General features: G+C 43.7%; 1 protein-coding gene across 3 annotated transcripts; it reads right to left on the bottom strand.

Moving 5' to 3' along the window:
• Nucleotides 1-12,373: 12,373 nt before the first annotated feature.
• On the bottom strand, nt 12,374-67,126 carry fbln7 (fibulin 7). 3 transcript variants are annotated; one of them, XM_073055969.1, is made up of 8 exons: nt 66,759-67,126; nt 61,716-61,875; nt 51,054-51,227; nt 40,434-40,559; nt 33,773-33,898; nt 25,795-25,932; nt 19,591-19,729; nt 12,374-19,290 (listed from the first exon to the last, which is right to left on the bottom strand). In XM_073055969.1, the coding sequence occupies exons 2-8, from the start codon at nt 61,831-61,833 to the stop codon at nt 18,918-18,920; spliced, it is 1,194 nt and encodes a 397-aa protein (XP_072912070.1). In that variant the 5' UTR covers nt 61,834-61,875; nt 66,759-67,126; the 3' UTR covers nt 12,374-18,917. The 3 variants fall into 3 exon arrangements, with proteins under 3 accessions (XP_072912070.1, XP_072912069.1, XP_072912071.1); XM_073055968.1 differs by lacking the exon at nt 66,759-67,126 and adding an exon at nt 66,136-66,430; XM_073055970.1 differs by lacking the exons at nt 51,054-51,227; nt 66,759-67,126 and adding an exon at nt 66,136-66,430.
• Between the last annotated feature and the right edge of the window lie 4,963 nt (nt 67,127-72,089).

Genomic DNA, 72,089 nt, shown 5'->3' with positions numbered 1-72,089 from the left:
CATTTGCCACAGCGTCTTTCCCTTATCCCCACCGTCCCTGAGTGTGTGCCTCCAGGGTTTGACTTACCAGTCCATGTATGCACATCAATGAACACTGCACAAATAGCAGGCCAACCGATGGACTGAATGGTCTGTGACATTTACAGAGAAGAGGAGGGTAGGAAAAATGGAGTGAGCATCACCAATAGTCCGTCCTTGTCCAACGATGTTGATGCCATGTCAAGATGCAATGAGTTCAATGTGATTCCCCCTTGGTATATACTATAATAAAATGGAAGTCTGTTAGCTTAGAGTGGGGTTGCTTTTAGAAAGTTAATGGAGCACAAGTATACAGCCTTGAGAGCACATAATGATGAATATATGTTTGGTTAGGGAAGGCAAGATCGTTGGGCATGTGCAGGCACCAAATGGTGCCTTATCATGGGAGCGTACTGGGATAAGAGTGATGTCAGAGCTTTGAAGGGCATAAAACGGGATACTTTCTTCGTTCAAAGGGAAACTTCTCTTAGGCTAGATAACAACCAGCGCCAGGGCTGATTTGGAAAAGGTAGGGACGAGTATGTCGACAAGGTGAGTACGTTGTCAAGAGGGTGAGAGTATGTTGAGAGAGGCAGAGAAGGAAAGAAAGAGAGGAAGATGCTGGATGAAAGGGTTTGGTCTGTGGTACCCTCTGGTGTTCTGCAGATCAGCTCATTTAGTGCATGATAGTTTATTGTCTGTACTGCTACTTCAGTAACCATGTGTTCTTCTTTCTGTATTGCATGTTTTATACAACTCTAATAAAGTGATTTCTTGTGGTTTAACATATGCACAGCGACTTCTCTGTTTGTGAATACTTATGTAATTCATGCACAAACGTCCCTTCCTGAATCAGAAAAGAACACAGAACGAATTTTAAAATATTTTCATTACATGCCATAGCCTAGAAAGCATACTAATGCCTCTACTTCTACAGCAGGCTAAAGAAATTCAGCATGTTCCCTTTGACCCTCGAAAAATTCCATAGCTGCATCACAGAAGCCATCCTTTCTGGAGTCGTCACATCTTGCCTCTTGACTTTACAATCTACCTTGTCATTGCTTGGCACCCTATAGTCTGTTGCACTGCCCTTTCTCTGTAACAATTCATTCTGCATTCTGTTGTTGTTTTTATCCTTGTGCTACCACAATGAACTGTTGTCATGAAATGATCTGCAGGGAACTACAGGCTGACATCAGGTGGCGGGGAGGCAGCTGCTGGGAATTCTGAGTGACAAGACATACCGGCATTTGGACAGACAGAGTCTGCTTAGGAGGAATCAGTATGGCTTTGTGCATGGATCCATCATTGAACTGTTCCCACAACTAATGGGCTCACTTTCCAGGACTCTTCATCTTACGTTCTTGATATTTAATGATTATTTATTTATTATTCTTATTTCTTAGAATAGTTTTCTTTTATTTAGAACAATAATTAATCTTAACAGGCAATGAGAGGATGTGCTGAATTGGATTAGTGAATCAGGAGAAGGACCTGTCGGATCAGATACATTTAAGGGGATTTTTCAAAATAAAAAGAATAGACACACCAATAGGAAAGAAATGTTCCTGCGAGAGGTGGTTAACTAAAAAGTTTAAAGTAAAAGGATGGACATCTAATTGTGTATAGATGGATGAAAGATCAGAGAATTGGGAAGATTTGAAAAAACAATAGTAACAAATGACAAAAATAATTAATAAGCAAAGAAAAAGTTTAAAAATGAGTGAAATCCACTAGCCAAATGGAACAGGAGGCTCAGTTGCCAGGTAAAAGTCCTCCCTAGGTTATGCCAGGGTTCTGTTCTGAAAACCGTTCATGAACAGTTCACAAGTCAGAAATGAGGCTGCTTGGCAGTATTTTTAAATAAAAACATGGATCAAATCAAGGGCAAAGTATAGTTAAATCAGGGTGTTTAAATCAATTCCTCAGAGATTACTGTGAACTCAGTTTCCACAGAACGGAATATGCCTATGGGTTGTACATGCCTCAGGTGTTTGTACTCTGGGAGAGACCCGACCAATCAGAGACTGGTAGATGTTTGAATATTAAGGGATTTGAGGGATATGGGATTAGTGCGGCAAAGTGGTGCTGAGGTAAAGGATCTGCCATCTTATTAGATGACAGAGCAGGTACTTCAGTTCCTTTTAAGACTATAAAACCATAAGTTTTAGGAGCAGAAGTAGGTCATTTGGCCCATCAGGTCTGCTCCGCCATTCAGTCATGGTCTGATACACCTCATCCAGTCATCCCCACTCTCCTGCCTTCACCCCATACTCTTTGATGCCCTGGCTAATCAAGAACCTATCTATTTCTGCCTTAAATACATCCAATGACTTGGCCTCCACGGCCACTCGTGCCAAAAATTCCACAGATTTACCACCCTCTGATTAAAGTAATTTCTCTGCATCTCAGTTCTAAATGGACATCCTTCAATCCTGAAGTTGTGGCCTCTTGTCCTACAATCCCCTACTATGGGAAATAACTTTGCCATATCTAATCTGTTCAAGCCTTTTAACATTTGGAATTTTTCCATAAGATCCCCCGTCGTTCTCTTGAACTCCAGGGAATAAAGCCCAACAGCTGCTAGATGTTCCTCATACGGTAACCCTCTCATTCCTGGAATCATTCTCGTGAATCTTCTCTGAACCCTCTCCAATGTCATTATATCCTTTCTAAAATAAGGAGCCCAAAACTGCACACAAGGACTTTAGACTTCTGAACCTCCTGCCCGATCAGCAGCGAGAAGGGAGAATGACCCAGGTAGAGGGGATCCTTGATGAAAGATGCCACCTTCCTGAGGCAGTATCTCCTGAAGATGCTGTCAGTGGTGAGGAGGGACGTGGCTGTGAATGAAAGGGCTGTGCCTCTGCAGCCTCTTCCATTCCTGTGTGTTGGAATTGCTGTCTGCGGCTGTGATGCTACCGGTCAAGGTTAGAGTATTCGGGAATAGCAGCCAGTTTTAGGATAACAAGTTACCATAACTACAATGAAGTAAATGTCTAGACAATCTGTCAGGTGGATCTGGTGAGCCAGAAGATTTTAACTCTATGATTCTAATCTGTTCTGTGTGTTGATGTCTGTTGGCTGATCAATGCTGGCCAGGGCATCTTACCCAGTTCTACTGCTCTCCTTCAGTTGCAGAGCACGAACCCAGTACTTTTGGCCCATTAAGTCTGTCTTGTTTATGTCAATCCTACCCCAACCCTAATTTATTCTCCCACGTTCCACGGTAGTGTAGCGGTTAGCATGATGCTATTACAGCTCGGGGCGTTCCAGAGTTTGCAGTCCAATTCCAGTGTCTCCTGTAAGGAGTTTGTATGCTCTCCCCATAAACTGCGTGGGTTTCCTCCAGGTGCTCAGGTTTCCTACCACAATCCAAAGACATACTGGTTAGTGGGTTAATTGGTCAATGTAACATGTCCTGTGATTAGGCTGAGGTTGAATGGGTGGGTAGCTGGGCGGTGCATCTCATTGGGCCGCGCTGTACTCCAAATAAATACTACAGTATTGTGCCAAAGTCTTAGCTACATATACATATCTAGGGTGCACAGTACTGTAGTAATTTTATGTATGGCACTGTACTGCTGCTGCTGCTGCAAAGAAAACACATTTCATGACATGTGAGTGACGACAAACCTGATTCTAATATGGTCCGTATTGTGGATGAGCATGTAACCATGCGTTACAGCAGCAGCGTGCAGAAGAGCATTTTTGAAAGCACAACACATTGAACCTTGAAAGAAAATAGACAACCTCAGCAGAAGGCCACATGCATACCCTCAGTGGCCACTTAACTGGATACTAAATAAAGTGGCCACTGAGTGCCTGTCCTGATCTATGTGGCTTCCCAAACTGCATCACCTTACACCAGTTGTGACTAAATTCCATCTGTCAATGCACTGCATTTCAATCTGATCCACATCCTGTCGTCATCTTAGACAGACTTCCTCACTTTCCCCCCACACCACCGACTTTCATGTCATCTACAAACTCGAAATTCCTCTTTAAGTCAACTTGTTATCACAAGATATACGCTGTAATACGCAGCTGACTGTGGGGAACACTATCATCCATTGTTTACAGGTGTCACATCTTGAAACACAATGTAAGGAGTAGGGTCTCCACTTAGTACTTTGTGTTGTCTACCTTAATATATACAGTACGTAAACCAAAGAATAGATCTACATATTAAGGCAACCTTAATATGTGCTGGTTCATATTAAATATTTGAAAATTATTTCTAGATTTGGTAATAATTGCCCAGGAAGGAAAAACCTTTTTAGCGTTGAGTACTTTCCTTCTTAAAAGTTCCACACCTGATGCTGAGATACATCCTAGGATACGTTGGGACACATCATCAGTGATGTAACCTGGGGTTATCAGGTGCTTGGGTCTTTCAACATCAGACACTCTCACCCAGGTGACCCAGCTGGGGTTGATCAGGCCCTGGCTTGTGTCCCAGCAGCTTTGCTTCACGAATCACACCTCTTGATCCATAGCCAAGTTGAGGCTCGCTCTGCAGCCTCTGTGATGGTCCTGACGGCTCTTTTCTTTGCAGCCCCCGTAATGCCAAGGAGAGAGTAGGTTCTGTACATGTAATCCTCAAACTGCAGCCAGTCCCTCTAATGGCTTGCTGGAGGCCACTTAACCCGCCAGTGTTCTGCTACTCTGCCTGGAGCAGGGGTTTCTGGTACTGTACACAGAAGACATGTTGGTGATTGTTCAGAGATGACACAACCACCAACAAGGTTCTGTTGTCAGATGGCTCGCAACCTCTGTTTATCACTCCCGTCTTTGAAATGGAAAGATTTGTAAGTCCTTCGTATTTTTCCTTACATTGAACTGAATATGATCAAACACCAAAATGATGATGCAATTGTTGACTTGAAACTTTTTGCTGGCATTAATCTGAGGTAGTTATATGCTCAAAATATGTTTAATGGTAGGTGCCAGAAAACAGTTACTGCGGCTGTAACAGTACCTTTTTGTATTTTGCAATCCCTTAGGGATTGTAGTACTATGAAGGTAATTTTCACAATCAATGCACTATGTTTTTCCAGTATTCATCATCTCCCACCAAATTGGTCTTCATAAATCACATCTTTTTTTTTTGAACCTTCATTGCAAGAGGATGATCTCAGAGTAAAAATAATAAAAATCCCCAAAGAAGTATTTTCTTTTATTTGGCCAAAGTGGGCAGGAGCTTATTTCAATGAGTTGGCAATTGCAAGTACATTGTAACTTGTAGCAATTGTTTTCTCTCAGTAAACTCACTGTGAGATTTCTGCATCGGTTTAGCTAAGTAGCCTCCAAGAGGGCCACAATCTTGTCACTGTTTGCAGGATGCCCGTCTCGATGACCCGGAGAGCTACTCTATGTTGGCTGGAGTCAGGGCTTGATGCTTTGGCTCTTGGTAGGGTCACCCTTGCTGAACAGGTCAAAGGGTAGCGGACAGGCTAAGAGTGGTCCACTGGTCCTCCAGGTTCCGGGGTTCAGCTCAGGGCTGACAACCCTGACCGGTAAAACAGAATTGAAAACAGCAATGAAAAATCCTTTTACATCTGGAGTGTGATGGTATTCCTGAGTTTCCACCCAGTTCTTGCATGATTGACGGTTGTTAAAACCGAGAGGAAGATACTGACATGATGAAGGAAACCCTGAACACCACCAGAGACGGAGGACCTCCATTGCTGTCTGAAATGCCAGTCGTGTAACGGGCAGTAGGTAAGTAAATAAGCTGAGTGGGTAACAGACGCGTCTCAGAGGCAGGAGCTTTAGTGTTCAATTGCCACTGCTTACGATGATCACAAATCTAGGTTAACACCGTGGTGCAGTATTGAGCAAATGCTGCACTGATGGAAACGCCGTGATATTGGGCTCAGATGGGGCCTCACAGCTTCAGCATCCTGGGTTCAATCCTGACCTTTGGAGCTGTCTGTGTGGAGTCTGCCTGCTCTCCCTGTTACCCTGTAGTTTACTCCACGTCTCCAGTTTCTCCCCACCTTCCCAAATACGAGCAGGTTGGCTTGTTAATTGCCCACTGTAAACTGAATGGGGAGGGGGTAGCTGATGGGAATCTAAAGTACTGTGTAAAAGTCTTAGGCACCCTAGCGACAGTACATATATGTGCCTAAGACTTTTGTCAATGGGGATCAGAGAGCGAGTTTGTAAGACAAAGGATGGTCGGAATAGTGAGGGCAGAGTGTCGCAGAAGAGGTGTGGGACAGGTTGCAGGGAAAGACTGCCTGGGTAGAAGGTGGTGTGGGTGCAGACTCACCCAGCCTTGAGACATCAGGCAAGGTCTCTCTGGTGCTTCCCTCTCCCTTTTCCTTCAGCCAGCCATGATTCTTCTCTCCCTGCCTCCTGCCCACTCTCAGTCCACAACAGAGACCCATATCAGGATTAGATTTATCATCACTCAAATATGTGATGAATTTTTAAAAAATTTACAACAGCAGTACAAAGCGATACATAAAATGACTGCAGTACTGTGCAAAAGTCTTAGGCACCCTAGCCATATACATGTGCCTAAGACTTTTGCTGGGTACTGTTAATCGATGAGAACATTGACAGGGTAGATTGCCGGTGTTTGTTTCCGATGGTAGGGGGTGAGTAAAATTACAGGTCATAGGTTTATTGTGAGGGGAAAAGGTTTAAAGTGGATCTGTGAGGTAAAATGTTCACAAAGACAATAGTTGGTGTTTGGAATGAACTGCCAGAGGACCTAGTGAAGGCAGGAACAGATACAAGGCATTTGGACAGGTACTTGAATGAGCCGGGCATGGAGGAGGATGGAATTAATGCAGGTAAGTATGATTAGTATATACACTATGGGCACGATGGTTGGTATTGATGTGGTAGGCTGGAGGGCCTATCTCTATGCTGTATGGCTCTATTTCATACATCTTGCACCTTCTGCTTTTAGTTCTACTTTCCAGCAATTTTTAGCTTCTTTTGCAGTGATGCTCTTTTTCCAACTGTGAGATACAGACCTATGTATGGAGTGGCAGGCACTGAGTGTCTCTTGTGTCTCTGAGGTCATGTTGCAATAGTTACTGGCTCAGGTACAGCTTTAACTTTGATCAGTTAGTAGAGCTTTAACGACAGGGAAAATGACCACCTTTAATAATTGTAGCTAGTGACCAAATCTGTAGGCAGTTCCAAATGCTTTAGCACTGAATTGGGCAAAATTGGTTTCGCCTCTCAGATCATCAGAACTTAAGGAATAGGAGCAGGAGTAGGCCATCTGGTCCATCGAGCCTGCTCCGCCATTCAATAAGATCATGGCTGATCTGGCCGAGGACTCATCTCCACCTACCTGCCTTTTCCCCATAACCCTTAATTCCCCTACTGTGCAAAAGTCAAATTTGAATCAGTAGACAATAGACAATAGGTGCAGAAGTAGATCATTCAGCCCTTCGAGCCTGCACCGCCATTTTGAGATCATGGCTGATCAACTACTATCAATACCCGGTTCCTGCCTTGTCCCCATATCCCTTGATTCCCCTATCCATAAGATACCTATCTAGCTCCTTCTTGAAAGCATCCAGAGAATTGGCCTCCACTACCTTCCGAGGCAGTGCATTCCAGACCCCCACCACTCTCTGGGAGAAGAAGTTTTTCCTTAACTCTGTCCTAAATGACCTACCCCTTATTCTCAAATCATGCCCTCTGGTACTGGACTCTCCCAGCATCTTGAACATATTTCCTGCCTCAATCTTGTCCAATCCCTTAATAATCTTACATGTTTCAATCAGATCCCCTCTCAATCTCCTTAATTCCAGCATGTACAAGCCCAGTCTCTCTAACCTCTCTGTGTAAGACAAGTGGCTCAAACAGTTCAATTTAATATCAGAGAATGCATACAGTATACAACCTGAATTTCTTACTCCTCGCAGACATCCCTGAAACAAGAATTGCCATAAAATGAATGATAGAAACACCAGAACCCCAAAGCGCCCCCTCATTGCACAAGCAGCAGTAGAAACATTGACCCCCCACCACTCCCCCTCTTGCGGCAGCAGAATCACTGACACCCCCCCAATATGCAAACAACAGCAAAAGCCCCCCAAAGGAGACCTTGATCCATCCAAAACTACAGTTCATAACCCAGGCTCTCTCTCCCTCCATCGAGGGAGAGTGAGGTTGCTCCTGCTACAAGGAGTAAACCACAGCAAGATTGCAGTCCCTCCTCGCAAGCTGTTTAACAAAACATTGTGGATATTAGTTTGAATCATAAATTCTTTTCCATTATCCACAAGAAAGTCACTAAGTCAGTCACAATACTGGAACTGGAAGACCTCTGAGAACATCGCCACATAAAACATCTCAACTTGGTTGAATTTTGAAGAAACTAATGCACTATCACAGGTGCCCCTCAGAGCTGTGCACTAAGCCCCCTCCTTTACTCTCTGTATACCCATGTCTGTGTCACCACCCACAGCTCCAATCTGCTAATTAAATTTGCTGACAACACTACACTGATTGGCATAATCTCAAATAACAATGAGTCAGCTTATAGACAGGAAGTCATCACCCTGACACAGTGGTGTCAAGAAAACAACCTCTCCCTCAATATCGCAAAAATAAAGGAGCTGGTTGTGGTCCACAGGAGGAATGGAGACAGGCTAACCCCTATAGATATTAATGGATCTGGGGTTGAGAGGGTGAACAGCTTTAAGTTCCTCTGCATAAACATCACCGAGGATCTCACGTGGTCTGTACATACCAGCTGTGTGGTGAAAAGGGCACAACAGCGCCTCTTTCACCTCAGTCAGTTAAAGAAGTTTGGAATGGGTACCCAGATCCTAAGAACTTTCTACAGGGGCACAACTGAGAGCATCCTGACTGGCTGCATCACTGCCTGGTATGGGAACTGTACTTCCCTCAATCACAGGACTCTGCAGAGAGTGGTGCGGACAGCCCAGCGCATCTGTAGGTGTGAACTTCCCACTATTCAGCACATTTACAAACACAGGTGTATAAAAAAGAGCACGAAGGATCATTGGGGACCTGAGTCACCCCAACCACAAACTGTTCCAGCTGCTGCCATCCAGGAAATGATACTGCAGCATAAAAGCCAGGACCAACAGGCTCCGGGACAGCTTCTTCCACCAGGCCATCAGACTGATTAATTCATGCTGACACAACTGTATTTCTACGTTATATTGACTATCCTGCTGTAAATATTATTTATTATAAATTACCATAAATTGCACTTTGCACATTTAGGCGGAGATGTAACGTAAAAATTTTTACTCCTTGTGCATATGAAGGATGTAAGTTATAATGTCAATTCAATTCAATATCCCCAAAGGTGAAAAGTGACAAACACTAATTTCTTCTCTGTACATATCTTCAGCTTCTAACTTTGGACACAGCACAGGAGATTTCATCAAATAACCTCTGGCATTAACCATCTAGCCATTCTTGCCATTGGCTGGACAATAAATCCATCTTCATGGACTGCCTCTTCCCATGCTAATTAGAACCAGCTCATTCTTTTAAAAACAATTTTTTTTTTGTTTTCAAATGATTACAGAAAGAAAAAAAATTATCAACCCTTCCCCCCTCCCCTTAACCCCTCCCCCTAACATATCCCTATAGAAAGAAAGAAAAAGAAAGAGAAGAAGAAAGAAAGAAAGAAAGAAAGAAAGAAAGAAAGAAAGAAAGAAAGAAAGAAAGAAAGAAAGAAAGAAAGAAAGAAAGAAAGAAAGAAAGAAAGAAAGAAAGAAAGAAAGAATGCCTGGATATCGGAAGATCCCCACATGCTCCACGGAGTTCATAATAGCTTTAGTATATATATTTATTTCTTTCCCCAAATAACCAATAATTTTATCTTTGGAGCACCTATATATTTAATCCTGTCTTTTGTAAATAAGGGCGCCAAATTTTCAGAAATGTTTCATATTTATCTCTTAAATTATAAGTAATTTTTTCAAGTGGAATACAGCTGAAAATTTTGTTCTTCCAACGATCTATACTTAAGTATGAATCTGATTTCCAAGTAACTGCAATAGCCTTTTTGGCTACAGCCAATGCAATTTTTATGAATTCTTTCTGATATTTATTCAATTTAGGTTTCGGTTTTGTCCCTTCAATATCACCTAGTAAAAATAATATTGGGTTATGTGGAAGTTGTATTCCAATAATTTGTTCCAGTAAAATTCTTAAATTTTTCCAAAAAGGTTGAATTTTAGAACAAGACCAAGTAGAATGTAAAAAAGTACCAATTTCTTGATTACATCGGAAACATTGATCAGATAAATTTGGGTTTAATTTATTTATTTTTTCCAAACTTTAAGAATTATTATAAAGCAAATCAACTTAGATTTATTGCATCTTTTTTTAATAAAGATAAGCCAGCATGGATTAGAATAGAACTAGATAAAATAGGAGAAAATACACTAGAAGATTTGAAATACAAATGGGAATCTAAATGGATACGGGAAAAGAAAGAATCTCCTATATTAAAACATTTGACTGATCTATGGAATAAAATAAATGTTGATGATGAGATAAGGAAATCTTTATTAGCAAAGAGATCTTTAATTCAAAATAAACTTATTCCTTTTACAATGGATAATCAACTTTTATACAACTGGTTTCAAAAAGGGTTTAGATATATAGGAGATTGTTTTGAAGGAGGTATATTAATGTCATTTGATCAATTAAAGAATAAATACAAAATATCAAACAACACTCTTTTTTGTTATTTCCAATTAAGGGCTTATTTAAGAGATAAATTGGGTCAAACAATGTTATTTCCAAAACCTAATGAAATAGAAACTTTAATTCAAAAAGGAAAATTTAAAAATTTATTTCTTGTATGTATAGTTTGATTCAAAAACAGGCAATTAAACAAGGAATTCATAAGTCAAGACAAAAATGGGAAACTGATTTGAATATTAAAATTGCAGAAACAAGTTGGTCAAGACAATGTCTTGACAGTATGACAAATACAACAAATGTCCGGTTAAAATTAGTGCAATATAATTTTTTACATCAATTATATATTACACCACAAAAAATAAACCAGCTCATCCTTGATCAAAATCTGCACCACCTTAATTTCTACACCTGTATGGTAACTTTATGTCCAATGAGCATGGCAATCCACATGGATTTTTCTTTCTGGTCTAGTTATGTTCTTTCTTGTAAAATTGGTGCACAAGTTATGTTTTTCTTTATGAATGCTGCTTATCTGATGTTATATAACTGCAGAACAGGCCACTCAGCTCATGATCTTGTGCCAATTTTGATGCCAATACTGCCTGACTTACTGACTTCCACCAGCACTTTATAAATGTTGCCACTACATATGGAATGTTCACTTCTGGTGCATCAACCATATCTCTTCTTTCATGTCGTAATGTTGTGCCTATTTAAAGGCCTCCTAACTCCAGCAACCATCTAGTTCTACTTCTACACTGCTAACCAATTCCAGGCAGCCTCTACTTTCTTTGAAAAAAGAAAACTTGCCTGTCATGTTGCCCTTCTAACCTTAAAAGTACGCCCTCTGGTGTTTATACAGTATATCTACCCTCAGGAAAGGATTCAAATTGTCTTCCCTATCTATGCCTCTCATAATGTTAAAGACGTCTTTCAGATCTCCCCTTAGCCCTAGAAGCTTCAGGGAGAATCACCCAAGTTCATCCAACTCTCCTTATAGCGCAGACCCTCTAATACAGACAGCATCCTGGTAAACCTCTTCTGCACTCCCTGCACAGTTTCCACATCCTTCCTAAAACTGCATGCAATATTCTGAATGTGGTTTGCCTGAAGTTTTATTTAGCTACAGTATGACTTCCTTACACTGAACTTTCCCACCAATGTAGGCAAGAATGGGTGGTGTTCTCTTTACGACCTCATCCACTTTCAGTAAACTATGGACCTGGACCCCAAGGTCACTCCATACCTCAATGCTACAAAAGGGTCTATCGTTTACTGTATACTTTCTCCTTTCATTTGACTTCCTAAATGCAACACCTCACACTTGCCTGGATTAAACTCCATCTGCCACTTCCCTGCCCATCAATTTTTAACAACTGTTTTCTCCTGCATAGTCTTTCTTATTGACTCTAGAAATGAAATTTCAACATCATAACACCTGAATATGTAGTGTGTGTCACTGGCAACTTCCAGCTGGTGGCCATAGCAATGTCTGATTTTCCTACGGGAGTTGTGCTGATTGATTAGGATACAAGTGGAAATTCCCAAAGCTGGTCTGGTATACACATCTTGAGCTTAATGGCTTCCTTTCTCCTCTTTAAGTTTCTACAATGCCAAGATGTAAATTTGATTGTGACTGAAGTAGTTCACTGGACAGCCAAGAAGAATGATGCAGTACCAAGGGTTGTATAAAATGTTTTAATCAAGATAATTATGATAGTCAATATCCAAGGCAAAAAGTACAGACCTGCTTCATGAAACAGCTTTAGAGCTTGTAGCATGTATTCATTAATAACATTTAGCTTCCAGCTCTTCAAGGCATCAGATTGTATACACAGTTATGCACCTCTTAAAAAGTGAGGCCATTCATTAACAGTTAATGGCTCAATTCTGATTTTGCATTGAGATTATCTTGTTAAAAAGCAGGATTATACTTGTGATACCTCACTGTATTTACTAATTGCCTATAAGATTAAACAAGACATGGTAACATTCAGGAAATACTGGTTGATTAACAATTGCGGCAGATAGGCGGAGAAAGAGAAGTTAACTGTAAGAAGCAGGATAAAAATCAAAGCTAGGTTTAATTTCTTTTAAGTGGTTGTCATAAAATAATCCTCAAAGAATTCTGGGATATTTTCCAATGGATCATTAGGATGAATGATATCAAACCAGTAAACAGGAATAACTGTAAAAACAAAACATATGACAGAAAAGTAATGAATTCTGAACAGAGGAATGAAGGTAAACAGGAAACGGATGGTAATCAGAAACACAAGGGAGACTGCAGATGTTGGAAGTCAGAGCAATACACAGAATGCTGGAGGAACTCAAGAGTCAGGCATCAGCTAAGGAGGATAATGAACAGTTGATATACACCCTTCATCAGGACTGGGAAGACAGTGGGGAGAAGCCAGTATGAAAGGACATTGGGGGGGGGGTGCCTCTCTTTTCCCCTTCTCACCTGAATCCACCTATCACCTCAACACACACACAAAAAACTCAGCAGTCCAGGCAGCATCTATGGAAACGAATATGCAGTTGACATTTCATCAAGACTCATGGGACATCAATTGTTTACTTTTTTCCATAGGTGCTGTCTGGCCTGCTGAGTTCCTCCAGCATTTTGTGTGTGTTGCTTTGATTTCCAACATCTGCAGATCTTCTCTTGTTTGTGATTCTACCTATCACCTGCCAGCCCTTGCTCCACTTCTTCCCCCTTCCCTTTTATACTGGCTTCTTCCCTCGTTCTTTCCAGTCCAGATGAAGGGTCTGGACCCAAAAACCCAAATGTCCATTGTTGCTGCCTGACCTGCTGAGTTCCTCCAGCGTTTTGATGGTAAATGGAGAACGGGTGAAAAAGAGCAGATGATTTGAGGTAAATAGGGGAACGGTGGTTAATATGGAATGGCGGACTGGTAGTTAAAGAGAGGTAGATGCTAACAGTAGATTATAGCAAACAAAAGTACCAGTAAGCTGGTGATGGTTTTTATGTGGTATATGCTGGGATTCAGCATCAGATAGCGAACTTTTGATGGATGGTACGTTAGATAACAATGATATGTAGAAGATGGTAGATTATGGCTAGATGACAACTGGAAGTGGATGGAAAACAGGGAAGGGATAGAAAACAGTTGATGGATAGCAAACTAAAGCTTTTCACAGCATCTTGGTACACATGACAACAATAAGCCAATGCTGATACAATTAATTACAAAATAAACCGGTCACCAATGCTACATAGGACATGGATGGAAAAGGGGGATGAGATGCAAAATGGAGGATGGAAGATAACTGGGAAATTAATGGCAAACTAGAGCTAGAGGGCCAGTGATAAACCAGGAATTGATAATCAATTGAGTTAATAGTAAAAGGAAGATAGATAGGTATACAGAATGGATTCTAAGGAGACAAATGGCAAAGAGAGCATAGATGGTGAATTCAGATGGAAGGTAAACAGGTGAATGGTGACGGCAAGAGATGGACTCTGAAGCAACAAAATCTGCTGGAGCAACTCAGTAGATCTAGCAGCGTCTGAGAAGGGATAGGAATTGTTGACGGAGAAGGCTGTCATAAAGTGAAGAGGGGAGAGGGGAGTACAGAAGCCCAAGGTGGACTGCAGAGGGGTTGAAAGATGAAGGGCAGGTCAAGACAGGTTGCGGAGGGGCAGGGTTGAGAGTCAGTGGCAAGTGAATTAGGGCTGGAGGCGGAAAAAAAGATGGAATGAGGTGGAAAGGTTAGAGGGGAGGATGAAGGTCGTGGCAGGATGGGAAGCAGGAACACAAAGGGCTACTAGTGTTGGGTAAGGGAAGTGATGGAGGCAACCAACAGGGGAAAGGTGAATGGCAGCTGGAGCCACAACCAGGTTGTTGTGGAGGAGTGAGTGATCTGTGGGTGAACTATGTGTGCGGGTGTGATAGGTGGATAGAACCCGGGGAGGGGAGGCTGAAGATGAGAGATGGGTGAGGGTGGGAAAGAGACTGAAAATAAGGCTGGAGGAGGATCAGAAAAAGAGATACGCAGAGAGAAGTGGGTGGGGAGAGGGGGGGAAACACACGAGGGAGATTACTTAAAATTGGAAAACTTGATGTTCAAGGGAAGATTAATGATAAACAGTGGATAAATGGTAAAAAAAGAATAGATGGAGGATAAACTCAGGATACGTGGTAAAGAGTGGATGATACTAGGATTAGATGACAATCATTAGATAATGGGCTGGAGATGGAAGGGTAAATGCATAGGGATGGTAAATAGAAGGAAAATGATAAATTATAGTTGGCTGATGAGATGGTGATAGGAGAGTAAGGGATTATGGTAAACCGGAAATGGATCTTAAACAACAAATGATGAGGAACAGTGGATGAATAAGAAAGGAAATAGATGGTATACAAGTGTAGATTGTACACACAGGATGTGTGGAAAAAGAAAACTTGGATTCTAGGCCAATGGGAGTTGGGGGGGGGGGGGGTGGTGGTCAACTATCAATGGTCAGAATGGACCCAGTAGGTCGAAGGCCCTGATTCCATTCTGTATGTCTCTATGACTATGAATTGGAAGATGAACTGAATGCATTTCAGTGGGGAATTCAATGTCCGTCATCCACAGTGGCTTGGTAAGATAACCAGCGACGGAGCTGGCCAAGTCCTGAAGGACGTGGATGCTGAACTGTATCTGTGGCAACCCAGGTGCGAACAAGCAAGAAGGATAAGCCAGCCTGACCTCTTCCTTGCTCATTTACAGTGTGCAGAAGCATCTGTTCCTTAAGCCACTGGTAGGTGGCCAGTGATATTTTGTGGCACTACATTCGGGCTAAGACAGTAAGGAGAATAGATCTGGCAGCTCAAGAACCTGGTGTCCATAAACAGTTGTGGGCCATGAGCATCACACAGTCCGTAAGTATCTGGTCTAACATTTCCCCCCACTCTATCGATACTGTTAAGTGAGAGGATCAAACCTGTTTCAATGAAGAGTGCAAAGGGGCAAAGCAGAGGCAGCACAAGGAGTCTCCACATTGTTGGTCTAAACTTCAGCATTGTAATTTAATCATTACATCTTCATCATCACTTCATTGCCACTGGACCTAAGACCTAAACTCCCTCCCTAATAGCACGGTGGGAGCATTTGCATCAAAATTCTGCAGGGATTCAAGAAGACAGCTCAGCACTACCCTCATGCTGGCATTCATTAAATAAAGGAAAAATAGTTAAGACGGCAGCTGGTGGCAAGTACAGAATTTAGAGATGGTTAAGAGGTCGTGTGCAGTAAAAAGGAGGTTGGATGTTTTTGTAAATGAATCATAGAGTTGTGTAGCAAAGAGATAGACCATTCTGCCCATCATATCCATGTGGACCTTTCTGCTACACTAATCCCATTGGCCCTAATAGGTCCATACCTTGCCTATTTAAGTACCTGATTATCAAACCAGAGACTGGTGGTAGGGAAAGGATGGATGTTAAACAAGGACGTGTGATAAAGCAAGGGTGAAGAGTAAAATAGCAGATGGATGATATACAGAGAATGGATGGTAAAGGGGAGATGAGTGATAATGGGAGGATGGATAGTAAATTGGGGATAAATCGTAAATAGAAGGTGGAGAGCAAACAAAATCTGGATGGTAAATTGGGATGGAAGGAAGAGTCACAGACATTGCACAGCATAGAAACAAGCCCTTCGCCCCAACTCATTCATGCCAACCAAGGTGTTTTTTTTGAACTGGTCCCATTTCCCATTTGGTCCCATTATTACTCAAAATGTTTCCAATCCATGAACCCATCCAAATGTCTTTTAAATATAATTGCATCCACTTCGACCACTTTCTCTAGCAGCTCATTCAATATACCCACCACTGTCCAAGTGGAAAAAAGTGACTTTTAAATCTTTCCCTTCTCACCTTAAACTTATACCCATTAGCTTTAGACTCCCCCAAACCTGAAAAAATACCGTGATCATCCATCTTATCCAAGATCCTCATGATTTTATGAACTAATTGTAATGAGCTCTTTAGGCCAGAGAATGTTGTGGACCAAGGTTTTTAAGAGCACCTGAATTGGTTAATTGTTGTCTAATGAGAGTCATTAATTGTTTAGAGTTCCTTCTCGAGCAACTTGCTCATTATAATGTGGGTCTCCTGGTGCTTCCTATTTAGACTTGTTACGTTTATTTTGATAGGCTCAGGGATTCTGCGTACTTGTATTATTTAAGGAGTCTCCTGATTAGCGCTAATTGCGGGGTCCTAGTTTTGAGAATATTACTTCTCGTGGTGTTGCTCGGCCGGAACACTGTTGTTCCTTTGGAATTATTATGAATAAACATTGGTGGCCGCCTCTACACTGGAGTCTGTTCTTCTGCTGCGCTTGGGTTCTGATACTGTAAGTGCACATCATGACAGTAATTAGGAGACGAATGATGAATGAAACATTGAATGAAACAAAGGGGAAATAAACAGAGGACTGGAGACTAATTAGGAATGGATGTTGAACAAAGGATTGATGAAAAACAGGTGATGGGTGTCATCCTAGAAATGAGTTAAACCATCCAGATTGTTGCAGAAAACATTTTAGTTCACTGACGACTTTCAGGGAAAGAAATCTGTCCTCCTTACCAGATTTGGCCTATGGGTGGCTCCACACAGACCTGGGTGGTCGACTACTAACTGAGGTCTGTCCACATATTATGAACAGGGGGTTCATGGAAAGCAAGAGACCAGTAATAAACAGGACATGAATGGCAGAAAGGAATGGATAAGAAATTGAGGCTGGATGGATGTGAAACTGAGGAACTCCTTCTCAGAGAGTGGAGAAACACTGGACCTCAGCTCTCCGGGGTTTTTAATTACAGAGAAGATCAGGGAAGTGGCACTTTTGAACAGATGAATCCTGTAGATCAGGGGTTCCCAACCTTTTTTATGCCATGGACCAATACCATTAAACAAAGGGTCCGTGGACCCCAGGTTGAGAGCCCCTGCTGTAGATGATCAGTCATGAAATTACTGTGGGACGGAGTAGCCTAATTCTGCTCCTGTTTTCTTAGATACTTAGGCAAATAAGGGATGAATGGTAAACAGGATATGAGTGATTTCTGATAAATGGATGCGCAGCAGAGAATGAGTGATTAATTCAGGCTGGATGATAAACATAAGGATGGTTAATGGGAGATGGAGAGGAAGCAAGAGGTGGAGAAGACATTGAAGATAGATGGTGAAGAGGAGATAGCGGAGAAACAAGATGGATGGGAAGCAGATGGGAAATGGGCGATAGATGGTTAATGGGACCTGGATGGGAAGTGGAAGATGAAAGAGAAATGGGAGATGGATAAAAAAGGGGAGGTGATCAGGAGACAAATGAGAAACAGGAGATGAATGGCTCACTGGAGATGAATTATAAACAGGAGACAGATATTAAACAAAAGAACAGGTAAATCATGGTTAAAGGAGATGAACAATATTCAGGATGTACGGTTAAGATCAGCTGGGTGCTCAACTGGAGATGAATGGGAAATGGTGGTTGGAAAGTGAATGCTGAATCAGGAATGGATGGTAAGTAGTGGAACCAGAGACCAATGACAAATGTGAGATGGACAACAAATATCAATTATTTATTTATGTATTGAGATTCAGTGCTGAGCAGGCTCTTCAAGCCACGTTGCTCAGCACCCCCATTTTAACCCTAGCCTAATTACAGGACAACTTACAATGACCAATTAACCTACCAACTGGTACGTCTTTGGAGTGTGGAAGGAAACTGGAGCACCCGGATGAAATCCATGCGGTCACGGGGAGAACATACAAACTCCTTACAGGCAGTGACAGGAATGGAAGCCAGGCCTCCAGTTACTGTAAAGCTTTGTGCTAACTATGATGACTACCGTGCCGCCCCAGTGTGAAATATGTGTGGCTGGAAAACCAGCATCCTCTGCTGAACCAGGAACATGAAGGTGGGCAACTAAACATTCAGTAAGCAGCAATTCCAAGAAATCCAAGGTTTTGTTTAAACCACACAGGGTCAGAATTCAGCCAACCTCCCAGCCAACAGACCTTTATGTCACTACAGAGAATACACAGCTCAAAGTCTTACACACAATCGATTATACACAGTCAAGGCGTAGAGGGCAGTCTTGATTCTCATATTGTGGCACTTGGGGGAATCTCTTGAACTGCAGAAGTCTCCTCACAATAATTGGCACAATTTCGTCTAATCCAGAGTTAACATAAGTGGTCTCTAACCACTGCCTTAAAATCCATTGCCTGAGACAAAGAGCGTAACCTTTGACAAATGCTTGGCCTGAAAAGTGTGATTATGATATTCAGACATGTCCACGTCAACCTCCACGGTGCAAGGTCCTACCAAAGGCTGCACAAGGGTGAGCTCTCCCGTCCGCCGGTCAGATCGCTGGACCACAAACTGCCCTCGGCTGCTGCCTCCCACGATGCCAAAACGCAGACTGTCAGCTCCGGGCCTGCCAGGGACAGCGGCTGTGGCAAAGCGGAACAAGGTGGCTGGAGTCTTCACTTTGGAGGGTATCGAGAGGTAATGGAAGGAGATGGTCTTTGCAGCATGGTGGCACGACTTGCTATTCATAGGGCAAGGGTAGCGCTCACAGTGACTGCACAAAAAGGAGAACAGATACATTCCAGTGACGCTTTTAGAAATATAGCTCAACAAAACATTTATTTAACTGTTCTATGCAAAAAATCATACGACACCGGAACAGGCTCTTAACCCAGAGTCCGTGCTGATCATTAAGAACCCATTTACACTAACCCCATTACATTTTCCCCACATTCCTATTAACTCCCCCAGATTCTTCCATGGAAGATTAGCCCTGATTAAGAGCCCTGGACCTCCAACACAACACCTTCAAGGAGAGGCTGGCATGACCAATTTCATTGACAGACTGACTCACAATGGTGAAGTTTTAACATAGCTGACATTTCCACGAGGCTGCGGACACTGCGGATTAACACACTGAAATCCTCCGCCCGTGTTGATGCAAGTTGCTTCCCTTGTGCAGTTGTGCTGTGAGGTTGCACACTCATCTATGTCTGGGAAGAACAAGGACAAAAAGTTCACAAGTCAGTGCAGGTTCAGAACATCCACAAGGCTGTAAAGCCTATGATTCAATGCAGTGCTATTAAATTAGAATTTCAGTCTTAAGATTGTTTAACTTCCTAGATAAATCAACATATAATTCAACAAAATTACTATCATCTTACTCATTCTTTGGAGATTTTTCCTTTGCACATGACATGCAACCATTATCCATTTTGGCTGTCATAGGTGTAGCTAGTGCCATCTATAAATTTGCTAATGATTCAACCAATGTTGGCAGAATTTCAGATGGCAACGGAAGGTGTGCAAGAGCAAGATACGCCACATAGTGGAGTGGTGTTGCAGTGACAACCTTGCACTCAATGGCAGCAAGACCAAAGAGCTGATTGAGGTCTTCAGGAAGGGTAAGATGAGGGAACACAAACCAATCCTCAGGGATCAGAAGTGGTGAGAGAGAGAAATTTCAAGTTCCTGGGTATCAATGTCTCTGAGGACCTAACCTGGATGCAACATATTGATGCAGCTGTATTTCATTTGGAGTTGAGATTTGGTTTGTCAACGAAAATACTTGGAAACTTCTATAAATGTACTGTGGAGAGCATTCTGATTGGCTGCATCACCGTCTGATGGTGGGGAGGGGGTGGACTTCCGCACAAGATTGAAATAAAAGTTGCAGAAGGTTGTAAAATCAGTCGGCTCTATCATGGGTACCAGCCGCTGTAGTAACCAACACGTCTTCAAGGAGCAGTGCCTCAGGAAGGTGACGTCTCTCATTAAGGATCCCCACCACCCAGCACACGCCATCTTCACACTGTAACCATCAAGGAGGCACAGAAGCCTGAAGGCACACACTCAGTGATTCAGATTCTTCCCCTCTGCCACCTGATTTTTAAATGGACATTGAACTTCATTTCTGTTATTCTGCAATACTTATTTTAACTTAACTACTTAATAGACATATATAGACTTAATGTAACTCAGTTTTTCTCTATAATTACTCATCACGTATTTCATTGTACTGCTGCCTTAAAGATAACACATTTCACAATATATGCCTGTGATGTTAAATCTGATTCTGATAAAGTCATATAGCCGATGGGCTGATATCCTTTAACTGATTGAGTCCAAACTGGACATCAAGTACCCGTTTTGCAGCGATCTCATTTTATTCTCTCTAAGCACACGTGCAGATGATTTCCACTGATTCTTGGTATATGGAATCACAGTATCATACAGCATGGACGCAGGCTCTTTGGCCCAAATGGCCCGTGACAACCAAGATTCTCATCCAAACTTATCCCATTTGCCCCGTTTGGCCCAAATCCTTCTAAAACCTTCCTATCTATGTACCTGTCCAAATGCCTTTTAAATGCTGTTAATGTACCTGCCTCAACCATTTCATCTGGCAGCTCATTCTGTAATACTAATCGTACTCTAGGTGACCACGCTCAGGTTTCTATTAAATCTCCCACATCTCACCCGACCTCCCAGAGGACTGCAACCTTGTTGTTGGGTTTGGAGGCTTGCATGCCTCGATGACCCGGAGAGCTATGTTAGCTGGATTCCGGCCTTTATGCTTGCTAGGGTCACCCATGCCAAACAGGTCAAAGGTTGGAGGACAGGGCAAGTGTGGTCTACTGGTCCTACAGGTTTGGGAGTTCAGCCCGGGCTAACAACCCTGACAGGTAAAACAAAATTGTTATGGAAACAGCAATGATGATTCCTTCTGCATCTTAGTGCAATGGTATTCCTGAGACTCCACCCAGGACCTGCATGACTGACAGCAGTGAAAACTGAGCTGTTGACATGGACACTACCTGGATGGAGGACCTTCATTGCTGCACAATGGTGTAATGGTCAGTAAGTAAGGAAACTACGTCCTTGAGTTCATCATTCCCCCATCATCCTCATCATGTCCCGATTTCTCTGATGTGGGCAATCATGGTCTTCCATCTGTCTATGTCCATGATTTTTCTTGGCAAATTTTTCTGCAGAACCTGTTTGCTATTTCTTTCTTCTGGGCAGCGTCTATACAAGATGGGTGACCCCAGCCATTATCGATACTCTTTAGAGATTGTCTGCCGGGCGTCAGTGATCGCATAACCAGGAGTTGTGATACGCACCAGCTGCTCATACGATCATCCGCCACCTGTTCCCGTGGCTTCACATGACCCTGACTGGGGGGCTAAACACGTGCCACGCCTGGAGGGAAGGAGCACTTTACACCTCCTTTGGTAGAGATGAATCTCCACCCTGCCACCAGCCGTTTCCTACGGCTGGGCAATGAAAGCTGGATACAATATTCCAAATGTGGCCTCACATCTTGTACATCTGCAACGTAACATCTAATCTTCGATATCCAGTTGCTTGTCCAATGAAGGCCAATGTACCAAAAGCTTTCTTCACTATGTGACAATACCAACTCCCTTCCCCCCCCCACCAGACTCTCCCATTTAGCTACCCAATTAGGTCAACATATAGTAGTCAATTAAACTATGACCCTGTTGATCTTTGGACTGTGGAAGGTGTTACGCCTGTGCCCCCTCCTTTTTGAGAATCGCAAGATCGCTATTAAGTCAGGTCAGGAGACCCAGGAAATGAGAGAGAGACGTTTGAAATGTCCTGGCCCTCAGCGATACAAAGCAACGGGAAGCGGCCATTGTCTCTTGGAGATGGAATTGTGTATTGAGTACTGTGCTTCGTGGAAGCCCTCAGGCAACGTGGGCTGGTTGGGGGATTGCATCATTCCACCCTGATTGACATCTGAGACCCCGTGAATGGGGATAAAAGAGGGTCTGGGGAATGGCCCCTTGAGACACGCACCAGGAGAAACGCTAGAAATCCCGTGACACCTTTTTTTACCTACTACGTACGATTCAGCATTCCATGTTTGGTATAGGAAGGGCATTAGACATTTTGAAGATCTTTTCATTGATAATCGCTTCGCTTCTTTTCAGCAGCTCTCTGTTAAGTTCAACCTGCCTAATGCTAATTTTTTCAGATATCTCCAAATCCGACACTTTATTGCTCCTTTAATTCCTAACTTTCCTGAAATGCCTGCGAAAAATGCTATGGAGCTATTTCTTTCCATTAATCCACTAGGTAAAGGTTTAATATCAATTATCCGAGATAAACTAGCAGCCTTACGACGGGCCCCTGTGGATAAAATTAAAATGGCCTGGGAGCAGGATTTAAATATCTCCTTATCCGAGGAGAGCTGGGACTCAGTTCTCAAATCGGTTAACTCAACCTCTCTTTGTGCTCGCCATTGCCTTTTACAGTTTAAGATTGTTCATAGAGCCCATATGTCTAAATCTAAACTATCTCGATTCTACCCTGGCATTAGTCCACTCTGTGATAAATGCAAGAGGGGCATGGCCTCTCTCATCCATATGTACTGGCTCTGTCCTAGCTTGGAGAAATTCTGGAAAGATGTCTTCACTACATTATCGGGTATTCTGAATCAGCACCTAGAACCAAACCCCTTAATTGCTCTGTTCGGTTTTTGGGGCGAGATAGATTTATGTCTGGGTCTGACCAAATGCCGAATACTATCCTTTGCCTCTCTCCTGGCTAGACGCTTGATCCTCCTTAGATGGAGAGATGTTGCCCCGCCCACTCATGTGCAATGGCTTAACGACATTATGGCCTGCTTGGACCTCGAAAAAATTCATTATTTAGTTCTTAATTCGGATCTAAAGTTCCATAAGGTCTGGGGACCTTTTATCGAGTACTTTCATAACCTTCCTCTTGACTAGGGTTTTTTTTTCTTCTTTTCGGTCCCTTGCTTTCAGCTCCCTTTTTTTTTTCTCTGGTAGTAGGCATTATTATCCTCTGTTGCTAAGTGTATTCACAGTCTGGGAGTTTGACTGTCCTGACCTATACTCTTTATATTGTGTTGTGGTTGGTCTGGAGTTGTTGTTGTTTTTTTTCTTGTGTTGTGGGGCTTGGGGAGGACACTAAGCTCACTTGTCTTTAATTTAGGTGCTTTTTTGTTAAATTCTCTTCCTTTGTAGCATATTGTTATTGTATGCTTAATTTTGCACTGTATTAATGCTCCTCATTGGGATTTGGGGTTTTTAATTTGTAAAATGTTTTGAAAAACTAATAAAAAAATTAAAAAAAAAAAAGAAATCCCGTGACAGCGTTTAATAGCGACAGTCGGTGGAGGGCCCACGTGTGTCCTTTCCCGTTGCCCCGGGATTGAGGCCCTACCACGGAAGGCGGCTTAGCTAAGGAAGAGATCGCCACCGACGCCATTTCGAAGGATCAACATCATAAAACGGAAAACCGGGCAAGTTCTAAACCTCCTGTCTCTCTCTCCAACCAAAAAGCTGCAGCTTAAATGAACTAAAGTGACTTTTATATTTCCATCGGACAATATATAATCCCCTAGACAATGATAGAGTTATTTCTTATTGATTATTATTATACCCGCGCTTTTAGATTTAGTATTGACGGCATATATTATCTGTATGGTTGCATTGATAATATTTTTGTGTATTTTTATCAATAAATACTGTTAAAAATAGCACCATCAGACTTCAACGGACCTCTCTATCTTTGCTGGTAAGTGACCCAGTTACGGGGTACGTAACAGAGGCAAGAGGAAATTGAACCATCTGGAGGAAACTCATTCTGTCACAGAGAGAGCATGCAAACTCCACACAAACAGCACACAAGCTCAGGAGTAAGTTTAAGTTGCGGGAGACATGAGGCAGCCATGCTACGAACTGTACCGCTGCGTACACTTGGCAGCGAAAGTCTGGGCATTTAAACCAAAGATTGTCTGAGTCAGCTAGTTGGAAATGTCTTTGTCTTCCTAAGGAAATGCTTTGATCTCAAGGCTGTCTCTTTAATGCTATTTTTATACACAATACCTGTGCGCCCAAATTCAATTCTGGAAACGTCAGCCAGAGGGTAAACAAGCTTGGATACCCCAAAGCAATTTCTTTTTAACACCAATAATCATTTGAATTGAGCTCAGCTGATAATATACAGTAAATTTTGTGTAGGCACAGGGACAGAAGAATTAAGAACAGAAATAGGTCACTTGCCCTTTCTAAACTGCCCATCATTCTTCAAGATTACAACTGTTCTTCTACCTCAGCTCCACGTTACTGCATGCTTCCATATCACTTGATATCCATACAACTATCAATTGCAGTTCTGAAAGAACTCAATGACCTAGCCTCCATAACAGTTCAGCGTAGAGAATTCCAAACATTCACCACCCTCTGGGCAAAGAATTTTCTCCTCATCTCTATTTGAAATGATACAGTGATAATTAATCTTGTTCATTCCGAGCCTGTGACCCCTGATGTGCTTTAAGCTGGCTGTTATTTGCTGATTGATTCCAGAGATGACTATTTCTTCATCATAGTTGGGTCAGGTTTCTCTCCCAACAACCTGGATTATTGCTTGGATTGGAGGATAGTAATGAGAGAGATTGAATGGACTGGGTTTATTTTCCCTGGAGTGAGAGAGCTAAAACAAGTGTTTAAGATCATGATACTACAGATAAAATCCTTTTTCCCATGGCAATGGCATCAGGACCAAGAGGACATAGGCTTAAGGTGAGGAGGAGGGGGATTTGAAGATATTCTGAGGGGTAATTTTTTTTAAACACATTGTTTGATTGATGTCTGTGAGTGCTGATAGAGGAGATGGTGGAATCAGAAACAATTATTATGATGAAGAAGCAATTAGATAAACACGTAAACAGGCCAGGCCTGATGCAGAGAAGCAGGATTAGTATAAATTAGGGGTTCCAACCTTTTTTATGTCATGGACCCCTCCCATTAACCAAGGGGTTTGTGCACTCCAGCTCACAACAGTCGGCATGGATGAGGTGGGTTGAAGTGACTTTCTCTATGCTTTACAACTCTACCGCTCTCTGAACAAGTGAAAGTAACCCTTCACCTTGTGGACAGGGGCAGTCTGAGAAGACGGCTGTCATTGGCATTCATGGGTGGGCAGTCAACTGCCGACCTTATCCACAGTCCATCAGTGGCAAAAAGGGAAAATAGTCCAATTGTTCCCAGAGGCAAGGACTTACCCCCACAGCTTCTGCCATCACTGAGAAGTCTGTACGCAGCTGGGCAGGTACAGCGGTAGGAGCCCGGGATGTTGACACAGTTGTGTATGCAGAGTCTGGAAACTCCCTTCAATTGGAAAACCTCACACTCGTCCACATCTGTGCAACAGAATGAAGATTTTGCTCAGCAATACACCACAGTGAACATAACCAAGTTGTGTTTTATAAGTATACCTTATTCTGGCATATGTGAGATTCAGCATATACTGTTGACTGTTAACTTGCCCTCCAGCTCAGCTCAGGGGGTAATTAATAATGGTACATAAACATGCAAGTACAGACAGGCAATGCACTGCAATCAGAATAATTTTCTGCACAAAAGAACTTCTCATACCTTCGATTCTTCTATCAATGGTCTTGAACTAACCTCTGCTCCTGGAAGCAGTTTTCCATCATTTAAAACAATCACAAGAAATGGGAGCAGGAGTAGGCTACCTGGCCTGTCATGCCTGCCCCGCCATTTAATAAGATCATGGCTGATCTGACTTTGGACTCATCTCCACCGACCTCCCTTTTCCCCATAACCCTTTAATTCACCTACTATGCAAAAATCGGTCCAATCTTGTCCTAAATATATTTAGTGAGGAAGCCTCAACTGCTTCCCTGGGCAGAGGATTCCACAGATTCACTACTCTCTGGGAAAAACAGTTTCTCCTCATCTCCATCCTAAATTACTCCCCTGAACCTTGAGGCTATGTCCCCTAGTTCTAGTCTCACCTACCAGTGAAACAATTTTCTTGCCTCTATCTTATCTATCCCTTTCATAATTTTAGATGTTTCTATAAGATCTCCTCTCATTCTTCTGAATTCCAACAAGTACAGTCCCTGGCGACTCAATCTCTCCTTATAGTCTAACCCCCTCATCTCTGGAATCAACCTGGTGAACCTCCTCTGCACTGCCATTGAGAATTATTTTTCACAACATTGAGCATTAGTCTTCCCTGCTCAAGGACTCGCAGGTCCAGCTCTCCCCACCACTGACGAGAAGTGACGCCTCTGGAATTGGACATCCATCATTGTGGACCCCCACCATCTGGGCCCTGCCACCTTCCCGGTCCTGCCAAAAGGCAGGTGGTATCAGAGCATGAGGACCCACACCTCAACATTCAACAAAATCTGCTGTCAAGTTCTTGATCCTACCTGAAATTCCCTAACACCATCCTGATCTCTTTTTTTCCTCTCCACAGCTTGCACTAATGTCATTGTGTTTATCTTTTTTTTCAACATTCCTGAAACTATTTTATTGCTGGAACCCACCCACATAGCTCTCCATTTTCCTTTCATCCATGTGTATATCTAAGAGTCTCTTAAATGCACTTAATGTCTCTGCCTCTACCAGCAACCCCAGCCATGCATTCCATGCACTCTGTGTTAACAAAAACTTCCCTTGATACCACCCCCCAATACATTTCTCCAATTACTTTAAAATTATAGGTTTTTGTTTAGGTCATTGCCATCCTGGAGAAAAAGGCGCTCGCTGTCCACTTGGTCTATGCCTTTTACGATTTTATGCGCCTCCCTCAAGCCTCCTCTGATTCTCCTTCAGTCCACAGAGAAAAACCCTACCTCACTCAACCTTTTCTTCATAAGACGTGTTCTCTAATCCAGGTAGAATTCTGGTAAATCTCCTCTCTGCACTCTCTCTAAACCTGGAGATCAACGTCTAGACAATGCACAGAAGTGATTAGGAAGACTAACAGAATGTTGGGTTATATAAGTGGAGTTCAAGTCTAGAGACGTTCTCCTTAAGCTGAATAATGCGCTTGTGAGGCCACACCTTGAGTACTGTGTACAGTTTTTGTCTCCATATTGTGTTAGGGATGTGAAAGCACTGGAGAGAATCCAACGAAGGGTGACTAGACTCATACCAGATCTGCAGGGTATGAGCTATGAAGAAAGTTTGAAAGAATTAAATCTTTTTAGCCTAAGTAGATGTAGAATGAGAGGAGACATGATAGAAGTGTTCAAAATCATTAAGGGGATAAGTAAAGTGGATACCAGCTGTTACTTCATCCATCATCAAGGACACGGGGCCATTTGTGGAGACCGGTTGAAGGGAGATTTCAAACTAATGTCAGGCAGGATTTCTTTACACACTGAGTTGTGGACACATGGAACAAACTACCTTGTTGTGTAGTTGAGGGTAGTAACTTAGAAACTTTTAAATCTAAACTCGATAGTTATTTCAACAAGCTATGTGAATAGGAATTTGGCAAGCTTTGTTGGGCTGAGTAGCCTCTTTTTGTCAAAAACTTTCTAACGTTCCACATCCTTCCTATAGTGAGATGACCAGAACTGAACACAACATGCCCAGTGCGATCTAGCCAGGGTTTTATAGAGCTGCAGTATTACCTCATGGCTCTTGAAATCAAACCAACTAACGAAGGGCCACACACTATAGGCCTTCTTAGCCATCCTATCAAGATGCACAAAAACTGAGGGATCTATGGACGTGGACCCCAAGACAAGACCCTAAAACAAAGGAGCAGAATTAGGCCATTTGGCCCATCAAGTCTGCTCCATCAGGGCTGATGCATTTTTCCTCTCAGCCCCAATCTCTTGTCTTCTCCTAGTATTCCTTCATGCCCTGACCAATCAAGAATCTATCAACCTACGTAAAGATTTGGCCTCCACAGCTGACTGTGGCAACAAATTTACAACAAACAGATTTACCATCCTCTCACTAAAGAAATTCCTCCTCATTCCTGTTCTAAATGGACATCCCTCTACTTTGAGGCTGTGCCTTCATCCTAAGACTTCCAAACTATTGGAAACATCCTCTTCACATCCACTCTGTCTAGACCTTTCAACATCCGATATTTTTCAGTGAGATCCCCCCTCATTCTTCTAGATACCAGTAAGTACAGGCCCAAAGCCTTCAATCACTACTCACATAATAAACCTTTCATTCCCAGAATCATTCTCATGAACTTCCACTGAACCCTCTCCAATGTCAGCGCATCCTTTCTTAAATAAGGGGCCCAAAACTGTTCACAATACTCCAAGGGAGGCCTCACCAGTGCCTTAACCAGCCTCAGCATTACATCCCTGCTTTTATATTCTAGTCCTCTTGAAATGAGTGCTAACACTACATTTGTCTTCCTCACCACCAATTCTACCTGCAAATCGACTTTAGGGAATCCTGCATGAGGACTCCCAAATCCCATTGCAACTGTGAAGTGGGGTGCCGTGCGCAATCATAATCGATTGAAAACTGACGTGGGAGCATGGAGGAACATCGGGAAATCTCCAGGAAGACCATTGCTGCTGCTGCTGCTGCTGTGAGGACCGGGACTCTGCTGGGAAGAACAGGCCCCCAGTCCTCGGGGTCGCGTTGCCGATGGCCGTTGGCAGGGCTGTCTTAATACGCTCAGCAGAGGATGGTGCTCGGAGAAGCTGTGCCGGAGGGGATAGTCGTCGGCTCGGAGGTTCGATGGACTCGGAGTCCGCTGCGGTCAGGTCACTTTCAGTGTGTGCTGTATCTGCGAGGCTGGGTTCGACAGAGCTTTCATTGTGTGCTGCGTCTGCGAGGCTGAGTCGAGCGGCGCCGTGTAAGTCCATAGCAGGAGTATTCCCTTCTGCCGCCGGCGTGGGATGGCGAGTCTGTCGGGACCCTGGGGACTTGTGGAAACTGTGTGGTGATTTCTTTTGAACTTATAGTCCTTTAACATCTTTGGACTATTTTTACTGTGCCCATGGTCTGTTTTTTTAAAATCAATTATGCTATTGTTTGCACTGTTGTAACTATGTGGTTTTATGCAGGTCTTGTAGCTTTAGTTTTTGGTCTTGTTTGTCTGGTGGATTTGGAGCTCCTTTCCGGGGAACGCGCTAAGACGGTAGCGCGATATTAATATGCAGCAGCCTCTCTGGGCTCTGGATTGGGGATTGCCAAACGTTATGTGGATTTTCTGGTGTAGTCTGTTTTGTCATATGCTTTTGTGATATCATTCTGGAGGAACGTTGTCTCATTTTTTAACTGCATTGCATTTGTGGTTTCTAAATGACAATAAACTGAATCTGAATCTAGGACTTTTGAATTTTTTTCTCCATTTAGAAAATAATCCATGCTTTTATTTTTTTTTACCAAAGTGCATAACCATACACCTCCTGACCCTGTATTCCATCTGCCACCTCTTTGCCCATTCTCCTAACCTGTCTAAGGCCTGTTAGAGTGCCTCTGCTTCCTTAACACTACCTACTCCTTCACCTATCTTAATATCATCTACAAACTTGGCCACAAAGCCATCAACTTCATCATCCAAATCATTGACATATAAAAAGAAGCAGGTCCTGCACACACCCCTGTGGAACACCACTAGTTACCAGCAGCCAATCTGAAAAGGATTCCTTTATTCCCATTCTTTGTCTCCAGCCAATCAGCCATTGCTCTCTCCATGCTAGTATCTTTCCTGTAATACCTCTTATCTTGTTTGGCAGCCTCATGTGCGACATCTTGTCTAAGGCCTTCTGAAAATCCAAGCACACAACCTCCACTGATTCTCCTTTGTCTATCCTGCTTGTTATTTCTTCTAAGAATTTCAATAGACTCTAGTCCTCTTGAAATGAACACTAACGTTACATTTGTCTTCCTCACCACTAATTCTACCTGCAAATTAACCTTCAGGGAATCCTGCATGAGGACTCCCAAATTCCCTCCCAAAAACCTCCACTGATTCTCCTTTGTCTATCCTGCTTGTTATTTCTTCAAAGAATGTCAACAGATTTGTCAGGCAAGATTTTCCCTTAAGGCAACTATGCTGACTACGGCCTATTTTATCACTTGCCTCCAAATATACCGAAACCACATCCTTAAAAGTCAACTGTGACATCTTCCCAGCCACTGATGTGGTCCAATATTTCCTTTCTTCTGCCTCTCTCCCTTCTTGAAAAGTGGAGTGACATTTGCAATTTTCCAGTCCTCCGGAACCTTTCCAGAATCTAGTGGTTCTTGAAGGATCATTACTAATAACTTCACAATCTCTTCAGCTTCCTCTTTTGGAACCCTGGGGTGTAGTCCATCTGGTCCAGATGACTCGTGTACCTTCAGACCTTTGAGTTTCCCAAGCACTGTTTCCCTAGTAATACTCACTTCCGTCCCTTGCTACTCTTGAACCTCCTGTATAATATTAGTGCCTTCCACAGTGAAGACTGATACCAAATACTTATTCAGTTTATCCACCCTTCTCCTCCATTATTATTTCTCCAGCATAATTTTCCAGCAGTCCGATATCCATTCTCCCCTCTCTTTTACACTTTATGTATCTGAAGAAACTTTTGGTATCCTCTTTAATATTAATGGCTAGCTTACTTTCATATTCCATCTTTTCCTTCTTAATGACTTTTTAGTTGCCTTCTATTGGTACTTAAAAGCTTGCCATTCCTCTAACTTCCCACTAATTTTTGCTTTATTACCTGCAATCTCTTTCCGTTTTATGTTGGCTTTGGCTTCCCTTGTCAGCCACAGTTGTGTCTTACTGCCCTTAAAATATTTCCTCTTCTTTGGCATGTATCTACCCTGAGCCTTCTGAATTGCTCCCAGAAGCACCAGCCATTGCTGCTCTGTCGTCCTCCCTGCTAGTGTCCCCTTCCAATCAACTTTGGCCAGCTCCTCCCTGTAATTCCCTTTAGTTCACGATAATACTGATACATCTGGTTTTAGCTTTCTCCTCTCAAATTGCAGGGTGAATTCTATCACATTGTGATCACCTAAGCGATCCTTTACCTTAAGTCCTTTGATCATATCTGGTTCATTGCACAACATCCTATCCAGAATTGCTGATCCCCTTGGAGGCACAAATAAAAGCTGCTCCAAAAAAGCCACCTTGGAGGCATTGCACAAATCCTCTTTCTTGGGATCCAGCATCAACTTGATTTTCCCAATTTACCTGTAAATTGAAATCACCCATGACTAACACAAAATTGTCTTTGTATCATGCTTTTTCTATCTCCTATTTTATTTTTTTGATCAAATCCTGCCTACTGTTAGGAGGCCTGTATATATAACTCCCATCAGGGTCCTTTTACCTTTGCAGTTTCTTAATTCTACCCACAAGGATTCTACATTTTCCAATCCTATGTCATCTCTTCTAAAGATTTTATTTTATTTTTTACCAGCAGAGCCACTCGTTCTCCTCTCTGCCTACCTCTGCTTTAAATATACCCACTGACTTGGGCTCCACTGTCGTCTATGGCAATGAATTCCACAGATCCACCACCACCTAGTAGAGCTACTACCTTATAGTACTGGTGACTCATGTTCGATTCCGACCTCCAATGCAGTCCTTCTGGAATTTGCTCAAGAACAGCTTCTATAAGACTACTGAACTATAAGCCTCTAGTCCAAGTTCTAGTTCAAGATAAACTTTTGAAGTCACACTCTACCTCATTGTGACTTTGCATGCTATTGTTTGCTGCTCTGCACCTTCTCTGCAACTGTAACACTTTGCCCTTTATCAACACACACAAGATGCTGGAGGAATTGGAAATGAATTACCCAGTCAACGGTTCAGGCCGAGACCCTTCCTCAGGACTGAGAAGGAAGGGGGAAGATGCCACAATAAAGAGCTGGGGGGGGGGGGGGGTAGGGGAAGGAAGCTAGCTGGAAGGTGATAGGTAAAGCCAGGTGGGCGGGAAAGGTCAAAGGCTGGAGAAGGAAGATTCTGATAGGACAGGAGAATTGACCATAGGGGAAAGGAGGAGGGGGCCCAGAGGAAGTGATGGGCAGTTGAGAAGAGATTAAAAAGTCAGAGTGGGGAATAGAGGAAAGGGGTGGGGGTAAATTGATATTTATACCATCAGGTATTCCGTATTATGTTATTGTTTTCCCTTGTTCTACCTTGAAGTACTAATCCTTATAGACAGCGTGCAAGACGAGTTTTTCACTGTGTATCGGTACATGTGTCAGCAATAACACAAGTTATCAATTTCTCCCTGTCACCACGCGTGTTTCCCATGGGGGGGGGGGGGTCCAGTTTTCTCCACATCCCAAAACTGTGCAGCTTGTGGGTGAATTGGCTGGGATACATTGCTCCTCATGCACGTTTGGAGGGTTGGAAGCGGTGGGTTATGGGTGGGATGGGGAAGGGGTGTGGCTCATTTAAAGGGGACGTGAGGAGAATAAAGTGAGATTACATAAAAGGTGATCAATGTCTGGCGCAAATACGGTGAGAGAAGGCACCTGTTGTCTGACTCTTTACTTCTACCATTCGGAAGAATTACGAAGGAAGAGTGCCATTGGTGCTTTGGCTTGATGTGATGCAGAGCACAGATTGATATGAAATTCTTTCCACTCACTCAGACAAAATGGATCAGTGCAGCTTTGAAAGGACCAGTTCATGGGGTGCAGAACTTGACCATCAAACATAGATATCATGAATATGTTTGATTTAAAGTACATTTATTATTGAGGTATGCAGACAGAAAACAGTTCTGAGATTCATCCTCCCGTGGGCATCCACAAAGCCAAGAAACATCATGGGACCTGTTCAAGAAAACATCGAACACCAGATACGCGATAAAAAAGAGAACAAATTGCATGATTGGCAAAAAGCGAGCAAACAGCAGGTAGAATCTCAAACATCAAACCAGTAGTATTGAGCTCAGTGGGCTTCAGACAGGTCTTGGAATTAATGGTCCTCAACTCTTTGGCTTAATTCATAACTTGACCACTGAACCAAGGTATTGTCTCTTGAGCCAACAACAGCAGGAGATGATTTTATTTTCAAGAGGATAAGATAGGCATGACATTTGAAATAAAAATAAAAAACAGAAAACACCAGAAAATACTCAGCAGGTCAGGCAGCATCGACAGAAAGAGAAACAGAGGGAATGTTTCAACGATCCTTCATGGGAAGTTGGAATTTGCTTTAGCACTGCCAATAACTTAAAATAATGTTGAGGTCATTATGGGTCTCCAGTGGTTACAAATCATTACACATACCTTGGCACAGACCGTTTTCATTCGTCCCTCTCATATGGAAGCCAGCATCGCAGCTGCAGTGTTGGGTCCTCTCGATCTCTGCACAACGGGGCTTGCGACTGAAGGACCAGTCTGGTGCGGCAGCATCTTCGTGGTGTTGGGGAGGGGGGGGGTGAGAAATAACAAATCAGAGTTTATTTTTGTACTAGTCTCTATTTGGAATAACACAATGAGCAGAAGGCAACTACAACTGAAGGAAAGACACCTTGCCAGTAAATTTCCCCACTGTGATTAAAAGGTTGGCTTGACTACAAAGGCTTTACCTAAATGTAATAGTCTCCTTACCCATGCACTTTTATTTATATCCTAGTTTGACATTTGTTTAGTTTGGATGGTACATTAGTTCTCCATTAAAATCATGTTGCAATGAGGTGTTATTGGGCAGAGACCCAGCATCTAATGATACATTAATCACAGTTGAGAAAAAAAGAGAAACATACAATATTTACTATTTTTTAAGTTTTTATGAGCATAATTATTTTTTGGCTCTCTCTTTGAATTGTCCCTTGGAGAATTTAAAGGCAAGAGACTGTGAAGGAACTAAAATTAATTTAATTTAGGACGACAAGACCTACATTGAGTCTTTAACATAGCAAAACTTCTACAGTGCTTTACACGGCCATCAATTATGGCCAACAGAGCTAAAGAAGGAACGTTTGGATAGGTTCCTGAAAGCGAGGTTTTAAGGAGGATAGAGAATGGTTGATTTTAGGGAGGGAATTCCCGAGATTGGTTTGGATGACTGTGAGTAAGGTGAAGAGAGTGCTGATGGGCAAGAGGCAGAGCTGGAGGAACACAGAGTTCTCAGAGAATGGCTCATATTAAGGTCTGATGATGTTTCTACTTCCAATCGTGTGAACATTTTCACAAGTGATTCCCAATGTGACAGAATCTGGGAGGAGCTGATGAGAATGTGGAGAGGACAAAAACATTGAATTAATGTAAAGGGGTTGATCACGGATTCAAGGAACACAGAACAGCACAGAAACAGACCCTCCAGCCTACAACGTCTGTGCTGAACTCAACGCTGAATTAAAATAATTTTCTTGAGCCTGTACTTGATCCAGGTCTCTCCATCCTGTGTAAATTTATGTGCACATCTAATGGTCTCTTAAACACCTCTACATTGCTTCCCCCAGCTCCCAGCAGCCCATTCCAGGCCCTACCACCCTCTGGGTAAAATACATGCCCCACAGATCTCCTTTAATCTTTTCCACTCTCACCTTAAGTAGGTGTCCTCTAGTGTTTGATGTTTCGACAAATTGCTGGTTTCTTTGTTGTTTGTAATTATGGTTCCATGATTCTATGATATTCTCGTTCCTGAGCTGGTCAGTTCCAGTCTGACTCTAATGACTTAAGCTAATACCTCAGCTCAGTGATAAGGGGAAATTCAAAGTACATATACTATATACAACCTTCAGCTTTGTCTCCTTACAGGCAGCAACAAAACATAGAGAACCCATTTAAAAAAAAACTGTCAAACACCCAATGTGCAGAAAAAAAAACAAATCATGTAAACAACAAATGCAAGCAGACAGCTGAGGTTCACGAAGGTGAGTCCACGGCCACGAAGCCAGTCATCACTGCAGCCAATCGAGTAGCCCGTCAGTCGCAGGCCACAGCCTCAGTTCAGTGCAGCGCTGGTGACACCTTTCTTTTGTTAAACCTACTTATGACACTATTTCAGTAAAGAGAAGGAGAATTCTCTATGGCAACTCTGTGCCAACAGCATCCTCCCAGCAATAACATTAAAGCAGATTACTTAGTGCCAGAAACATCAAATTCTTAAACTTCCAGTAGCCGCTTCCCTTCTATCCGTCCCCCTTTTAAAAAATTTCCTCTCTCAAATGTTCATAAATCCTGCTTCTCAGGATCTTCTCCATCAACTTACCAACCATTGAAGTAAGACTCACTGGTCTATAATTTCCTGGGCTATCCCTACTCCCTTTCTTGAATAATGGAAAAACCGGCAACCTTCCAATCCTGTGGAACCTCTCCCGTCCTCATTGATGATGCAAAGATCATTGCCAGAGGCTCAGTAATCTCTTCCCTCGCCTCCACAGTAGCCTGAGGTACATCCCGTCCGGTCCCGGTGAGTTATCCAACTTGATGCTTTCCAAAAGTTCCAGCACATCCTCTTCCTTAATATCTACATGCTCAAGCTTTTCAGTCTGCTGTAAGTCATCCCTACAATCACCAAGTTCCTTTTCCGTAGTAAATACTGAAGCTTATTAAGTTCCTCTGCCATCTCCTCTGGTTCCATACACACTTTTCCACTGTCACACTTGATTGGTCCTATTCTCTCATGTCTTATCCTCTTGCTCTTCAAATACTTGTACAATGCCTTGGGGTTTTCCTTAATCCTGCCCGCCAAGGCCTTCTCATGGACCCTTCTGACTCTCCTAATTTCGTTCTTAATCTCCACCTGATTCATCTGACCCTCTGCACCTCCCTCTCTTTATTCTATGCTTTACCTTCCTCTTCTATCAGATTCCATCATCTTCACCCCACTCTTCACCCCACCCATCACCCCCCAGCTTCTGACATCATCCCCACTCTCCATCTCTCCCTAATCTGCCTATCACCCACCCCTCGACTGGATCCACCCATCACGTCCAACCTTTCCCTCCATGTTAAACACGAGAAAGTCTGCAGACGCTGGAAATCTGGAGCAACACACACAAAATGCTGGAGGGACTCAGTAGCTCGGGCAGCATTGATAGAAATGAATGGACAGTCAACGTTTCGGGCCAAGACCCTTATTCAGGTCTAAGAAGGAAGGGGGAAGATGCCAGAATGAAAGGGTGGGGGGAGGGGGAGGGGAAGCAAGCTCGCTGGGAGGGAACAGGTGAAGCCAGGTGGGCTCCCTCCAACTTTTTACACTGGCTGTGCCCTCTCTTTTCCCCCCAGTCCAGATGAAGTGTCTGGAACTGAAACATCAACTATTTCCCTCCATAGATGCTGCCTGACCCACTGAGTTCCTACATCTCCTTTGTGTGTTGCTCTAATTCTAGTATCTGCTGTCTGCTGCAACTCCATGTCCATAATCTGCTCATTGATTATTTTGCCAATTGGCTTGCCTAACTGTAGCTAATTAACCTACCAGAACCACCGTTGGGAATCCCAAAACCTCTGGCACAATTACAGGGAGAACGCACAAACACCACACGGACAGCACCCGAAGCCGGGCTTGAACCCAGGTTACTGCTGCTAAGAGGCAACAATGCCTGCCGGTTTTGCATGCTCTTCACTTTCTTTCTTAAGGCTTCAGAAATTATTCTTTTTATAAAGACAACTGGTTTCCAACATGGATCATCTCATCTCATCATCTCATCCTTGATAGCTTGACAGTGCACATTATATATATATATATAGTGCCTCAGCATTTCAATTCTGGTATCGGACACCTGACTGCAGCTAAAGTTGGCTTTTAGGAGAATTACAGTGAAAACCAGAGTATCAGAGACAGGTTCAACCTAGACCTCTAATGCAGTGTTTGTGGTGTTCGCATGTTCTCCCTGTGACCACGTGGGTTTCCGCCCACATCCCAAAGATGTGCAGCTGGTCAGAATCAAAGAGCAATACCGCATTGATACAGGCCCCTTGGGCCAATCAGCCCATGCATGATGCTCACCTTGCTAATCCTAATTTCATGCATTCGGTCCATATCTCTCTAAACCTCGTCCCTCCACAACCCTATCCACATCCTTCTTAAATGATACCATTACACCTGCCTCAAACACCTCCTCTGGCAGCTCTTTTCTCAAAATCCTCAGTGTGGAAACGTTGCTCCTCAGGACCCTTTTAATTATATCCCCTCTCACCCTAAAACTATCCAACCCACCAGTTGTGTATTCCCCTACCCTGGGGAAAAGACTGACCATTCACTTTATCTCTGCTCCTCATGACTTAATTTATATTGCTCTAAGCTTAACCTCATGTTTCAAGGAATAAAGGCCTAGCTTGGCCATCTGCCTACAACTCGGGCCCTCTAATCCTAGCAACATAAATCTCTGCACTCTTTCCAATTTACCAATCTCTTTCCTAAAACAGAGTGACAAAAACTGTGCACCGTACTCCTCCTAGTGTGACCTCAAAAAAGAACAGCGTACACAACCTCAGCATAACGTCCCAACTCTCACTCAGTACCCTGACTCATAAAGGCCAGCACTCCAAACATCTTTTTTACTACCTGTGATGCTACTTTCAACAAACTGATACTCCTAGGCCTCTCTGTTCCACTACAGCTCCCCAGTGTTCCACCATACATGGGTACTAGCCTTCGTAGTATCTGAGACATCTTCAAGGAGTGGTGCGCATCATTTAAATCATTTATATACAGCATAAAAAAGTGGTCCCAACACTGACTCCTGTGGAACACCAGTAGTCACTGGTAGCCAAGGATTATTTTATTGCCAGTAACTTTTCTGTAATACCATGGGCTCTTAAATTGGTAAGAAGCCTCACCTGTGGCATCTTGTCAAAGGCCTTCTGAAAATCCAAATATACAACATCCACTACACCCTCTTTATCTATCCCACTTGTAATCTTCTCAAAGAATTCCAACAGGTTTGCCAGGCAGGATTCTCTTAAGGAAATCATCCTGACTTTGTTCTATCTCGTCCTGTGTCACCAACTACTCTATAACCTCATCCTTAACAACTGACTCCAACATCTTCCCAACTACTGAGGTCAGACTAACCGGTCTATAATTTCCTTTCTTAAACAGTGGAGTGACATTTGCAATTTTCCAGTTCTCCAGAACCATGTCAGAGTCCAATGATTCTTGAAAAATCATTACTATTGTCTCCATAATCTCTACTGCTACCTCTTTCAGAACCTTGGGGTACAGTTCATCTGGTCCAGGTGACTTTTGTATCTTTAGGTCTTTCAGCTTTTTGAGCACCTTCTCCCTTGTAATAGTAACTGCACTCACTTCTTTTCCCTCAGGCCCTTCAACTCCTGGCACACTGCTAGTATCTTCCATAGTGAAAACTGACACAAAATACTCATTTAGTTCATCTGCCATCTCCTTGTCCCCGTTATTTCTCCAGCCTCATTTTTTAGTGGTCCTGTATCCACTCTCATCTCTCTTTTATTTTTTATTTTCTTGAAAAGTTTTTTTCTATCCACTTTGATATTGTTTGTTAGCTTGCTTTCATATTTTACCTTTTCCCTCTTCATGATTCTTTTAGTTGCTTTCTGTAAGTTTATAAAAGCTTCCCAAACCTCTATCTTCCTGCTAATTTTTGCTTTGTTGTATGCCCTCTCATTTGCCTTTACGTTAGCTTTGACTTCCCTTGTCAGTCACAGTTGTACTATTTTGCCATTTGAGTATTTCTTCATTTTTGCAATACATCTGTTCTGCATCTTCCTCATTTTTCCCAGAAACTCACGCCATTGCTGTTCTGGTGTCAACCCTGCCAACAGCTCCTTCCAATTTACTTTGGCCAACTCCTCTCTCACGATACTAATTTCCTTTACTCCACTGAAATACTGCTACATCAGACTTGACTTTCTCCCTATCAAATTTCAAGTTGACCATAACCATATTGTGATCACTGTCTCCTAAGGGCTCTTTTACCTTAAGCTCTTTAATCGCCTCTGGTTTATTACATAACATCCAATCCAGTATAGCTGATCTCTGAGTAGGTTCAACGACAAACTGCTCTAAAAAGCCATCTCATAGACAATTCAACAAAGTCACTCTCTTGGGATCCATTACCAAATTTGATTTTCCCAATTGACTTGCATGTTAAAACATTCCTTGTCTTTTCCCCTCGATCAGATGCAACCCCCTCGATCAGGTGCAACCCGTTCCTTTTGTACAGTTCATACCTCCCCCAGAAGAGATCCCCATGATGCAAGAACCTGAAGCCCTGGCCCCTGCACCAGCTTCTCAGCTACATTTTTATCTAAGAATTTATTGGAAGCAGAAGTGTTGCTGTCAGAGCTGGTATGTAATTCATACCTCTCCTGGCTGCCCAATGGAGCAGCATATATTTATCTCAAACAGTGGTGCAGTGCGAAGAACAGGGGTTCCCAACTTCGTTACGCCATGGACCAATAGCATTAAGAAAGGAGTCTGTTGACCCCAGTTTGGGAGACCCTGGCTGAGAGCTTATCACTCAGTCTTCTCCTGCTCTCTAATATGCATCTCTATATCTTAAAAACAATTTAAAATGTTATTGAATACTTAAAAGCATGACCACATCCCCTCAGTGGAATGTGCGTGCACAGGCAAGATCAAAACTCTACTTCAAAGAGAAAAGTCTGGGCCAGATTACAGCCATTACAAATAAATAAAAACATAGCCAGCTTGCAATTCAGCAGGGAAAAGTCTATTAATATTCCTTTGTCAGCACGGGTTCCTTGGGTAAAAATAAAACCCATTTATGTGATATTACGTATTGTGGCAACTCCATAACCAGCAATTATCACACCATTTTTAAAAACAAATGTAACAATTGGGCCAAAGTTTCAAAATGTATGACTTTGTAAAATCCCTTTCAGGATATGGCAGCTTGGAGAAAAGCATTGATATTTCCTTCATTACTTTTACTGGAACAAGTCCTTCAGTGTTCATATCCCCATATTCAGTTGATGCCCAGATGTGACCAACCTGTCTGCACTGGATACTCGCAGTGGCTCCCAGTCCAGAGGCTTGGGCAGATACATGTGTAGCGGTTCACAGCGTCCACACAGGTCCCTCCATTCTGGCAGGGGTTGCTAGTGCACTCATTAATTTCTGTAAGAGAAACTGAACAGTGTTGGTAATTGCTTTGTTACTGAGATGCAGTCATGTGAAGTTATGGGAGCAGGTGGTGGATGGCCATATGAGCAGCCGGTGTACATCACAAGTCCTAGTTATGTGACCACTCATGCCAGGCAGACAATCTCTGAAGAGCATTGATAATGGCTGGGGTCACCCGTCTTGTAAAGTCACTGCCCAGAAGAAAGCAATGGCAAACCACTTCTGCAGAAAAATTAGCCAAGAGCAATCACGGTCACGGAAAGACCATGATCGCCCATGTCATATGACAGGGCACATAATGAACAAACGAACGAGTGAATCGAGATGCAATGAAAAGCTTTTGTTTACATACCATCCATACCCAGGTACATTAAGGCAGGACTGAAATAAGTATTACAATTACAGAGAAAGTGCGGTGCAGGTAGGCAAATTAAATGCAAGAGCCACACTGAGGGAGATTAAGTGATCAAGTGATTAAAAGTTTATCTTTTCGTATATGAGAAGACACGATGAAATCACTGCTCAGGTGAAGGTTCATTCAGCTTTTTAAAAAAATGTTTCTGGGTTGGGATAAGAGATGGGAGTTCCAGAGATGTTCCTGAACCATAGAACTGTGTAGCACATGGAGACTAATTGGACAGCGACATTGAAAACATTGTACAATTAACTCCACTTGCTCTTTCCCCAAATCTGTTGCCTTTAACTGTTCACAGTTCTCTGAAGGTAGTGGTTGAACCTAACAGAAAATATGATTTTGAAGAATACTCCACCAGTGAAAATGTCCAATGTTGACCAACATGGCCACCTCTCACTTCTCCTGAAAGACCTCTCCATGCAGGGTTTTGCTCTTTTGGTCAAAGTCAACTAGATCAAATTTCTTCCCACTCTGATGTTTGGTCTGAACAACTGAACCTCTTGACTCTGCCTTGATGCTTTTATGCATTGTTGCTGCCACATGATTGGCCGATTAAATATTTGCATTAACGAACAGAGCGACGGGTGTACCTAATAAAGTGGCCACTGAGAGTACTTGAGCCGAGAGCCCATCACGGAGTGTCTAGTGAAATGACTGCACTGTAGGAATCTGCATCGTTGCACTTGTAGTTTCGCATTTCGCATTGATACAAAACACCAGTTGGGTCAACAGTTTCACAGTGTCATCATGAAAATTGTCACTTCAATGACTTGAGTACAAGATCAGTCTTGCAGTGAGGTGTTAATGAAGTTTCTGAATAGGATCCTGGGGTTTGTGGCTAGAACAGTTAGGTACACAAGTACACAGTATGCTGTACTGCTTTGGGACCTCGTCATTATACCAGGATCACACTTCATTACCAGTTTCTGACACAATGCCCCCTTTGTACCCAAGGCCAAAGTACTGCAAATGCTGAAAATCTGAAATAAAAAGAGAAAGCACTGGAAATGTTCAGTAAACCAGGCAGCGTCTGTGTGGAAGGAGAAACTGAGTTAATGCTTAATGCTTCTGTTCAATGTCCTTTTATCAGAGGTGGGAGAAGTCTGAAATAAAACAAGCTTTAAGATGTAGAAGAAAGGGAGAAAGGCAGAGAGAGCCATAGAGAAAGGGTACAGAGCAGGGGAAACGTGTTGGCACAAGCAGTGGCAGTGTCAGTTAAGATTGGCATAAGGTTAAGGGCAAAGTCAAAGTAAGCTTATTATCAAAGTACGTATAAGCTACCTGGAAATTAATTTTCTTGCAGGCATTCACAGGAAGATAAGGAAATACAGCAGAATTTATGAAAACTACAGATAATCAAAGACGGGCAAACAAGCAGCGTGCAAAAGAAGATAAAATATACAGGCAAACAACAAATAATACACAGAACATGAGTTGTAGAGTGTTTGAAAGTGAGCCTGTATGTTGTGGAATCAGATGAGAGTTGTGGCGAGTGATGTTATTCATGCCGGTACAGGAGCTTCATGGTGTAGGGTAGTAACTGTTCCTGAACCTGGTGACGTGGGACCCAAGGCTTCTGCAGCTCCTGTCCAATGATAGTAGCGAGAAGAGAGAGCATGGACTGAATGGAGGGGGGGGGGGGGGGTCCTTGATGATGGATCCTTTCTTGTGGCAGCGCTCCGCGTAAACACGCTCAATGCTGGGGAGGGCTTTGCCTGTCTCTAACCTTCTGTTCTATATCACACCATGACGCAACCAGTTAGGATACCCTGCACCGTACATCTATAGAAGTTTACCAAAGTTTTGGTGACAGGCTGAATCTATGCAAAATTCTGAAAAAGGCAGGGGTACTGCCTTGTTTTCTTTGTAATGGCACCTACCTGCTGCCCCAGGACAGATCCCCGATATGAAAATACTAAGGAATTTAAAACTACTGACCCTCTTCACCACCGATCTCCAAATAAGGATTTCATTTGATCAAGGACATCCAGTTTCTTTCTCCTGTAGTCGCCCATCAGCTCTTTGGGTTTGCTGAGATTTACATTCTCCCTCCTATGTGCTGATTCATCACCACCTTTGATCTGGCCAGTGACAGTGGAGTCAAATCAAATTCAAATATGGCAGTGGCCCTGTGCTGAGCACGCGTCCCGGTGGTGTACCTGTGCTGATGGTGATCGTGTCATACCACAGCCCTGCACCAGCTGGTCTGAAATGGCAATACCGATTAAACCAGCCCTACCACATGACAAGTAAATATAGCAGTGGCACTGGAATCAGACCATCACCACTTCATTCTCCTGCAGAAATTATTAATCTGTCCATTCCTTTTACAGTTCTAGGCAAAGGTGAGTCAGCATACCTTCCATTCCTGGTTGGCATCACAGCCCATTAAGGATCAACTGCATTGTGTATGGATGGGATTTTCATGTCTTCAAGATTCGTGTCTAAGAGGCCACAATTAGAAACAACGAAACCCAGAAGAGACCTCAGGTGGGAAATGGTGACCACCATATCCAATTGCAGAGGGATTTTTTCCCTGTGTTATCATGCATTGCATTGTATGGCTGCTGCCAAGTTTACAAATTTCACGATATATGCCAGTGATATTAAACCTGATTCTAATATCCTGTTACTGCATTGCTAATCAGCTACCAGTCTGGAGGTAGTCCAAGTAAAGGGATAGATTAATGTGATGAATATTTTTCCTAATATAAATTTAATTCTGTTCATTCAAGTCCTTTCATGTTGACAAACTCCGTTGACCTGTACTGCTTTTAGAAAGGAGGCTTTATAAAAACCGCTATAAACACAGCGGCATGGCAAGTAACCCTGCTCCCTCAACTCCAGCAACCCGGTTTAATCCTGATTTCCGCTGCTGTCTGTGTGGGTTTTGCACGTTCTCCCTGAGACTCTGTGGGCTTCTTCTGGGGTGTCCTGGTTCCCTTCGCTAATCCTGAAGATTTGCAGGTAGATTGGCCACTGGAAATTCCTCCGGCGTAAATGCGTGGCAGGAGAACGGTGGGCTTATGAATGGGAGTAAGTGAGGGGGTGGGATTTAGTAGGGAGGTGGTATGAGGTGGGTAACCTCTTTCTATGGGGAAGAGATAAAATGAGCCAAAGTTCAGGAGATTTACAGATGGCAAGACACTAACTGGACAGAAATGCCAATAAATAATCAGGAGGTGTCACTCCTCCTCACCCCTTTAACTTATTCTCTCACACAGCTCCATCAATTCCCCTTTGATTCTTTTTCCCCTAACATACACTAGGGCAATGTACACCAGCCCATTAGTGCCCCTGGATTATTCTGCCACATCTGCACTGGTAGATCAACTGACCAACCTCCACATCTTTGGGCTGTGGGAGGAAACCGGAGCACGAGGGAGCCCACATGGTCATGGGGCAAACATGCAGGCGGCTTCTACCTCAGCAGCAAACCCGGGTATCTGGAGCTGAGAAACAGCGGCACTACCTGCTGTGACACCATGCACCTAGTGAATCAGCCACTTCCTCACGTGCTGTGACACGTGCAATGTCCTAGGGTCTCTGATCCATTCAGGGGGGCTGAAATTAGGTTTAATCCACTCAGACTCTTGTTCAAATTCTCGGCTTTTATTCTGATCAGAGATCTCTTTGATGTGAATGAGGGTTGTATTTCTGCGAGGCATTTTGCTTTAGTCTAACTTTTGCAATCATTTACATAATTTTAGTTATTAGAAAACATTTTCAAAGCAATTATTAGTAATGTTTAAGTATTTCACGCTCTTTAGGTTTAATACTGTGGATTTTAAATGGTCTGAGAATGGTGAGACCCAAGATATTGGAACTGTAGCAGTTGAGATTTAGTGCTCAGTAGGAACAGGTTACTGAGTCACAAAGTAAAATACAAATGCTTCATTTAAACAGTGAGGGAAAGGGAGGGTAATAAGCTGATATAAAGGTTTACTAGGAACAGTGGCAGAGGTCCTCTCAGGAAACCTCTGCAAAATGTAAGATTGTTTGTGCTGGGTTTACAGGAAAGGAGGAGGCCACAGACCCCTCAGTTAATGGTAGGGGTCCAGGGCATTAAAGAAAGAGTTGGGAACCCTTGCAGTGAAGTCTGGTTTACTGATCATGTGCACTTCAACAGTCTGGGCAGCTGCCATCAAACTGCCCTTTTTCCTTAAGAATCAGGAAGGAATTTCTACCCAGCAAAGTAGCATTAGGAAGGTAGTGGAGTTGATACTGAATCATCAGGTTATGCCACTACTGTGTATAAAGTTTTGGTTGTGTTGAAGCTGGAGTATGATAAGATATGAGCTTCAGAAAGAATAGATTGGGCTCAGAATGGACATTGCACAAACGCACCAAATCTAGAATGTATAAAGGGTAATGTCATGAAGTTCCATAGACCAGCACTGCATTTCTTTGAATTCAGAAGACTAAGAGGATGACCTAAGAGACTGCAAATAGATTTAGTGGGGTAACCAACAAGACTACTTTCCCCAAAAGGTGGGTTAGGAAACAGGCAACGTAAACAAGATTTTAAGAAAAATCTTTCAGAGTAACTTCAAGTACAAACAGGGCATTGCCAACCTGGAACTCTCTTCCCTGTTAAAGCCAGAGATTGAAAGTAAAAGGTTGACTTGTACGCGGTTATGTTAGAGGACAGGAGTATTCGCGGCTAAGCAAATACAACCAGCCTTGAATGAAGCAAGCACCTAAAGGTGCTGAATAACCCGGTCCTGCTCAAACTGTCCATTTGCGATCTTGGATGGCAGCTCCTTTACTGCTTCTCATGGGATTTAGTTCACAACAGAATGGGCTCCACAATAACATTCAGACAGACGAGCTAAACCCTGCACAAACTGCTACACAGAGCTCTCTGAAGCCGACCATCTGTGCAACATCCGCACTATCACTCCACCCCTGCAGACGAGGCGCAGAAGCCATCAATAGCATGCCTGGAATAGCTCCGGACTGTTAGACCATGAAGTTATTGGAATGATATGTCTGAAACCATTAGCCCAACGTGACTTCCGAAATCCGTCAAGGCTGGTGGCTGGCTTGCTGTGCGAGTGAGTGCAGGTCGCCTCACGATGGCCAAGGTTGCCTGATGGGGAAGCTCTGCCTGGAATGTGGAAGAATGCGTTTATCATTCCACTGAGGAAAGACAAGCGGGTGTTCCCACGTGGGAAATGCAAAGCCGGTTTACTTTAAGCGTGTGATCTTCAAGCTGGCTTTGATCAGAGTGATTTTCTGTGACTAGCAACACCAGAAAAACTTCATTATTCAAATCTTCAGAAATCTAGGGGCTATTGTTAAACTTCGTCGGCAGTTTTACTTAAGGAGTCAAAGCAAGAGAAGGGCTCCCGTGTTCAATTTGCTCTTTCGCTATCAAAGAAAGAAAGTTGACTCCGTGAACTAACCATATGCATATTCATTAGCAAGTATTATTTTAATGGAAGCATCAACCCATACATTACATCTTACGTTAAAAAGTGGATAGAATGCTTACATTCATTGTTTCTGTTAGAGTCACCTAGGCTTTTTTAAAATGTATGTTTAAGGTTAGTTATTTTGTTTTTGATTGATAAGATTTATTTTAAAAAAATGGCCTACCTGGAAAATAATTTTGTTTCCCTAATAAGCTCTAAGTTTCAATCAGACAGAATCTACATTTTCAGTCACGGCCTTCAGTGTGCCAGGCCAGGCTTTCTAAACAGTCATAGAGCGAATAGATGATAGAGGTAAAAAGGAAAAGGTTGGAAGAATAGATGCTAAAGTATAATGGGGGCGGGGGAAACAGATGAAAGAAATTTAAGAGTTTGTAGAAGAAATAGTTAAAATAAAGCCTGAACTAACTGTGAATGGGGACCACAATCTCTTTTTTCACAGATGTGCTGTGGAGAGCATTCTGACAGGCTGCATCACTGTCTGTTATGGAGGGGCCACTGCACAAGACCAAACAAAGCTGCAGAGAGTTGTAAGCTCAGTCAGCTCCATCTTGGGGTGTAGTATTGAAGAAACCTTCAAGGAGCAATGCCTCAGAAAAACAGCATCCACTATTAAGGACCACCCCCCACCTACCCCACAAGGCCCTCTTCTCATTGTTACTGTCAGGAAGGAGGTACAGAAGCCTGAAGGCACACACTCAACGATTCAGAAACAGCTTCTTCCCCTCTGCTCTCTGATTTCTGAATGGACATTGAACCCATGAACACTACCTCACTACTTTTTTATTTCTGTTTTTGTATTACTTATTTTAATTTAAATATATATCAGAATCAGGTTTATAATCACCAGCGTGTTGGCGCATGGCCAAGTAGTTAAGGCGTTCGTCTAGTTATCTGAAGGTCGCTAGTTCGAGCCTTGGTTGAGGCTGCGTGTGTGTCCTTGAGCAAGGCCCTTAACCACACATTGCTCTGCGACGACACCGGTGCCAAGCTGTATGGGTCCTAATGCCCTTCCCTCGAACAACATTGGTGGCGTGGAGAGGGGAGACTTGCAGCATGGGCAACTTGATGCACCATCAATAACTCTCTCTGAGATGTGAAGTCGAGATATTGGCTTTTATTGACTGGAAGAAAGAACAAGCAGTAGTTGACCACCATACTACATCCTGGAGACTGAGGGCCGGCTCAGGCCTCAATCACCTTTATACCGGGGTCTGTGGGAGGAGCCACAGGAGCAGTCAGCAGGGGGCGTGTCCAAACAGGTATATGTAGTTCACCACACAACTGCTGGTCTTTCATAAAAAAAACCTTGCCCAGGCTTGCGCCCTGGAATCTTTCCAAGGTGCAAATCCATAGTCTATCGAGACTAACAGAGGCCTACTACAGTATAATCACCAGCGTGTATCATGAAATTTGTTAATGCAGCAGCAATTCAATGCAAAACATAAAAGAGGAAATATAATAATAAATGAGTAAAGCACTTACAGTATATGTATGTTGAATAGATTAAAAATGTGCAAAAACAGAAATAATATACATTAAAAAAGTGAGGTAGTGTTCAAGGTTTCAATGTCCATTTAGGAATCAGATGACAGAAGGGAAGAAGCTGTTCCTGAATCGCTGACTGTGTGCCTTCAGGCTTCTGTACCTCCTACCTGATGGTAACAGAGAGAAAAGGTCATGCCCTGGGTGCTGGAGGTCCTTAATAATGGACGTTGCCTTTCTGAGAAACTGCTCCTTGAAGATGTCCTGGGTACTTTGTAGGCTAATACCCAAGATGGAGCTGACTAAATTTACAACCCTCTGCAACTTCGTTCGGTCCTGTGCAGTAGCCCCTCCATACCAGACAGTAATCTAGCCTGTCAGAATGCTCTCAATGGTACATCCATCTAAGTTTTTGACTTTTTTTGTTCACACACCAAATCTCTTCAAACTCCTAATGAAGTATAGTTGCCATCTTACATACGTCTGTATGTACACACCCATACCTGCTTACTGTAATCCATTTTTTTCTATATTTATCGTGTATTGCATTGAACTGCTGCTGCAAAGTTAACAAATTTCATGACATAATCCAGTGATATTAAACCTGATTCCGAACCTTGCCATGGTTTAGAAACTGGTGTGCTTCAGTGACCCAGAGAGCCATGTTATCTGTAGTCAGGGCTTTATGCTTTGGCTCTTGGTAGAGTCACCTATGCCAAACAGGTGAAAAGGTAGAGGTGGACCCCCAGGTTTGGGGGTTCAGTTCAGGGCTAACGACCCTGACTGGTAAAATAAAATTGTTACCGAACCAGCAATGAAGAATCCTCAGTCACATGCGTGACTGACAGTGATGAAAACCGAGAGGAAGCTACTGACATGATGAAGGAAGTCCTGGACCATCACCACAGAGTTGGAGGATCTTCTCGCTGGCCTAAAAGCCAGTGGCATAATGGGCAGTAAGTAGGTAATCTACATGTTCTTTGAGGATACAACAAATGGGGCGGTGCGGTGGGGAGAAGAGGAGAGGGGAGGAGTAACATTGCGTATTTTCAAAAATCTGGTGCCTGACGGAACTTCACAAGAGTGCTGACTCAATTTATCAGCAGAGGAGTAACAAACAATGCTGGGGGAACTCAGCATGCGGAGCAGAATCTGTCGAAGGAAAGGGACTGTTGACATCAAGTCAAAACCCTGCATCAGGAATTACATTCCCCCCCCCCCACCCCCAATCCCCGGCCCCATACACGCTGCTTCACCCGTTGAGATCCTCAGCAGATGTTTTGTTGCTCCAGGTTCCAGCATCTGCCATCTCTGGTGTCATCATTGATAGAGGACAGTCTTACTGACAGAAGACACACAGCCAGGTTAACTCAGTCATTTTCATGTTTCCAACCTGTAACTAATGGGATTGGGTGGCAGGGTGGAGACACGTCTCTCTCAAAGGAGGTGTAAGGTGCTCCTTCCCTCTGCAAGCCTGCAGGTCACCCTTGAGCAAGGTGTAGCACCTGCTTAGCCGCCACTGCTCCCCCCCCCCCCCGCCAATCAGGGTCACATGAAGACGTAGGAGTAGGTGGTGGATGGTTGTCAAAGCTGCTGGTGCATATCACAAGACCTGGTTAGGTGACCACAGATGCCAGGCAGACGATTTCTGAGGAGTATCAATAATGGCTGGGGTCACCTGTCTTGTAAAGACACTGCCCAGAAGAAGGCAATGGCAAACCACTTCTGTAGAAAAGTTTGCCAAGAACAATTATGGTCATAGTCAGATAGAAGACCAACATTGCCTACATCTTATGAAAGGGCACACAAAAATGTTGAACTAATGGAATACCACGGGAATCAGATCTGGAATTTCAACTATTTACAATAATGACTTGGTCATGAGGGAACCAAGTGTATTGTACAGAAAAGTGCTTATGTAAAGGTAGACGATAATAGTTTCTGCAAAGGTTAAAAATAAATTAAGCGAGGGGGCAAAAAAATTGGCAGATGGGAGACAATCTGTGGATTAGCTTACTTTGGTGGGGAAAAAGAATCAGAATGTTGGTTGAGATTCTGATTCCGAAATTACAGGAAGAGGAATTGTACATTTATCACAGGAAGGTAGCAAGCAGATTCAGTAATTAAGGCAAATGGAAAGCTGGCCTTCGTCGCAAAATCAGATGAAACATAAATATAGTTGCTGAGGTAAGTCATTGCAAAGGACATGAGAGGTTTTCAGGATAAAGATAGCGAGGATACCAATAACTTTCTTGAGAGAAATAATACTTGTTCTTTACGAAGGTCCTGTGCAATAATTAATCAGTCTGGATCTCAGAGGAACTCGTGCACTCTTCTTCAAAATAAGGCTGTCATGTCTTCTGAGGAAAAAGCCTGTCCTGAAGGACAGCACTTTCGGTGGGGGCCCTCTTCCTCACTCCACTGAAGTGAAATATGTTGAGTCTTTAGAAAGGACAATTCACTGACCGAGGGGGGAGAGAGGTAGCAGGAAACCACACCTCATTCCTGGAGGACCGGAAGATGTATTCAACTAGAAGTGAAGAGATTAACATCTCCTCCGCACGTCAATCCCCACCGGCAAAAACATTATCCAAGACATACCCCTTCGCCACTCCAACACCCCAGCTCTACCATCATCCCTGCTCTGCCCACCACACAACACCCCTCAATCACCCCCCACAGCATCACCCCAGACCCAACACTTCCCTACCATCACCCCAATCATCCCACCACTAACATCCCCCCATAATCTTCCCGACCCCATTACCATCACCTCCACCATCTCTCCAGCCCAACACTATAACTCTCACCATCTTCCTCACCCTACCACCATCACCCCATTCCAGCCTACCATTACCATAACCCTCACGCAGTTATCATCCACCACTGTCACCCAACCCTACCTCATCACCAGCCCACCATTACCATCAGTCCCAGCCCAGCCCCACTGCTCCACCAATCACATTTCAGAGAAAGCCGCCCACTCCGACAGGATAACTCATCATTGCCGTAGCTTGCTCGATCCAGAAACCAGCCACGGCAGTGATGAGTCTCATCTTTAGTCTCTGGATTCCTGCTTCCTTGTCTTAAGCGAATGACTGGAGATCTTGGTCACGCCGTGCCAACCTATGGTGAAAGGGTGAGGAGAGTTACCTGAGCAGTTAGCTCTCTCCCCTGCCCACCGACCATTGGGCAGACACACTCTCATACTTGAGCCACTCAGCTGATATCCGGGCTGGCAGACGAAGTGGACTTCGTGGTCTGTTCTATACTTGGAGCCAAACTTCTTGCCGTGCCTGGGGGCCTCCAGAGGAGGGCACGATAACACTGAAACAAACAGAGAGAGGGTGGTCTGAGCAGAGCTCACATTCTGCACACCCGAGGAGCTTCTGCCGACCATGATTGACTACAAATCATACATGTAATGGCCTGGTTCATACTTTTAGTGTTATGCTGGCTGTGTTTCATTTAGCAGTTCTGTGAGAGCAGTCTGTTCTGCGTTCAGCTTGTTTGGATCATTGTTGAAGACAAGAGATGAGGAGAAACGTGTACCACCCAATTAGGATGGTCGAAGTAAGCGGAGGTTTCTCTGGTGAGGGACACTAAGGTTGGACTTGGGGCTTTTGTTCAAGAGGAGATGAAGAGGGAAGACACAGGAGAGAAGAGATAGTAGAATTCGACCCGGAGCGGGTCCATGATTCAACGAAGCCAGGGGCAAGATCGATTGAAGATCGGTGACTATGGAGAAGCTTTGAGCTCCAACTTGTGCACATTTGACCGTTTCATTAAAATGGGCCCTTTTCTTTTTTCCGTTCTATACTAACCCTTTAGTCAAATTAAGATACATAAATATAATCCTTCAATCATATGCAATTATTTTGTGGCATTAATTTGTAACAGGGTAGCAAATTAAAAAGCATCCACACAAACAGGGATTTGGGGTGGGATCAAGCACGCCTCAGTCTCACGAGTTTAGCCGGGCTGGAGGCTGTCTTCCCTAGATTTACGCAGCCAGGGAAACCGGGGGGTTTCGAACAGTAAACACACAAACATTTGAAGATCCAGTAGCTGTTTGTGAAGCAAAAGAAAAATAAACCTGCTGGAGGAACCCAGCTGGTCAGGCATCATCTGTGGAGGCAGAGGGATGGTTAGTGTTTGGGTCGAGACCCTGCCTCAGGGTGTCTACCATTGCTCTGCCTCCACGGATGATGCCTGACCTGCCAAGTTCCTCCAGTAGCATGTTTCTTACTCCAGGTTACAGCTCCTGAGTTCCTGTGAAATATGAACTAGCCTAAAGTGGCTGAAACTAACAGCGTCAGTGCTGTTGGAGGCAACAGACCCACGGGGAGGACTAACTTTTGAATCGAGTGTTCCCCAATGAACCAGAGCTGACAGCTGCACAATTACGATGAACATTCTTTGGTACTGATGAGATTAACCCTTACCGCGCCTCATCTCTCCTCCATTCCCTCCCTTCATGAGTTAAACAACTTATGAAAGACTGAGAGCGCAGACCATAATAGGTGTATGAAAAGCAGGAGAGGCATGGGTTTAAGGTGAGAGAATGGATTTATAAGGGGGCTTGGATGAGTTAGTGCTTTTTAATACAGAATGATTGATATCTGGAACGCGCTGCCACAGGAAATGGCAGGATCTGTTACAATTATAATGCACGTAAACAGGCAAGATGTAGCAGGATATAGCCCTAAAGCAAGCAAATGGGAGAAAGGTTTGCATGAACATGATGGGCTGAAGTGCCTTATTCTGTGGCGTGCAACTCTCTGACTCTGTGAAAGTGCGGGAGGTGCCGCATAAGGTGCTGGGGGCCGGAGGCAACGAGGGTGCATGAAAGAGTACTGGCAACTGAAGGCAATGCGTTGTACAAGTCCATGAAGGGAAGAGAGTAGCTAAACAGTAGGTTCAAGTTCAAAATTAAGTCCAGGTTTATCATCAACCAACAGCACACATGTGTACCACTAGAGGAAACAATGTTCCTCTGGACCAATGCCCACAACTGGGTACACGTAACTCATAAATTAGTATTACTACAAATAACCAAACAAATAAGTTAAGACTTGCAGTACTTGGTGCTGTTAATATCCAGTAGTGTCTTAAGATCACAAGAAAGACAAAGGATGAACAATTACACCATTAATTGGAACCGGAGTGACCACTGCCACTGGACATCTTGGACATGTTTTATCGGAGGCTAAAATGGCTGCCTGAATGTGGAAGCGAAAGATGTACAGTACATCTCCATGGAAACATACAGCATGGAGACAGGCCTTTCAACCCATCAAGTCTGCACCTACCATCAACCACCTATTTATGCTAACCCTACGCCTATCCCATTCTATTTTCCCACATTCCCATGGGTAGAGAGAAGGTTCATGGGAAACTGAAGGGTCTTAAGATAAATAGTCACCTGGACCAGATGGTGTACATCCAAGGGTTCTGAAAGAGGTGCTGAAAAGATTGTGGAGGCATTAATAATGATCTTTCAAGAATCACTAGTTCTGGTATAGCTCCAGAAGAATGGAAAATTGTAAATGTCACTCCACACTAGGTGAAGGGGCAGGTAGTTTTGAAGAAGTAGAAGGCTACAGAAGGATTTAGACAGTTTAGGAGAATGGGCAAAAAAATGGCAGATAGGATACAGTGCCCGGATGTATATGGTCTTTGGTAGAAGAAATAAAAGGGTTGACTATTTTCTAAATGGAGAGAAAATACAAAAAAAAACTGAGGTGGAAAAGGTCTTGGGAGTCCTTGTGCAGGATTCCCTAAAGGTTAATTTGCAGGTTGAGTCTGTGGCGAGGAAGGCAAATGCAATGTTAGCATTCATTTCAAGAGGACTAGAATATAAAAGCAAGGATGTAATGTTGAGACTTTAGAAAAAACACTGGTGAGGCCTCACTTGGAGTATTGTGAGCCGCTTTGGGCCCCTTATCTTAGAAAGGATGTGCTGAAAATGGAGAGGATTCAAATGAAGGTCACAAGTGATTCCAGGATTGAATGGCTTGTCATATGAAGTGTTATTGATGGTTCTGGGCCTGTATTCACTAGCATTCAGAAGAATGAGCAGTGACTTCATTGAAACCTATCAAATGGTGAAAGGCCTTGATAGAGTGGATGTGGAGAGGATGATTCCTCTGGTGGGAGAGTCTAAGACCAGAGGTCACAGCTTCAGAATAGAGGGGCACCCTTTCAGGATAAGGATGAGGAGGAATTTTAGCCAGAGAATGGTGAATCTGTGGAATTCATCACCACAGGTAGCTGTGGAAGCCAAGTCTTTATGTATATTTAAGGCAGAGGTTGATTGTTCAGGGCATGAAGGGATACGGGGAGAAGGTAGGAGACTGGGTCTGAGAGGAAAATTGGATCAGCCATGATGAAATAACAGAGCAAACTGAATAGGCCAAATGGCCTAATTCTGCTGCTACATTTTATGGCCTTATGGGTTCTACCATGCACCTACAGGCCAGGAGCAACTTACAGTGGCCAATTAACGTAAAACCTGCATGTTTCCGGTATGCAGTGGAAAGAAGAACTTCCTGATGAAACCGACATGGTCTCTAGAATACAGTAATGTGTAAATATCAGAGAGGCAGTACAGAGGCCAGGATTGAACCTGGAACTGTGAGGGAGCAGCTCTAAAGGCTGAAAGAGAAGCAAGGTATAAAAAAGACATGAGGTTTTAGAAACGAGAAACAGAGAGAGTGGACATAGAAGGGGTCAGGTAATCATCAGGCCCACAGGCCCAGATGAAATGTTTCCTGGGCTCTTAAAAGAAGCAAGGGAGGAAACAGCACAGGCTCTGAGTATTGTCTGCCAGCCCCAGAGGGGTGGTGCAGGACTGGAAGGCTGAATGTTGTCACCGTTTAAAAGGGGAAGAAAGTGAGAGACTGACTAACTGTAGGTTAAAGAGGCAGTGAGAGCTTGAAGCCAGGGACAGATTTAAACATCAAACTGAAGTATTAACTCTCCCTCTGAAGATCAGAGAGGCCTCCATTGGTCGGGGCCACCATGGACATTGCATCCTGGCTGTCTAGATATGCAAGCCAGGGCAGTAGCATACAGAGAGCAAGTTGTTGTCCTTGTAGCAGGCTCCCCTTCTCCAAGCATCTGATGAGCCCAAAGGAACGGCGGAGCCCGACACAGTTTGGTACCAGCAGCTTCGCAGGAGTTGCCAGTCAGTGTTGATCTCAGCATGGCACTGCCTTAGGGACTCCAACTCCAGACTTCTCCCCTCAGGGTTTACTCCCAAAGCCTTCCCCATGAGTAAGTGCAGCCGCAAGGCAGCGGGAGTTTGGGATCAGAATTTTCCTGTTCCTGGACAAGCTGCCAATCCTCGGCTGATGAGCCCCATTTGCACGGAGCGAATGGTTTTAAAGCACAGGTAACCCACTTTTATCCCTTCCCAAGTCAGTAAAAACGGTTCTGCCAGGCTTAGTAGCTAGGCCACACTTGAAAGCCTGGAGCTGGACGTGGTTGTCAGAGACTATTTGAGATGTGCGCTACTGGGAATATTTAATAGGTAGTGGGAGCTTGTCACCACTACCTTCTCACTAGGCTGTGACAACCTTAAGGAACTCTCAGATATTATCCGACTTACTGAGTGGTTCCTGCATATTTTGTTTTTATTTCATACACTCAACATCTCTTTTTGTTTGATGTTCATCAGCTGTGAAAGGGGATGAGCGTGCCCAGTGGTGGTGAGCGAATACAATTTTTGCAAATTAGGGCAGCGGAAATTTGGAAGAGCTCAAATTTGTTTTGGGTGGAAGAGGGAAGACCAGCCACAAGTGACACCAATGAGCGGAGATGGATAAGAAAGTATCAGGTTTTGGCTAACATCCAAGCAGATCTACCACTCAGTAAGTTATTCGGTGCCTTAAGTGACAATTCTCTCTTGTTCAATGGTACCGGATACATTTCGGTGTCCATTTTTCTACAAAGAATTTTAACATTTACAAAATACTTTCAGAGAAGTGAGCAGAGCATGCTGTTACAAAAACATCTCCAGTTTTGACTGGAATCAACCGCTCCAGAAATTGATGGGAGACACCTGTGGTTTGCAGGACCCAAGAACATCTGTTGCTGGATGATACATTTTTTAAAAAAATGACAATTTTATCTGAACCAGGAGTCATTGCCTACACTCAGAATAATTTTGTTCAAATATACAGTGCAAAATTTAGATCTACTCAGTAAAGTAAAAGTTTTTAACCAAAGCAAGGTCGCTTCTGGGGAAAATGCTAATGGATAACCTAAGATTTACGGCTTTTTTGAGCAGTTAAGAGGCAGATTACAGAAGAATAGAGACTCTTTAGCAATCTACAGGCAAGGAAACCGTTTTATTGATATTTCTATTGGCTACAGGCTGTTAGGAATAAAGCTATTGATGGCATAATCAGCTATACCTTTCCCCTCCCTCCTCTACTGCTTTTGGAGTTTCGTGCCCAGTTCCAGTCTTTGTGTTAGGAAGGATATCAAAGCCCTTGAGAAGATCCAGGAACGATGGTGTGGAATGGCTTCAAGGATGAGGCATTTCAGCTACAAGATTGGTGTGTTGCATCCAACTGGGCCTCTGTTTTAGGAAGGATGTGAACGGCTGAGAGAAGATGTGGAAACGGTTGACTAGAATAGTTCCAGGGATGTCATCAAAATTGCTGGCATTTGTTGCATTAACTGTCTGAATTGAAGAGACATTTGGGAATCAATGATACAGGTGGGAGTGACATCATGTGTAGACTAGATGGGTTTATAACAACAGTCCCATAGTTTTGTGGTTTTTGTTACTGAGACCAGCTTTCTTTTTCAAATAATATCCAGTTTTATTTAATTTTTTGAATTTGCCTGTTCGTAGCTACCATGGTGGGATTTGAATTCCCATCTCCCTGTTATCGCCTTGTACCTACTTTCTGACATTTCTCTACAGCACACAATCAAGTTCTGCTATGCCACAATCGTGTTGAATGTAGAATAGGCCCAGAGTGTTCATCTGCCCTGTTCTGCTTGTATCATCAACATATACTTTATTAGGAGTATGAAGAGATTCGGCATGTCAACAAATACACTCAAAAACTTCTATAGTTGTGCCGTGGAGAGCATTCTGACAGGCTGCATCACTGTCTGGTATTGGGGGGGGGCTACTGTACAGGACCGAGAGAAGCTGTAGAAGTAATGATTCAGGCTGATGATCTTCAATAAGAATTAAGGCCGAAGTGGATTTTAACGGTATTTTAACTTCTATATAGTTTTTTTTTTGCTCAATCTCTGTTCAAATGAGTGCAATTTGGGAGGAATGGTCCTGGTTGGGAGCATTTTTAAACCAAGGCAAAAAATTCAGGAAAATTTGATTCGGACTCTATGTTGTACTTAAAATGCTGTTGCTGTACTACACCCACAGATTTTTATCTTAAGCTGATACTTTAGCACTGAAGTGCATTCAGGTGGTGAGGAAAATGTTTTGGGATGACATGTTACAGCTGACATTGGTAAAACTGAACTTGAAGTATTGTGTATGGTTCAAGTTGCCTAGCTGTAGGAAAGGTGTTATTAAGCCAGAGAGTGTCTAGAAAGATGTTGCCTGGACTGGATGGCTCGAATTTCTTCATCAGATGTACCATGGAGAGCATTCTGACAGGCTGCATCACTGTCTGGTATTGGCTGGGGGTGGGGGGGGCTACTGTACAGGACGAAAGAAGCTGCAGAGGGTTGTTAATCTAATCAGCTCTATCTTGGGCACCAGCCTACAAAGTACCCAGGACATCTTTAGGGAGCGGTGTCTCAGAAAGGCAGCATCCATTATTAAGGATCTCCAGCACCCAGGGCATGCCCTTTTCTCACTGTTACCATCAGGTAGGAGATACAGAAGCCTGAAGGCACACACTCAGTGATTCACAAACAGCTTCTTCCCCTCTGCCATCTGATTCCTAAATGGACATTGAACCCTTGAACACTGCCTCACAGTTTTTAATATACAGTAATTTCTGTGTTTGCATGTTTTTAGTATTCAATATACATACACTGTAATTGATTTACTTATTTATTATTTTTTTTTTATATTATGTACTGCATTGAACTGCTGCTGCTAAGTTAACAAATTTCACGTCACACGCCGGTGATAATAAACCTGATTCTGATTCTGAATTATAAGGAGAAACTGGAGAGGTTGGGTTATTCTCCTTGGAGTGTAGGAGGCTGAAGGGTGAACGTCCGTACATAAAATAATGAGGGGCATAGATACATTGGATGGTCACAGTCCTTTTCCTAGGATAAGGGAAAAATAGATGAAAAAGATTTAAAGGGGACTTGAGGGGGCAAACTTATCACAGGGTGGGTTTCTGGAATGGGGCGCCAGAAGAAGCTGCTGAGGCAGAACTATTACAAGGGTTTAAGAGATCTGGACTGATGTGTGGATAGGGTATGGGTCAAACACAGTTAAACGGGATTAGCTCAAACAGGATCCTTGGCCAGCCTGGACAAGCTGAGTAGAAGGGTTTGTTTCTCTGCTGTATAGCCATGGCTCTATGAATACACAAGGTTGAACTAACGTGGAAATAGGAACAGGAGCAGGCCATTCAGCCCTTTGAGACTGCTCCCCTATTTATCAAATTCACAGCTGATCTTCTGCCTAGCACCTTTGTCCACAACTACCCCATCAACTACTATCCAGGGATCTATTGATCTGTTTTGATCTCAGTGATTGAGCATAGCCCTCGGGCTTGGAGAATTCCCTGCCATCTTGGTCTTGGTCCTAAATGACCTGCTCCTTATTCTGAGACTGTAGGCCTACTTTTCAACTCCTTGCCCATGAAAAATATCATCCCTGCGTCCAACCCACGGTGCTTCTAAGTTTCAATGGCGCCCCCTCACTTTCTTCTGAATTCTGCAGAACATCCGCTCAGTCTTGCCTCATACGCTAAATATGTAACCAGTCTAACGAACTTTGCTGCACTCTTTCGGCGCTGAGAATACTCGTTTTCCGGTGAGGAGACTGAAGCAATGCTCAAGTGTAGTCTCAGACTCTCCATATGATTCAATCATGGTATCTTCCTCTCCTCTCAGTCCTCTTGCCAGAAAAGGCAACACAGTATTTATTCTCCACGTTGCTCGTCCAACCAGAGTTTAAAATTTCAGTGGCTTGTATAGTATAGGAGATTGCTGAGGTCCCTTTGTTCATCAACATTATCCAGTCCCTCACTATTTAACAAATCATTCAGTTTTTTTATAATATGCAGTAAAATGCACAACGGTATGTTGTTTTTTTTTCAAATTTTATTCCATCTGCCTTGGTCTCACCCACTCATTCAACTTCCCCCATATCATCTTGAAGATACTTAACGGCTGGGAGGTAATGATGGGAATTTGGAGATAATAAAACAGGATAACTGTAAGATTGGTACTAACAGGTGGATGATGGTTGGTGCTGACTCAGTGGACCAAATTGTCAGGTCTGCACAGGCAGGCACCTCCCAGTCTCCACCCAGCTAACTGGAGTCACCTGCAGCCTATTTAAACCCAGCTCTCAGCCACACTTTTGTTCACTGATCAAACCAACCAGCCTCAACCGGCTGCTCCTAGCCTTCAGTTACCTCATTGCCTGTGGTGTTTACTTTCTGTTCTCTCTTGTTTTGTGGCCCCTTGTGGCTTGTTACTTTTCAGCTTATTAGTAAGGTATCATTTATTGCTAAAAACATCTCCACTGCACTGCCTTTGGGTCAGGCCTCCTCTACACAATGGGGGAAAGCAACAATTGACCCAGCGGAGTATGGATGCGTAATGGAAATCACCTGTCGACAGGAGCGTGCGACCCAGAAGCAGCAGGAAAACCATCTGCTCGCCACTCTCAACAAACTTTCCGTCCAGGTACAGCAATCCCACGCCAGTCAATCTCCTCCCTCAGAGCCGTGGATTCCAGTGCCCGAGGATCTCCCAATCCAGTGCCACAACTTCCTGTCCCAGTGCATCTTACACTCAGAGCTACAACCATCTCTGTATGCTACAGACCGGGCCAAGATCGCCTTTGTTATTTCTCCCCTGACTGGGCGAGCTTTGACCTGGGCTGCTGCCAACTGAGACAACACCACTATTTGTAACCAATATGATTTCGCTGTTGGGATGCACTGGTTTTTCAACCATCCTGGAAGTGGAAGGGGGTGTAGCAGTCGATACTTTGCCTGCATCGAGGCTTACTCTCGGTGATGGATTACACTGGAATTCAGGACCCTCGTGCTGAGAACAACAGGAATGTGGAAAAGCTGCTGGCCCTTTGCCATCACGGTCCCTCCGAGCAAAATAAAGATGAGCTGGCCGCCCAGGAGATACCCACCAACCTCAAAAGCTTCGTCACACTGGCCCTTGAATTGAAAAGCGTCTTATGGAACTACCCTCCAAATCATCAGCCAGAACCCCAGTTCCGTTCCCAGAACCATTTCAGGCTGCAGGAGCCTCTTTGTCAATGCCTCCGGAACTCCTGCAGTTAGGAAGAGCTCCCTTATAACCTCAGGGGCATGTGCATCGGTGGAGAAATAACGTGGGCGCCTACTGATCACTGGGGGAAAAAGCAACACCAGATAGAGACGAGGGGCCTTCTGTCTAGTAAGCTACCCCCAGCCCCTTGTTCCAGCACCATAACCTGGCTCACTCTATCTGTCTCCTTCCACACCCCAATGGCTCTATGCACACAGGGGGGCCTGGTGGATTCTGGCACAGCAGGTAATTTTCTGGACTGGACTATCTCTTTCTCACTCACCCTACCAAGCTGTATTTAGGCCGAGGAGTAGGAGTTTGTTGAACAAAGCCTGTGGGACAAAAGTGCTCAATGCTAAGCCTAAATCCAGAATCAGCATTTTGACGTAAGTGTCCTTGTTTTCTAGGTGTGTCAGGCCCAGTTGGATGATAGACACAGTGGCACCTGCCAAGGAGTGGTCCTGTTGGTAAGCATATTGGTGAGTGTCATTGTCAGCCCTTCAAAGCACTTCGTGATGATAGGCTTCAGTACCACTGGCTGGGAGTAGATAGTGAAATCACAGTCTTTTTCCCAGGGCTGGAGAATCGGGAACTAAAGGGCACAGGTTTGAGGTGAGAGGGGAACTTTGACATCCAGAGGGTGGGACCGGGTGGGCACCTCTTGCATCCAGAGGATGGTCAGAATATGGAATGAGTGTTCGGAGAATGTGTTTTGGGCAGGTACATTAACCTATGCATGGATTTTACTATTTTTAAAATTTAGCGATAAGAGCATGGAATCCAAACCAGGTTGACAGATTAACCCTAACTAAATCTCGGAGCAATTTACAATTAACCTATTCAGTGTGTCTTTGGACTGTGGAGGATACCGGAGTACCCAGAGGAAACCCACGCATCCCATAAGGAGGAGGTACAGACTCCAGAATTGAACTCCGAATTCTGATACCCCAAGATACAATAGCATTGAACTGACCACTACACTACTGTGGTGCTTAGGAAAGGATTAGAGCAGGAGCTCCCAATCTGGGGTCCATGGACCCTTTGGTTAATAGTGGAATCCATGGCATAATAAAGGTTGTGAACCCTGGCTTAGAGGGATATGGCCGAAGCACGGGTAAATGGGACTATCTCAGATGAGAATCATGGGCAATATGGACCAGCTGGGCCGAAGGGCCTGTGTTATTCGATTCTATAACTCCTTGACCAACAGCACAATGGGAGTACCATTACCAGCAGGTCTGCCGTGGCTCCTGAAGGTGGCTCTGCTTCTCAAGGGCCCTTTACGTTGGCCCTTGCCAGTGATCTGAAACATCAATGTTAAACAAAAATCCGGAGGTGTACCTGATTGCTGGTTTGCAGTTGGTTTGGTCACAGAGAACTGCAGGGCAGCGAGTTTGGCTTTCATGGTGCGGATTCCATCAGAAAAACGGGTTTCTTGCCCTTTCAACAACTGTTGCATTTGTCGGATTGCAGTTAACACCTTTTGTCTGCTCAGACAGCCCTGTACATTGGGGGAAAAAGAAACAATAAGCCAGTGAGCTCAGATAAGATGCTGAATGTTTATGCTCAGGAGGCTGAGGAAATTCAGCACACCTATGAAGGCCCTCGCCAGGTTTAGAGTTACCACCAGAAAGCGTCAGATCTGGATGAGCCACAGCTTGGTGGAGCAACTGCTCTGCCCAAGATCACAAGGAATTGCAGAGGTGTGAACGCAGCCCAGTCCATCATGAAAACCATTCATCCTGTCTCCACTTCCTGCTCCCTCAGGAACATAATCGTGAACTCCTGCTATCCGAGTCATTCTCTCTTCTTCCCTGTTCCACCAGGCAGAAGCTACAAAAGGTTGAGAACATACACCACCAGGCTCAAGAACAGATGTATCTCACTATTGTAAGACTCTTGAATGAACCTCTTGTGCAGTTGAATTCCTGATCTCCAAATCTACCTTGTTGCGGTCCTTCCACTTTATTCGCTTGCCTGCACAGCTCTTTCCCTTCCCTGTAATGGCAACACTGTGTTCTGTATTCCGATTTCCCACCACTCCCCTTCTGTACCAACTCAATGTAAGGAATGATCTGTCTGAATGGAATTCAAACAATGTTTTTCACTTCATTTCAGTGCATGTGGCATTCATAAACAAATTAATTGCTTTTAAAAAGCCTGCAGAATAAATAGCACATAGTACCTGGATTTGGACACCCTATGCACACTCAGACCACTTAACCCATCTTGGGAAAACAGCCACTGAGGTCTCATGATAATAAGATCACCACAAGATTAAAGGCAGCAGACTGAATTCGGGATACATTTGTAGATACTTGTTGGCTGGCACAAACAGTGAGCTGATGGGCCTCATTCTGTTCTGTATAACTCTACGTCTTTCTGAAAAGGAGATGAAAGTTGCTATTTAAATGTACTTTTTCCTCAACTAGCACCAACAACAGATTATAAAAATATGCAGAGCACTAGAAGAACTCAGCGGGTCAAATAGAATCTGTGAATGCAGAAGGAATAAGTAGACAGATGGGGTGAAGGTCCTGCCTCAGAACCGAGAGAGAAGAGGAATGGTTGCCAGTGTGTTGCAACATGGGAAGGTAGGACAGGGGATGGCAGATGGATGGGGAAGAATGATGACCAGATGGAACCCAAACGGAAGGAGTAATATCTCATATTCCGCTTGGATGTCTTGCAACCTAATTGTATGAGCACTGAATTTTCCAAGGAGACACAAGGTACTGAAGCTGCTGGAATCTGCAGTGACACCTAGAACTGCTAGAAGAACTCAGCTGGACAAAGAACATCTTTAGAGGAAAACGGACAGTCGGCATTTTGGGTCAAAACCCAAAACGAACTGATGAAGGGCCTTCATCTGGACTGATGGGGTCTTCATCTGAAATTTATTCTAGATGGAAGCAATAGTTGGTAAGACTGTGGTGGTCAGAAGGGACTCTTCTTGCACTCCAGGCCTGTATGACAAAAGGAGGAATTTCAATGGAATGTGAAAGTAGACAACATGATGACTAACAAGGTTGAGGAGACAGACATTGAGATGGAGAAAACGTGAGCAGTGATGTAGGGTTTTTGGGAATTGTGCTGAAAGCAAGGTGTTAGGCTGGAAGAGACAACCTACCAAACACCTTCTTATCATTAAGATATTCAAATACAGAGTATAGTTTGTCACCATTGTCTTACATGACATGAAATCTGCGTTTTTACGGCAGCACCACAGTGCTAAGATAAAATTATTGCACAGTAAATTACAAAATAAATATGGAGTGCATAAAAAGGGGGAAAATGTGATAGGTTTCCAGGGGGAATAGTCATGTGACTAGTTGAAACAAAACCAGAAAATTCTTGAATACACAGTAGGTCATGCAGCACCTATGGAGGGGGAACAGAAAGTTTCAGGTCATCTGTGTCACGGTGTGGGTTGACAATATCGGAACCTAAGTGCAGAGGAAAGACAGAACTCTAATGTAGAGATGGTGATGAGAGCTGATTCATAATAATTCCAAAAGAACATCGGTGGCTTGGCCGAGCAACACCAGGAGAAGTAACATTCTCAAAACCAGGACCCCGTAATTAGCACTAATCAGGCCTCCACTTAAATAATACAAGTAACACGGATTCCCTGAGCATATCAAAAATAAACTTAACAAGCTTAAGCAGAAGACTGCATTACCATGAGCCAGCCGCTCGAGAAAAACACGAGGAGCTGTAAACGATTGATGACTTCTGTTAAATAACAAGGAGCCAGTTCAGGTGCTCTAAAAACCTCAGAGCCCAATGCTCTGCGGCACCCCGCACCGGTGCGAAGAACTCAAGACAATTTGTTCCTCTCTCTGCTGCTGCTGCATGGCCTGCAGAGTCCTTACGGCGGTTTCTGTTTCATTTCACATTTCCAGCTTCAGCGGAATACGGGTAGCGGTTGGTGTACTGATTTTAGATCACCAGAGACCCGGATTCAATTCCGCCATTGCCTGTAAGGGGTTTGTACGATCTCCCGGAGACTGTGTGGTATTTCCCCCACATTCCAAAGATGTACGGGTTAGTGGGCTAATTGGTCGCATGGGTGTAATTGGGCAGCCCAGACGCAGTGGGCCGGTTACTGTGGTGTATCTCTAAGTGAAATTTTAAAAAATAAAAATAAACGTGCAGCATTTTTCTGATCAATGGCGGAGCCAGAGGCACAATTCCACAGTGGAATTGAGTCTGTAATCCAGTGCAGAATCCAGTGGAATAGAGAACTTGAATCTGATGCAAAGAGAATCCAGTAGAAATCAGACAAGAGGTCATTATAATAGGAGCTGGAGCCCAGAGGAAGGCAGACCACAATGAACGGACCCATGGAATAATGCACCGGCACCTCATGGAATGGAACCCAGTGGATTATGGAGCATGCATGCAGTTAGAAAGAAGCCAGTGGGGTCGTGTGCCAAACTATCTGGAATGGAGGAAAGCGCTCAGTGCAATAAGGAACAGACCCATGAACGACAAACAGGGCTCCGTGAACAAGAGGGACATTGAGTGCAATAAATCATTTCTCACTGGAACAGAGGACAAAATCACAGTGGACACACCAGACAGAGGGCCGGTGTTATAGGAGACGGGAACACACGGGACAGTGCTATAGGATAAAAGACGGTCAAGCTGAGTGAAATGGATGACCAGAGCCCAGTTCAATGGAATAGTTTAATGCAGGAGTTCCCAACCTACAGATCCCTTGGTTAATGACAGGGGTCCATGGCATTAAGGTGGTTGGGAACCCATGGTCTAATGGAATGGGGACCACAGATGAGTGGGAATAGGGGGAGCAGCACTTCTTACATCTTTTGGAGAATGTCTGATTCTCTGGTCTCCAGTGGACTAGAGAATCAGAGCTAGAAGATGCAGAGGATGAGAACATTTGGAAAAGAGGATCCAAATCCAGGCAGTTAGGGGACTGGAACTAGTACAGCTGGAACAAGGACCAGAACTGAGTAGAAATCCAGTGGACAGGTGCAGTGGGACAGAGGAGCAGAGCACGGAGGGCCCGAACAGCCGGCATAGAGACCAGACCTTCATGACCACAGTGTAACAAGTGAGTAGGTAACCAATAGGCACGAGATAGAGGATCCGGCGCCAGTGGGATAAAGGACCGGGCACTGGTCGAACGGGGAACGGGAAGGTGGTGGGAAAGTGGCGTGTCCGCCCTCCCTTGCCACTGTACCCGGGAGGGCTGCTGTCGCTGGGTGCCGTGTTACCACCGTGTCCACGGCAACGCCCGGCCATTTTTCTGTCGTCCGGCATTATACTGTAACTGAGGGACAATTTCACAGTCGAGTACACTACACGCTTCTCGGACATTGAAAAATTGGTCAACTTTGCGTATATAATTTCGGATGATGAGGTTCGTTATGAAGCCAACAGCGTCAATACCACTGGACCAGAAACGGGGGGAAATCTGCAGATGCTGGAAATGCAAAGCATCACACTGAACCAGAGCGCCAATCAGCCTGCCTTTTAGGATTAATAGGGGCATTTCAAATCAACACATTCCAATACCTACCGTGCCATAGATGTTGGAAGGCTTGGAAGATTAGTTCAAACGCACAAACAGATGAATTACACAGGACAAAAAGCGGTACCGGCGGACACATCCATCAGTAAGCACGGATTTTCTCCGACACCGACTCTGCGGTAACGTTACTCGTTCCGCGTTCGCTCCCGCGGATAAACTGTTCCGCGTACTTTCACAACAACGCTAACGGCGCGGACTTGCCTGTGCAGCCTGCGACGGGCAGAAGCTGGAGATCAGCAGGTATAGGAGAAGACAGCACGGAACTCTGGGGACCATATCTCCCCCGCTCCTTTACTCCGTTAGGTGCGAGCTTCCTTCTAAACCCCGGGCGCGGAAAAACAACTGCTGGCGTCCAACGGCAGGTGCATTCAGGCTGAGTGGGGTCGGGTCTGGAGGTTGCTAACTGAGGAGCTCCTTTACCCCTCACAACCGACTCGTGAGGCAGGCTGCTGCTGCGGGAGTGGATTGCCTCCTCCCGGACCCAGTGAAGGATGTCCCAGGTTCCCGGCAGAGTGACAGTGTCCCGCCTACTTCCTGGAGATGGACGGCAGAGGAATGCAAAACAAGAGCATGGCCTCGATAATAATATTATCGCCCCTAAATAATGCACCGCCCTTTAAAAACGCGCCGCGATTATAAAGTCGGCTTTATTAGCACTGACGTGCCCTGAAATGTATCCTTTTGCGGCAGCAGTCCAATACAAGGCAATAAAGGTCACGATAAACTACAAAAATAAATAAATAGTGCAAAAAAAGTAATAACACGGTAGTAAATTACAAACACGAGAAAATCTGCAGACGCTGGAGATCCAAAGCAACACTCACAAAATGCTGGAGGAACCCTGCAGGTCAGGCAGCGTCTCCGGAAAAGCGTAAACAGTCGATGTTTAGGTTCGTGACCCTTAAAACGGTGCGTGAGGGGAAGAAGGCTCGGCAGAAGGTGATAGGTGAAGCCGTGGGTGGGAAAGGTTAAGGGCTGGAGAAGGAGGAATCTGAGTGGAGAGGAGAGATGCAGGAGGGGATCCAGGGGGTGGAAGTAGTGCCATGGACCGTCAGACATCTGACGGTGGAGTGGGAGAAGCTGTTCCTAAACACAAGAGGTTCTGCAGATACTGTTCCTAAATCGTTGAGCGGGATCGTCAGGTTCCCGGTACCTCCTCCCTAATGCTACTAACGAGAAGAGGGCATGTCCCATAAGGCGAGGGTCATCAGAGATGGATTTTTTAAAAATCACTCAAATATAACTAATCGTTGAACAAATATTTACATTTACGAATGGATCAGGGTCGAATGTAACAAGGAATTTGAACGCACAAAGTGGATGAAATTGGCGAAAAGATTTAAAATAATCTCGGATTAAACAAAGGAAAGTATTAACAAAAACTGGTGATGGGGTCTTTCTAGTGTCAATATTTTGGATATTTTTAAACGTGAAATGCCGTTTTTTCTCGATTTTTTAAATACCAATTACATGTAAATCTTAGAAAGGATTGATTTATCGATGCATGCAGAAATGATCATATGCAGATATTATCATGAATATTAAAATACATTGTCATTGCTGTACACAGAAAGATTCTACGTGCCAAATGAGTTGAAGTTTTCTTGAGGGTTATGTTGGTCGAGATAATAACATGTTTATCAAAGAACTCCCGACCCATGTCACTCGGTATGGGGTTGGGAAGGGGCGGGTGTGGGTAGTTTAGTCCGTTTACAACCTCTCCTTGATAGACATGATTGAAGTAGTTCGTGCATGTGTCCAAAGGTACTTGAGACATGTGAGGTCATATTTCCCCTAAAATTTGCCTTGAACAATTCTGCCTGGCGCCCTGATTAACATTGTCAAAATCCGGTGTCTTAATAATCACCTCCAATCAACAGAAGTTCGTTCATTCCCTTAATGTAATCTCTCCTGAAGGTGATGGTTTCAAACTTTTGTACACTGTGTCGGTGAATAACCCGGACAGGAAGGACCTTGATTATATTGACTGCTTTTATGATGGGCTGAACTGTGTTCACAACTCTAGTAGCTGCCATAGCAAGCCGTCATGCATCTAGATAGGATGTTTACTATAGTCTATCTGTAGAAATTGGCGAGGATTCTCTTTGACTTCTGAGGAAGCAGAGGAGCTGGTGTGCTTTCCTGGCTGCACCATAACAAGCTATTGGTGGTGTTATTGGTATTGATATCTTAACCTTCTATTAACAAGTCTGAATGCAGTACAGCAACAACTGCACTTCACAGGCCTAAGCCACTTCTGCAAAATGTTCTTACTGCAAACAACTGAGGATGAATTTCTATTCCATAAATATGGAAAAGGTCGCTCAGCCCGTTAAGTCTATGCAAATATCTTCTGGCGAGAATTGGTTCATTCTCTGTACTTGTGCTAACTGAGAGGGAGAGAGAAACTGGAGGATCTTTGGCCATTCCAGAGTCCTCAAAGTTCACCCAAAACATATTAGACATCAAGTTCAACGAATTTTTCTAAGATCATTATAGGGCATCAGCACTTCCACAATTTTGTTTGCCAAAAGATACACTCAAGCTATTTCAAAAAAGTGATAATTAAGGTGGTGATGGTGGGCGGAGGAACAGAGATGTATGAGATATTGGCCTATCCATATGCAGCGGAAACCATTGGAAGCCTGTAGAAGGGTCTCAGCCTGAAATGTCGACTGTTTATTCATTTCCATAGATGCTGCCTGACCTATTGAGTTCCTCCAGCATTTCATGTGTGAAGCCCAGACTGATATCATTATGATTCATAGTGGGTGGAATGACAACACAACCATTCATCTTTTGTTTGAGAGAAGATGGATAACGCAGGACAAAGAGGTCAGTTCGAAGGCCAGTCTTTACATTGACCATGCGACGGAACAGCAGTACCCCCCTCCCCCACTGACTCTCTTCTGGAAGATCTCAACGCTGGCCAATCAACTTTGGAAACACAGCTAGTAACAGCCCACTGGTAGTTAGGGACAACAGAAGTGATAAACGGCAGAATATCCCCACACTTCCCAGATTCTGACATCATTCCCACTCTGCCCTTCCTCATCTGGATCAACCAATCACCTGCCAGCTCTTGCTTCATCCCTTCTCCTCCATCTTTTATGCTGGCTATCTCCCTTCGTTTCAGTCCAGATGAAGAGTCTGGATCCAAAATGTCATCTGTTCATTTCCCTCTTATAGGTGTTGCCTGACCGCTGGAGCACCTCATTAACAGGGATGTCACAAACAAGGGAACGTAGCTACAAAATAAGGGATTGGTCATTTAAAACTGAGGTGCATAGAAATTTCTACTTCGTCAGTATTAAATCTCTGGAATTCTCTAACCCCATCTCCGAGAGTGGTGAAGGCCATATCATTAGATGGATTTAAGCAGAGACTGATAAATACCTGAAAGGCTGAGAAATTAAAGGCTATGGGAAACCAACAGAGCAGAGGAATCAATTCCACTCTGCGTGAATCTCCTCCATACTGACAATCAACAACTGGCACACCTCGAAGGTAGGTGCTCAGCCGACTGCTCTACTCTCTCTACCCCCACGACTGTGGCTAGGCACAACTCAAATGCCTTCTATAAATTTACCAAATTTATTGTTGGCAGAAGTTCAGGTGGTGATGAGAAGGCATACAGGAGCAAGATAGATCAGCTGATTGAATGGTGTCGCAACAATAACCTTGCAGTCAAAGTCAGTAAGACCAAGGAACTGACTGTGGACTTCAGGAGAGGGAGTCAAAGGAACACACACCAGTCATCATATTCTAGGCCCAACATATTGAAGTCATTACAAAGAAGGCATGACAATGGCTATATTTCATGAGGAGTTTAAGAAGAATTGACGTGTCACCAAAGACTCTCACAAATTTCTAAAGATCTACTGAGGAGAACATTCTAACTGTCTAGAGTGGAAAGGCCACTACACAGGATTGGGAGAAAGCAAAGGAAGCTGCAAGCTCAGCCAGCTCCATTATGAGCATTAGCCTCGCCAGCATCGAGGACAGATTCAAAAAGTGACGCCTCAAAAGGCGGCATCCTTCATTAAAGACTCCCATCGTTCAGGATATGTCCTCTTCTCAGTGCTACCATCAAGGAGGTGCAGATGCCTGGAGCGAGATACTCAATATTTCAGAATAGCTTCATCCCCTCTGCCATCAGATTTCTGAATGAATCAATTCATAAACACCGCCTTACTTTCTTTCTCCTCTCTTTTTGCACCGCTTTATATATACACTTATTGTAATTTACACTTTTAAATTTCACAGCATATGCCGGCGGTATTAAACTTGATTCTGATCAGCCATGTTTATGTTGAATGGAGGGGCAGGTTTGAAGAGTCTGGTGTGAGATCAGCAACACATTTCAAAGAGGTTCACTGTAGCTTCATGAGTCATACTTGATCACAACTTACAAGGGAAGTGGTCCAGGATCAGTAAATGCAAGAAGTTCAACTGCAGTGGTGCTCCATTTAAAGAGAGGAGACAGCGTAGTACAGTTTTAAACGTTGAAAATACAGTATTGAAACAAGCCTTTCAGCTGAAGTTATCCATGCCAGCATCCGTGGTCCATTTGAACTTCCTTCCACATCTTTCCTCAGCTTCATCTATCAGTAAAACTGTCTACTCCCTTCCCCCTCAATCTTTGTCTGAAATGCCTCCACACTATTTATCTCAGCTGCTCTATCTGGCAGCAAGTCCACATTTTCACCACTCTTTGAGTAAGGTAGTTGTCATCTGGATCCTCCTGCATATTGTTTGTTGACATTGTTTTATTGATGACTCCTAGTTGTGTTCTGCCCATACGTGGAAGCATTCTGTCTTCTCTAACAAACGCCTTCCCAATCATTGTGTTTACCTACCAATCCAATTTTCATCACCTGCCTTTCTCAAGGGAAAAGAAACACAGTGTATTCATTATTTCCTTACATTCAGACCTTCAGTGTTCTAGCAGAATTCTCATAAATCTTTGCAAAGAGTGTAACAGAAGTTGTGAAATGTGTACAAATATACTGTTGAAGAAAAGCACATTGGATCCTTGGCCAAATGAAAAGAGTATGCTATTTTTCTTAATCCATCAAGGTATGGGTTCAATCATCTGTTCCATTTCACTGTTGGTGAACTCAAGGTAAACCTGCAAAACTATGAAAATCACATTGGCTACATGAACTACAAGTCACACATACTTCTATGAAGTCTGAACAGGCATTCTCTGCGCTCCTTCTCCGTTTATGTCTCAAGGATCAAACAACTGGTTTGCTTCAGAGTGGCACCGTAGCTAGTAGGGCCACTGCTTCACAGTACCAGAGCCTCATGTTCAATCCTTAACTCTGGCACTGTCCTTGTGGAGTTTATATATTTTCCCCGTGACCACGTACAGAGGTTTCCTCCTCCAACCTAAAAAAGTTTGGGTTGGGTTGGTTAATTGGCCAGTGAATTGCCCCCAGTTTGTAGATGTGGTCGAATCTTGAGGGGAACCCAATGAGAACATGGAGAATAAATCATGGTATAAATGAGTGGGTATCTGATGGCTGGCACAGACTTGGTAGGGCAAAGAGCCTGTTTTTCAATTTCTTGTCTCTTCAGTTCATTTCTCTTCTCTTTCTTTCTGGCTCCAGATAGTTCTATCAATCATTCATTATAACCACCTTCCTGGAGGCCTAAATCCAGAAGGACACGTAAACAAATCTGACATTTGTTCCAGCACTGCAACCTCATATTGCTTACGTAGACAGTTAGTTCTGCAGACAAGACTTAATCGGCTGCTGGTCCTGCTTGGTAATACACAGGGTGCTGTTTCCAAGCCAGCTACACATAATATCCTGGGCAATTAATGAGCTCTGCCATGAACAGAAGGTATCACCTCTCAGATCCTACCTTGATATCAACAGACTCTTCCCACCATGGTCATTTCTCTCTTTTCCTCCCCCACATCATCAGATAGAAGGTACAAGGCTTGAAAACAATCACTATCTGTCTCAAGTACAGCTTCTATCCCGATGTAATCAGACTCTTGAACAGTTCTCACAAGCCAAAGATGAATTCTTGGTATGCCAGCTGGAACCCCAAGTCGTGGTCCTTACACTTCCAATGTAGCTACACTATAATCCTATGCTTTGTTTTCTTTTTACCATTTCATTGTATTTATGAGTGTGACT

The sequence above is a fragment of the Hemitrygon akajei genome, chromosome 9 (assembly GCF_048418815.1).
Source record: "Hemitrygon akajei chromosome 9, sHemAka1.3, whole genome shotgun sequence".
NCBI classification, from domain to species: Eukaryota; Metazoa; Chordata; class Chondrichthyes; order Myliobatiformes; family Dasyatidae; genus Hemitrygon; species Hemitrygon akajei.
The sequence above is the reverse complement of the archived record's forward strand: the minus strand, read 5'-3'. Positions and strand labels throughout refer to the sequence as shown.

Coding starts and splice junctions, on each gene's coding strand:
- fbln7 (XM_073055968.1), bottom strand. CDS start 66,210: ATGGTCCCCAGAGTTCCGTGCTGTCTTCTCCTATACCTGCTGATCTCC. Junction 40,560..51,053: donor GGAGAGAGCTAACTGCTCAG/GTAACTCTCCTC, acceptor TTTCTCTTACAG/AAATTAATGAGTGCACTAGC. Junction 19,730..25,794: donor TGATGGCAGAAGCTGTGGGG/GTAAGTCCTTGC, acceptor TGTTCTTCCCAG/ACATAGATGAGTGTGCAACC.